Genomic DNA, 72,089 nt, shown 5'->3' with positions numbered 1-72,089 from the left:
TCGAGTGCTCGTAGATTGTAGCTCTACAAAAAATTTCATCTTGAGTAAGATTGCCAATTGACTTGAAATTAAAACCTAGGTGATCAAAGGATGGAGTATATACCTAATTGATGATCAAGAAAATATATTAAATGAAACTTATGAAGAAGAAACCTTAAGGTTGAATGATACTTATGCCTTAAGAGAAAAGTTTATATTAACAAAGCTTAGATATGATGTTATCCTTAAGATGCCATGGATAGAGGTGAAAAATAAATAAGTTGATTGGCTAACAAAGATGATTTCTTTCAAAGATGGTCGACATAAGATGACTCTTCATGCTTCTATATTGAGTGAAGTAACAAAACGATTTACGACTAAAAGCTTATTTAGAGAAATGATCTTAATTAAGAAATAAATATAGCATAAGCAATCAATATATGTGGTGGTTCCAAATCTTACTTCAATAGTAGGAAAAACAATCAAAAGAACTTAATAGATAAAACAACTCATATGTCAATATCAAAGTGTCTTTTCAACTAACTTACATAATGGCATGCTATTCAATTGAGGTACCTCCTTTCAAATAGAATTAATGCTTGAAGCTAAAGTAATAAGTGAGCCAATTTATTGCCTAGTACCAAATGAACTTGAAGAGCTGCAAAAGATATTAGAAGAACTCTCAGAGAAGGGCATTATTTGAAAAAGAACATCACAATAGGAATCACATATACTCTTTGTATTCAAAAAGAATGGTAGAATTTGGCTTTGCATCAATTATTAAAGCCTCAATGAATAGACTATCAAAAATGCATATCCACTTTCATATATAGATGATTTTCTTGACCAACTTCGAGGCGCACTCATCTTTGGCAAAGTAGACCTCCAGAGTAGGTATTGGCAAATACCTACTACAAAAGAAGATGTAGAAAAGATGGAATTTTGTATGTACTATGGATATTTTGAATGGCTTGTTTTACTTTTTGGCATCAACAATGCTTTAGCCTCCTTCATGGATTACATGAAAAGACTATTTTGGGACCTTTTGGAGAGATGTGTATTTGTCTTCATCAATGATATCTTAGTCTATAATAAAACCTCTAAAGCATATGAGTAACACCTATGAGAAGTGTTGCATTGATTACAAGATGGTCACTTCTATAGCAAGCAATCAAAGTATGAACTTTGAAAGTCAGAGGTCATTTTTTTGAGACATGTAGTATCTTTTGAAGGCATATGCATGGAGTAGGATAACGTGAAAGCAGTGGAAGATTGGCCAATTCCTAAAGATGCTTCTGAAATCTATTTATTTTTTAGTCTTACCAAATATTATTATTGTTTTGTTTGGTAATTTTTACACATTGTTGTCTCATTAACAAGCCTATTAGAAAAATGTGCTTCATTTGAATGGAAACTAGAACATCAAAGCGCCTTCAATAAGTTGATGAAAACACTCATTAGTGCTTCAATATTGCAATTGTATGATGTCAACTTTCCTTACACTTAACATTGATATTTTTGACTTTGCTATTGGAATAGTCCCTCAAAAAGACTTTGATAATAGCCTTCAACTTGTGGCATATGAATCACGTAAGCTTAGAAAGGCAGAGTATAATTACTTTGCATGTGATTGAAAGCAATTAGCAATTATATATATCACAATCGTATAGTAATACTAGTAGTTGAGAAAACCTATGATTGTTTAAACTGATCATTGGCCTTTGCTACATGTTTTTCATCTAAAAAATATGAAAATATGACATCATTCTTGAAAAGAATGATTACAAATTTTTAACATTTAGCTTGAATATAAGTAAGACCGATAACATACTATACCAAACAGCTTTTTGAAAAGACCATACTTAAAGATAAATCAAACGACAAAGCAAAAGTTATTACTATAAGTAGTATCATTTCAAATCTAATCAAAGAAACAGAATGGAAGGAAGCTATGCATTAGATGCTTATTTCAAGATGATTAGTAATTGATTGAAAGTGGGCAATATACAATATTAAGATTATAGTCTTAGTGATGGCTTACTCTATTTCAAAAAATAGATTTGTGTACATGATAGTACTATATTTTAGATGCACATATTTTAAGAAGGTTATGACATTCCAATATCTTGGAATCTAAGATGTGAACAGATTCTAGAATGGATCTCAAGGATATGATTTTGAGTAGATTTGAATTATGATGTTTGAGCTTTTGAACAGACTTACAAGTCATACTAATATAACAAAGCATAGAATGTGACATTTCTTAGGTTGTTGTAGCCAATTCTACTACCTACGACATATTGGATATAGGTGACTATGGACTTCATTACAAATATGCCGCAAATGCCTTATAATCATATCATAGTTTCTGTCTTTGTGGACTGACTCTTGAAGCAACTTTACTTCGTTGTAATACACTCTAATGTTGATGCCCTAGTACTTGCATGAATCTTCTTTGATATTATCTTTTGTCACCATAGATTACTTTGTATCATCATTTTAAATTGAGATCTATATTTTACAATGAATTTTTGATTGGCCTTGTTCAATCTATTGAGTACATGATTTGCCATGTCTATGGCCTTCCATCCTCAAATAGATGGACAAACAAAGCATATAAATCAAATCTTAGAGGATATGCTATAAGAATTTGTAGCAATTCATTATAATGATTAGGATGAATATTTGACATTCTTAGAGTTTACTTATAATGATAGTATTTAAGCAAGTACTAATTATTCACCATTCTTTCTTAATACCAAACAACATCTGATTATGCTACTAATTCTTTATTGTCCTAACAACACAAATAATTGGATAACAAAGGAGTTCATACAATAACTTATAATAGCCTTGCATGATGCATGACACTACTTCCCTACTACACAAAATTGACAAAAGTAATATACGGATAATCACTAGTAACATAAGACCTTTTGAGAGGGTGACCAGATATTACTCTCAAACATCAATTTTCTACTTGCTACATCAATCCAAGTTTGTAAGTTGATACCTTGATGGCTTAGATCTTTCCACATTTCTATAGTGTTTGTTTATATTATTTATTGCCTTAAGCTTTTGTTACATATTTTGATCCATTTGGTCTTCCATATTTTGTAGCTTAAGGAATTTCATATTAAACCAAGATACTTCTAGGACTGACATCAATCACTACCACCGCTGTCGAGTTGTGACACGAGTATACCGTGAAAATATAAAAAAAGGAGAATTTTATTAATGTTCAGTTATCTCGAATATTGGGAGCAATGACTGATTCCAGTGCCAATATTCAGGGGCCAGTTTCAGACACCCCATCACAATCGGTCAGGACATACTTACCAGTAATAAAATGCTCCGTTCGAGTCCAATAGTGGGAATCAACAGAATCGAAAGGACTAAATCGATGACTGACCGAGCCTGATGTGAAGGACCAATTTGACCCAATTATGGGAACATCCAGGTCTTACTACGGGCCTCTTAGCCAATATGAGACCTGATTTGGTCGAGCAACTCAATGTGGTCCCGATTATAGGGATTTTGATTCCGTTACAGGCTGTCCTGTTTTTTGTGCCGTTTCAAGGAATGTTGATTCCAAAAAAAGAACCTTTTAAAAGACAAAAAATAAAGGAGAAAGCTCTGACAGCAGAGCCAATACCAGATCTAAGACGGAAGATTGAAGAAATTCAGAGGCTAGGGTTTGAAAGAATATATAGGAGAGAAAACATTCGGAAATGCTTAGGGAGGAAGAGAGGATTCAGAGATTCGAAGATTAGAGAGGTTAAGAAAAAGGGAAGATACAAGGTTTTTGGGTAGGGTCAGAAAAGGGATTTCTGGCGATCAATACTGGAAAGTCGATGTTTTGTACTGGTGAATTGGGATTTTAATAAAGTGGGTGTGATTACTCTTAACTGTTTTGTGAAATCGAAGTTACATCTGTGATTGAAGAATTAAAAGAGTGTCTATAGGATTGAGTATGTAGAGTGAATGAAGATTTTTGGATTAATCTAACAAGACAGTCAGTGGATACAAGGTCGTGAGTATAAAGCGATATCAAAGATTATCAAATTAGGTTATTCAGGGTTCTCTATAACGTCTAGAGACCTACCGACTGGGGCAAAAACAGATTTTGACGAGCAATCGAAGGACATTTGTATAGATTTATGGTATATTCTTGTGATCGTTTACATTCCAATAGTCAAAACTCAATAGATTGCTTGAATATTAGCGAATTTCCATACTACTTCCTTCAGAGAGACGTCCGGTACATTCTTGAGCAGGAAAGCACGTAATATGACATGAGTGGTGAACCCGACGTGAAAGCTTGAGGTAGAAGATATTGGATTTTGTTTGATTTTATTTTTATTTTTATGGAGAACGAAAATAAAAAATTTGAAGGATCTTTCGGAGGAGTTTCTGGTAGGGGTTCTTCTAAAGGACAAGGTATGCACATGGATCCGTCTATTACTAGTATGTTTCAAGCCTTCTCATTATCAATGCAGCAACAGCAAAGCAATGATTGAAAATAAGCTTTGGCAACCAAAGCATTGCAAGCAGTGGTCAATAAAATTGATCAATTTGATGGGAGGAATATTTCAAGGTATTTAAGATGTTATGTTTGTGAAATGGAATTAAATCGGATTTCTGAGAAAAAAATGGTTGAATTGTTTGGACTTGCCACAATACCGGAAATAAGAGACCATATTATATTGATTACGGATTATTATGGGAATTCATGGGAGGTTTTTTCACATGCATTGAAATACGAATATTTCTTGGAGGATGCTGATCACGTTACTAAGAAGCTGTTTTTGGAATGGATTGAATGGCATAATAAGAATTTGCAAGCAATAGAGCTACTAAGGGAATTTGAGAGGCAGTACTTTCAATTATCGAAGGTAGAAAAATTGACATTGGAGCCGAACAATGTTGATCTATTTCTTCAAGCTGCTGATGGAAAATTGGAAGGAAAATTGGAACTCCTTCTTGAAGACAAAGAAGAAGATGAAGGATTGACAACAAAGTGGAAGAACGTTGAAGATGCGATGGGGTTGCTAGCAAAAAGAAAAAAGAGGAAGGATAGGAGTAATATTCCAAAAATAGTACAAGCATCCAAAGTTCAAATACATACAACACCACCAACAATACCTACAGTTCAACCTTTGACATCCTTATCAAAGAAAGCAGATATGGGAATGGAAGAAATTATACGAGGAATGCGAGATCTTCAACTCAAATTGATAAGACTTGAAGAGAATACTTCTACAAATAATTTGAAGAATGTTTTAAAACAAGGATATGTACAAAGATGCATTTGGTGTGATGACGCTTTACACATAAGGAAAGATTGCAATGAATTTAATAATAAGATACGGCAAAGAATTATTTACTAGGTAGATGGAAAGATAGCATTAAAAGACAGAGAGGATCTTCTTCAAACCAATTTTGGCAAGGGAGGAATGAGAGCATTGGTTCAAGATTACCTAAAAGAACATGAAACAGCAGCACGAGAAAGTGCAAGTTATGGTGCTAGAGTACATGATCACCTTGGTGAAAGTACGGAAACTAGTGAGTTTTGGGCTTCTGCCATTTCTACAATGCAAGAAGGAAAATTATCTCGAGAAGCGTTATTGAGGACTATAGCTACAATACGAGGTACAATAGGTTGGGAGGATCCTGTTGAGTCTCTTTCAGTTCATGCATATATTGCTAAGAGCCACCATGAAGCTTTAATGGAAGAAAAGATACGAAGAAATTTTGATGATACGAGAGAAAGAAGTTCTTCTAAGAAGCAAACTCGAAGAGACAAGGCTTGGGAGGCACCTTCACAAGAATTACCTTTGAAGAATACCTCAGTATCATTGGAAGAAAAAACAAGGGAGACGAAAGATAAGAGCAAATCAATTGCTTATAAACTACTTTCTGACATTGAAGTGGCAACAAATTTGAAAAGGGTGTTGGAAGAACATATATTAAATGCTAAGGTGGAATTCACATTGAAAGAAGTTTTGGAAATTGCAAAGAAGGAGTTTCATGATGTTATCATTGATAGCATTAGGCGAAAGAGGTAATTAATGGACAAAACTCGAATGAATCATGCTATTGATGCAAGAATATATAAAGATGAAGAAGAGGTTGATATTGGTTACAAGCAACCAACAAATGAAGAGAATGGGTATAATCAACGAGTACGTTTCAAAGATTATAGTGATAAAGAAATAGAAACTTTGAGCTATTATACTCGAAAGCATTGGGCGAGAGCAACTACCGAAGTATTAGTCAAAGTAAGAGATATTGAAGAACCGATTGTTGCTTTAGTTGAACATGGTTCTGAAATTAATCTCATGTCCAAGGATCTTTATAAGAAGCAAAAGTGGCCAATTGATATGGAACATGGATGGGTAATACGAGCAGCCAATAGCACACGGGACGAATTATATGGAGCTTGTCTAGATGTCAATATTCTGATTGGGGATGTTGCGATGGAGCAACATTTCTTTGTTCAAGATACAACGTCTTATCCGTTGATTTTAGGATAACCTTATATTATGGCAACACGGATGGAAATAAAAGTACTTGATGATGGTTTTGCTTATTCAAGGGCACGTAGCAAAGATGGGAGGAAAGGTGTACAATTTCTAACAGTACCTTCTAACCATGAACGGAATCGAGACAGGTTAAGGAAGAAACCATTGCCAAAGATTGTTGAAGGATTTAAGGATTTTGAGGAGGTACTACTATAAGGCGAGATTATGGAGGTATAAAAGCGGAGGTACTTTTTCGGGATGAAGGTGCCTTTGATGCGAGTTTTATTGGTATTTTGGAGAATGGAAATATTATGTATAAAAAATTTGATGATTTTAAAAGAAAAGAAAGAAAAAGATTATATAATATTGAAGGAGGATTACGCAAGTTAGGTACATTGCAAGATGATGAGAGGATTTTAGGTGTTTATGAAGAAAATGGAATGGAAGATTCATTGGAATTGATTACATCTATTGGGTTAGGAGATAATGATAAGATTGTTGAGATTCATTCAAGAGAGCTTTATACCATATTTGAATCTTTTCAAGTACCAGAAGTCATTGTAGAGACGAGATATAAAATGGTAGATAAGAAGATAAAGCTTGCTGCCGTGTCATTACTAGAAGATTCTAAGGAACAAATGGGAGAAGCATCAAAAGAAGCAAGTTTAAGAGATCCAATGAATATTGGACATCAGTTTACTAAAGAGACTTTTGAAGAATTGAAGATTGGTTATGATGGTTCTTTATTGCCGGAAGAAATTACTTGCTTCAAAAAGATGTTGGCTAAACAAGGTAGATCATTTGCCTTCGAATCTTATGAAATTGGGTGTGTGGATCCAAATATTGTAACACCTATGGTGATCTTCACTGTACTGCATGTACCTTGGAATCTAAGACCGATTCTAGTACCGAGGGCATATTTATCGAAATTGGTGGAACTATTAAAAGAAAAGATAAAGATGAAAATATTGGAACCTTCATTTGTGCCATATTCTCGTCGATAGTTTACGGTACCTAAGAAGAATGGGTCACTACGTTTTATTCAAGATATGCAACCGATGAATGCAGTAACTATCAAGAATGCAGGAATTGGACCTATTGTGGACAAATTTGCTGAGGTGTTTGCAAGAAGGGCGATCTATTCAATGGATGACTTGTATTGAGGTTATGATCAATTTCAACTTGCCGAAGGAAGAAAAGATATGAGAATAATGAGGACACCACTTGGATTGGTTAGAATGTGCACTCTTCCTCAAGGCGCAACCAACTCAGTTGTGCATATAATGAATGGGATGAATAAGGTATTGAGAGATTTTATTCTGGAGAAGACTATGACTTTTCTAGATGATGTTTGTATAAAAGGATGTAGAGAAGGAGACAAGGATGAAACTTTAGATAAGAGGGGGTGTCACAAATATGTTGTTGATCATATACAAGATTGTGAAAAGATTTTAACTCGGCTTGGAGAAGTCCATCTTACATTATCGGGTATGAAGTCCATATTTTGAGTACAAGAGGTTGTGATTATTGGACATTTATGTGGATCTTACGGAAGAAAACCAAATCCGACTACAATTGATGCAATTGAAAGGATGAAAGAGGATTGTGATTCTTTAACAGAGATTCGCAGATTTTTAGGTGCATGTGTATTTTATCGAATCTGGATCCCTCATTATGCTCACATAGCGGATCCATTATATGACTTATTACGCAAAGGCTACCGATTTAAATAGAAAAAAAGGCATATTCAGGCAATGCAAAGATTGAAGAAATTATTGATGTTACCTCCAATATTGAGGAAGGTTGATTATAAGTGTAATAGACCAGTGATTCTTACTGTGGACACTAGTTCAATTGCCATTGGATGGACTGTGGGTCAAGATGATTCAAGTCGGAATAGATTTGTAGTTCGATTTGGAGCTAAAGTTTTAAGTATTCGTGAGCGTGCATATTTGCAAGTCAAAAGAGAACTTTGGGGGGTTGTTTCGGCTATGAAAGCTGAAAGGGACTATTTGATTAGGACAGTAGTAGTAATTGAAACAGATTACTTGCCATTGCTTGGAATGAATACTAACTGTTCAACGCCAGATATTGCAATGTTGAGATGGATTTCTTGTATTAAGTCATTAAATCCAAAATTTAAACATGTCACCGGCAAGGACAATTTAGTAGTAGATATGCTATCTTGAGCAAGATACGAAAAGGAAGACAAAATGGTTGAAGACATTGATGACGTCGGATTGAAAATTTATTCGATATCAAATCTGAACAGGGAAGAAAAGCTATTTCTTGAAGAATCTTATGAAGGTGAACTATTGGATATTGGTCATTACTTGAGTACCTTGACTAAGCAAGAAAATTGGTCTACGGAGAAATTCAAACAAGTAAGAAAAAAAGCATATGGATTTTTGCTTCAAGAAGGATTCTTATAAAAAAGACCGAAGAAAGGAATTGGGTTGCCTCAACACATGATAGGCAAAAAGGAAGAAAAATTAAAATTATTAAAAGAGTTTCACGATAGATTATGGACAGGGCATAGAGGAATTTGGGCTACTTTTGCCAAACTCAAGGAACGGTATTGGTGGAAAAATATGTATTGAGATGTACTCTCATTTGTAGAGTCATGTGAAATCTGTCAATCATATTTTTATATCCGACATCAAGATGGTCTTCATCCTACGTATCCTCTGACAATTCATTTTAAATGGATTGTTGATTTGGTTATTATGCCAATCGGATTATGACAAATGAGATATTTGGTCTTAGCTCGTGAAGACTTATCAAATCAAGTGGAAGGAAGAGCATTGAGAACGAAATCTACAAAAGGAATTTGTAGGTTTTTGCTTGAAGATGTTATTTGTCGTTACAAATGTGTAGGAAAAATCACTGCAGATCGAGGAGAATTAAATGCACAAGAAGCATGTAAATTCTTTGACAGATGTGAAATTAGACTATCGTTGACTATTGCTTATAATTTGGAAAGAAATGTAAAAAGTGAACGTGGTCACCCACCGATTGTGAAAGCATTGGTTTAAGCTTGTAATGGGAAGATTAGAGAGTGGCCACGACTTTTGCCGTTTGCATTATGGGCTGATAAAACAACACACAGTTAGGTGACAGGATATATGCCAATGGAACTTATGTCAGGTCAAAAATCAATTATGCCGATTGAAGAAAAGGTACTTACCTAGGATATGCTACTATGGGAAGATGGATTGACAAGGGAAGAACTTCTGATTATTAGGATTCGACAATTATGTTAAAGATCAAAAGATGTGCAGACACCATTGGAAAGGCTAAAAAGAACAAGGTTACAAAACAAGGCACGATTTGATAAGCAACATCGATTGAGACCTAAAGCAATCGAGGAAGGTGACTAGATACTTGTTTATGACAATAGTTTGGATAATCAACATAGTACTTTGCAGAAATTTTTAAAACATTGGTTTGGACCATATGTAGTAACAACTATTCATGATAATGCGACTTACTCGTTACGGGAGTTAGATGGTACAAAATTAAAAATACCAATTGCAGGGAAGCGAGTAAAAATATTTAAACGAAGACACACGAAGATGAATATGGAAGACCTTAATGAAGGTATAGAGATTCCGCAGCAAGAAGATGACAATGATTTAGATAATGAAGGTGATGAAGTCGAACTGAACAAAGACATAGAGAATATATTATAAATCAAACAACAATTGGATAAATTGGTGCATACCGGAAGATGCACAGGTTCAGTGGGGGTGGATGTCGTGTTGTAAGATGAGTATACTATGACAATATAAAGAAAGGGGACTTTTATTAATGTTTAGTTACCTCGAATATTGAAAGCAACGACCGATTCCAGTGCCAATATTCAGGGGCCAGTTTCAAACACCCCGTCACAATCGGTCAGGACATACTTACCAGTAACAAAATGTTCCATTCGAGTCCAATAGTGAGAATCAACAGAATCAAAAGGACTAAATTGATGATTGACCGAGCCTGACGCGAAGGACCAATTTGATCCAATTACGGGAACATCCAGGTCTTATTACGGGCCTCTTAGCCAATATGAGACTTGATTTGGTTGGGCAACTCAATGTGGTCCCAATTACGGGGGTTTTGATTCCGTTTCAGGCTGTCCTATTTTTTGTGTCATTTCAAGGAACATTGTTTTCGAAAAGAGAACCTTTTAAAAGGCAAAAAATAGAAGAGAAAGCTTTGACAGCAGAGCCAATTGTAGATCCAAGATGGAAGATTGAAGAAATTCAAAGGCTAGAGTTTGAAAGAATATATAGGAGAGAAAACATTCGGAAATGCTTAGGGAGGAAGAGAGGATTCAGAGATTCGAAGATTAGAGAGGTTAAGAAAAAGAGAAGATACAAGGTTTTTGGATAGGGTCAGAACAGAGATTTCTGGCGATCAATGCTGGAAAGTCAATGTTTTGTACTAGTGAATCGGAGTTTTAATAAAGTAGGTGTGATTACTCTTAACTGTTTTGTGAAATCAAAGTTACGTCTGTGATTGAAGAATTAAAAGGGTGTCTATAGGATTGAGTATGTAGAGTGAATGAAGATTTTTGGGTTAATCTAACAAGACAGTCAGTGGATAAAAGGTCGTGAGTATAAAGCGGTATCGAAGATTATCAAATTAGGTTGTTCGGGGTTCTTTGTAACGTCTAGAGACCTACCGGCTGGGACATAAATGGATTTTGGCGAGCAGTCAAAGGACATCCATATAGATTTATGATATATTCTTGCGATCGTTTATATTCCAATAGTCAAAAATTGATAGATTGCTTGAATATTAGCGAATTTCTATACTACCTCCTACAGCCAGACGTTCGGTGCATTCTCGAGTAGAAAAGCACGTAATACGACACTGCTACTTGTGATTGATGACCAACAAGAGTATGAGGTAGATAGTATTTTGGAGTGTCACTACCTTTGTTGCGGTGATAGTTGTCTGCAACTTCAATATAAAGTCCTCTAGAAAGATTATTCTATCTACAATATAACATAGGAACCTATACAAAACCTCATTTATTATTAAAAAATAATCTAGAGTTACCATCATAAATGAAATGAGGACGTTCCACATTCGTTAAGGAGAATAAATTATAATTAGACATAGATAAGATAATTGTACATATCTATGTAGGATCTACTATAGAACATTCTAGAAGAATTTAGGGCAGTTATTTAGACAGGACCTACTACTAAAATCTTCTAAAAGGATAATTATCTTGATAGGATCTACCATTAAAGACATTTTATAAGATTCCAAGTTGGTTGGACAAAGTATAAAGAGGACTGATCAAGGCTACTTAGAGCATTTGATCAAGTATGGCTTTGGTTCCTTTCTCTTAGTAAAATTTGATTTGTATTTCTTGTTTAGTTCTATTCTATTCTTTTTTGCTCTCGTTCTTCTTTCATGTATTATTTTTTTTAATCGTATTCAATTTTATTTTGGTCCATTTTATCCTACTTTGTAATAGAAATTATGTTGTTATAGACTAAAAGAGTTTTAGATTTTAGAGAGAGTTCAATTTCATTTCAACATGTATTTATAAGTGATTTAAAGGTTAAAAACTTAGCCAATAAAATAGTCACATCTTACATTTTTTGGTAGCTTATGGTAGAAGTTATTGAAGAAAAGAAGTCTAAAAGCTACAAATACTTAGCATCAGTAAAGATTGTAGTCTAAGAGAAGTATAGAGAAAGATATCTCTTACTTCTAACACTCTTTATTTATAGGTGGAGTTTACATCTCAAGTACATAGATCTCATTCAGAGTAACGTTCATCCTTTCAATCTAGATCTACATTTAGATTCATCTTAATCTAGCCGCCACCTTATAATCCTAGTTGTCACCATAGTAACTTCTATTAATCCTTTGCTACCTTTTGACTATTAACAACTTACTATGCTTAATATTTATATGGTAGTAACTACATAAAAACTTGCTGATCTTCAATACTCCCACTTTGCTAATTTTCAAAAGGCTTTTAATCCTATTCTTTGAATCAAGTTATGATGTCTATCCTTTACTAATGCCTGTGTAAGCACATCAGCAAGCATGTCATTTGTAGCACAATATTTCATATCCATTACTCCATCTTCAATCTTCTCTCATATGAAATGATGTTAAATATCAATGATGTTAAAAAAGACGTATCTCCTTGTAGATCTTCTATCATTTGCATCTCCAGCCCAATCTGCATAACAATAACCTTGCAAATCAATGTTCTTACCACTAAAGCATAATTTAAAGTCTTTGATATCTTTTAAGTACTTCAATATCATCTTTACCGTTTTTCAATACATTAGTCTAGCTTTAGACATGTGTTGGCTTACAATACTTACCGCATATGCAAGATCCACTCTTATGGCCACCATTGCATACATGAGTGAGCCTATTAGTACCTTATATAGAACACTTTATATTTCACCTTTAATTTATGTAAACTCCTCATCCGTGAGCTTCATCAACTTCAAATTTACCTCCAAAGGTGTTCCAATGGGCTTGCACTTCATCATGTTGAATCGTTTCAACACTTCTTCAATGTACTTGGTTTGGCTCATTGTAATGGCCTTCTTACCACAATCTCTTACAAATTCTACTCCCAAGCAATAGTGCAACTCTCTCAAATCACTCATCTCATATTCTTTCTCTAATTTGACTTTCATCCAATCCATCTTTTCCATATTGTTAGCCAAGATGATCAAATCATCAACATAAAGGATTACAATCAGCAAGAACTCTCTATATTACATCACATACAATGAATGCTCAGCCTCACTCCTCACAAATCCTTCATTGATAAAGAAGGTGTCAATTCATTGGTACTATGCCCTTAGTGATTGTTTCAATCCCTACAAGGATTTCTTCAATTTGCACACAAGATGTTCTCTTTCTTTTTGTTCAAATCCTTGAAGTTGATCCATGTAGATGTCTTCTTACAATTCTCCATTGAAAAAGGCCGTCTTTACATCCATTTGGTGTATTTCCATATCCATTGCTACCCCAATTGCTACAATGGTCTTAATGGTGGTGAATTTGGTAATATATGCATAAGTCTCATTGAAATCAATTCTAACAACTTGTGAGTACTCTTTTGCAAATAATCTTGCCTTATGCCTCACCACCACATCCATTGCATCTCTTTTAGTCCTAAATACCTACTTACAATGAATATTAGATCAATTTGCTGGAAGAGATGCCAATTCCCATGTACCATTGTCCATAAGAGATTGGTACTCTTCTTCGATAGCCTTCTTCTACTTGATTGTATCTTCACACTTGATAGCATCACACAAAGATAATTGATCAACAAAAAAATCAACATTTGTATGTTCTTTACTTATTTGAGAGAAGAGGTAATCCTTCCACCATTCGCCACGTTGCCTTCTTTCTCTCAAAGGATATCTCCTTTCACTTGTAGAAGAACATTCACCTTGTTGCACTCCTTGTTCTTTTCCAACCTTCTTCTCTCTTAAACCTTGTCGTTTCTCATTCAATGCTTGGTACTCTTCATCATTGTCATCATCTCAATCTTCAATATCTTCATTGCTGGTCCTATCAACTGTAAGAGCCTTCATCTTTTCAACCTTCTTTGGCTTTTCATCTTCATCATCTTCATTGTCTTCATCTTTTTGTTTCTTTACTGAATTCAAAGATGTATCCACAAACACATCATTACTCCTACTTGTACACATCTCTAAGTACTCACAAGTACTCTTATGCTCTAAAAACTCAACATCATAATTTTTGATGATTTTCTTGGTTTTCAAATACATAAGCCTATATGCCTTAGTACCTTTACAATAACCAAGAAATATGCCTCTATACCTTTCGCATCAAATTTGGACCTCATACAATTTGATGTTTTTACATATGTAATGCAATCAAAGGTCTTCATATAGAAAATTTAAGGTTTTCTCCTACTCCAAGCTTCTTATAGTGTCATTAATATAAGAGCACTTGTTGGACACCTATTTCTTATATATACTACATTCACCACAGCTTCCGTCCAAAACTCATAGCCAAGGATTTGAGTATGAAGCATGTTCCTTGCCATCTCTATAATGGTTCGATTTGCCCTTTCAGCAACACTATTTTGTTTTGGAGTATGTGGGATTTTGGTTTGTCTAGTAATTCCTACATTCTTCAAATAAACATCAAATTTTGTAGACATGTACTCATCTCCATTGTCCGTACACAACATCTCAATCTTGCATTCACTTTATTTTTCAACAAGTGCTTTAAACTCCTTAAACCTCCAAAAGTATTCACTCTTGGCTTTAAGAATGGAGATCCAAATCTTTCTTGAATAATCATCAATGAAAATGAGAAAATACCTTGATCCTTTAATACTTATATTTTTCATAAGTCCACATACATACGAATAGATAATCTCCAGCAACTTGATAGCACGTTGTCCTGTTGTGATTTGGCTACTATATAAAAATAATGTAACTATATACTTAATATATAATTTACTAAGTAACATGGTGAGAGTCGTGTTAGTAGATTTTAGTTGGTTGTAGAATATAATTTGATTAATACCTTGAAAAGAGGTTGTTTAAAAAGATTACTATAGAATTTGTATAACTTTAATTTCTTTTTTGATAGTGGATTTTAATATTGGTTTTGGTTGATAGTAACTTCTAAATATTTAGAGTCATCTTTGTTAGACGTTGGTGACAATTGAAAACTTATTTTGGTTCTTTATTTGATATTTAGAGTATAAATTATGTAAATCTTATAAGAAAAAATATTGAAAAAGGGTTTTGGTAGTAAAGAGAGTAATTAGGGCACCAATATAGATGAATGGAAATGGATGATAAAAATCTCCATTCCTATTGGTCAAAAATCATGACCAATGGACTTTGAGGAGGCTGCCTGAGGCCATATTAGAGATTAGGATTAGTTTCATAGGGCCATTCAAGCTTTGAAGGCTAGGATCAGCAAGTTTAGGTTTTTGGCTATGGTTTTAGTATAGATCTTATATTATTTGGAGTTTATATGAAGGAGATATAGGTACTTAAAGTTAAGGTGTTGATTTGGAAGCTACTGTCACTTATTTTTTGACATAATACACACGTACGGAAGGCAACTGAAGATCGGCAATTACGATTGGAGAGAGTACTTTTGCGGCTATACTTTTTGTATACTGCTTACTGGATTTCAAATTGGGATGAAGGAATTATTAGATTTTGAACTCAGCACATGCAATCTAAGGGTAGTAAGTAACCTAACTTACTAGTGGTTGTGTCTTGAGCTATATCTTGAGTAATTTGACAAGATTTTGGTTCAAAATTTTAAAAATTGTGTAATTTCATGTTGGTAAACTTTATGCATAAGTTTGATGATATTTGAGTATTGGATTCTTAAGATATTAAAAAAATAGTGCTCAAGTGCTTGTAAGTTAGGATTTAGAGCATCTACTAGGGTTTCTTAGATGCCAAAAGATCGGGAATAAATTTATAGTTGATTTTTTTGTGATAAAAATTAAGGGTGAATTCTACCTATTCTATAAATTTGAGACAAACTGAATGGCTAGATCCAAAGTTATGAATTTCTAAAGTTTGAGGCAAGAAAATCCTTCACGGGAAAAATATGTTTTCAAGGGATTTTGTTATATTTTAAGTTTTATGCAAAATTAAAGAAGTTTTGGAAGCTAAGACGAGATTCATATAAAGGTTTAAGCTAAACTCTCTATAGATAGATACCTAGTATATTCCTAGATATCAAATCACACCATACAACAACGTGTTGTTACACTCCTTGGAAATGAGGTCCTTTGTTGTTTGTCTTGTATGCATCCTTTACATGCAAGTTGTTTTATATTTTGGCTTGTATTGCCAAGATTTAAGCCACTTACCATAGTCTTGAGCTCTTTCATACTCTTCACATTCAAATGGCCAAGGCGATGATGCCATATATTCAACTTCTCTTGGTTTGAAGTAAACTCAACAAATGCAGCTACTTCCACTCCATTCACCTTCTTACAAATGAGGTAGTACAAATTTCCCTCTTTTAAGCCTTTGAAGACCTTGTTTCCACTCAATGTTCTTACAAAACATCCATTCATATCAAATTGAACTTTAAAACCTTCCGTTACAAGTTTACTCACTGAAAGTAGATTTTGCTTCATTTTAGGCACATGAAGGATATTTTTGAGTCTCATCTTATTGGTTTGTCCATTTACAACCACCTCTACTATAGTAGAGCCAATTCCAATGGCTTCACATATACCACTATCTGCCAACACCATGTTTGATGCTGAAATAGCCTCACAAGTATCAAATGAATACTTATAAGGTATCATATGCTTGGAACAACATGAATCCAAAATCCATCTTGATATGGTAGCTATAGAGGTCCGATTTGTTGCCATGAATGCATAATCTTGTCTTCCAAACTCATCTTATACACTATTTGTATTCTCTTTCTCCATCTTTTTACCTTTGTAGTAATTTCGAGCAAAATGACTTACTTTGCCACAAATAAAGCAAGATTTGATATAACCTCGTTCATTTGAATAGTTGCCCTTGCCTTAACGTGAATAGAGTGTTGAATCTTCACTTAAGGGCTCATTTTCTTTCTTTTTGGTTACTTCATGGGCAGGTCTTGTTGTCACATAATCCATTGTAAGCTCTTTTAGCTTAATGGACTCCAATGCCACAATGAAGTAGTTGTAGGATTTGAGAAGGTTCATTAGTAAGATCATGACAATTTCACTTTCTTCTAAACGCTTGTCAACAATTGCTAGTTGATTTACAAGAGCCTTTACCTTATTGACATGAGCCATGAGGTCTTCACCTTCTTCCATCTTATAAGTAAAGAACTTCTTCCTTGTATAGATGATTTTGGATAAGTTTTTACTCTGATAGATGTTGCAAAGAGTCTTCCATGCTTCTGCTGGTTCTTTACAAGAGATAATGTGGAAGAAGTTGGCTTCATCCACATTGCTTGTAATCAATCCAAAAACCTTCTTTTTATAATGTTTGAACTCTTTTTTTTCTTTCATATCAATATCTTTTCTTGGAGCCTCTTCACTTTCATCTACAATATCCCAAAGATCCAAAGATGCCAACAAAAGCTCCAATTTACATTCCAATAGTAGAAATTCTCACCTCTAAACTTCTCAATAACTCTCAATCCTTCATCTTCACTTGAAGCCATGTCTAAGGAAGAGTTTTATCAAAAAAGATTGTAAGAAGAAGTCCTAATGCTCTCAAAATCAGTAAGAAGGTTTTGTTGCCTTAGAATCATAGAATCCTTCTTTGTAAAAAAATTAGTGTTTTAACTTTCAAAAATACTCTCAACTTCACTTTTAAGACTTCTCACAAGTCTAATGACCTATCCAAGTATCTAAAATCTAATTTTCCATTCTAATATCTCTTTTATGCTCACAAATCACCTCTATACACCATAAGAGGCCTATAAAGCACAATCAGCAACTTTAGGACATGAAATTATAAAGCTTTATCACTAAGGATCTCTCTCAACAATAGCACAATGCAAACTTTGCCCTTAGGTGGAAAAACAAAATACCAACACCAAAATGCTTTTAATCACAAGTAAGAGCAAACCAAGATCTAAATTTAGATCTAAATTCAGAGTCACGTTCATCCTTTCAATCTAGATCTACATCTAGATTCATCTTAAGCTAGCCACGACCTTAAAACCCTAGCCGCTACCATAGTAACTTCTATTAATCCTTTGCTGCCTTTTAACTATTAGCAACTTATTATGCTTAATCTTTATATGGTCGTAATTAAGTAAAAACTTGCTAATCTTCAACAGAAGTTAATAATATGGTGTACGTATAAGAAACTTACCTTACAAATTAAGACATGTGTCTTATAAATTAACCATATACTAGAGGTCCTATAGAATATTGTTATATAACTCTTAGATTAGTAGTTTATATAAAAGCAAGAGTGAAGCCTTCTTGACCTTTGTCAACTCTTTTATTGCTTTTAGTCTAATTTGAAGGTATTATAGTTTTCTTATCTTTTGGCAATAGCCATTCTAGTTTCTTTTTGAATATACGTACTTTCTTATTTCTAATTTCTTTCAATAAATCTTTCTTTCAAAAAAGTCTCACTTCTTTAATTGCTTTCATTGAATTCTTGTCCTTGACACTTATTTTTTCTTGTCAATGCCTTTTTTTTTTCTAAATCTTATTTCAAGAGACTTTAGTTTTCTTGTCTAGTTTTTTGACATTATTTTCAATACCTTTTGATACAATTTTTTAATATTTTTTTAAAAACTATCTTTCAAAATGGATATATTTATTTTTTTATATATATATTATAAAAATAATTTTTTATGCAATGTAAGAAAATCAATGCATTCCTTCTCATCTTATTCTTTAATAATAAAGACCTTCTAAGCTCCAATAATTATATATAATACACAAACTAATTGAAACCTATGTTATTGGCCATGAAAAAGATATAAAAGCTTAATTTACAATTGCTAAGTCAAAGATTGACCATTTCTAAAAATAAATATTTTAAAGAGGAATCAAGGTAGTCTATAAGAACTATTTTTCTTAGCACATCTAGTGCTCTACAAAAAGATTTTTAGGATGTGAGTTGGTGCTATACCAAACAAAACAAAATAAACAAATAAACAAATGAACAAAAAAAATACACACACACACACACACACACACACACATATATATATATATATATATATATATATAATATTTTATCCAATATGAATAAATGCACAATTGATTTTAAAAAATGATGCACATTTCTATATAGAGCCAACTTTAAAATTAACAATTCAAATCACACTTATTGATATATTATTTGTACAATAGAATATTTAATTTTAATTCCATTTTTTTTTAACTTTATAAAACATCTTAATTAGCAAGTATTTCAAACAACTCTATAATTTAATTATTTTTTTTTAATATTTTTATTCTAAATTCTTATAATAAAATATAAGTTTTAATATATGTATATGATACATTACATACTCAAGTTGTTGAAAATCAACAATTTATTTTCAATGACTTATATAATAATTTCATTGTTTTTTTCATACACGACTACACAATTTATTCTTATTTATGTATGTGGATGTTGGTATACATCTGTAAACAAGGAACACATGTGTAAAAGCAACTACAAAAAAAAAAAAAAAAACATATGAAAAATGAGAATATACTCAAGATTTGCTTTTCAATAAGAGTTCATAACTAAGATGCAGCAAAGTGTTCAAATGAAAATGAAAAAAGCTAACTTTTAATAATTCATGATTGAGTTACTCTTTAAAGGATTATTGAATTTATGAGACAAAATAAACGTGCAAAAATCACCAACAGTAAACCTCCGAAAATTTGACACGATTTATGAACCTCCTTCATATGGAACTCAACCAATTCATTTGAATCAGTGAGATTAAAAGACACTCGTTGTGTATGCTCCATATTTTGATAATCTACTATTCCAGTATGCTCTACACTTCAAAAACGTAGTGTGAAGTAATAATAATAATAATAATAATAACAATAATAAAAAACCAATCACTGTAAAACACACGATATGACAATCACATAGAACCATAATCCTATTTTTTAATGTATAACTATGTACAACACACACACTCACACACATATTTAGTCATTGTGCTTCACAAATATGTGAAGCACAATAAATAAAATTGATAGTTGCAGAAAATAATTTGACCCAAGCGAAATGGATTCTGCACTGGGATTTGATAATCATCGGCACACCAGTTCTTACATTGGAAAAATGGCCTAATAAGTATCTTCTATCAACAATATTCAAATTCTACAATGTCCAGGTTCTTTGCTACTCGGCAGAGGTCTCAGTTGCAATGGACCTTCAAGAGATTATATGAGGGTGAGGGGCACATCTGTATCGTGGCTTATCGAAACAAATATTAACGCAAATGTTTGCAGTTAATTGAAGGAAGTTAGAGAGTAGACAGAAGTCAGGGGTCTAACTTTCAGGTCTGAATCGAAGGTTCGGCCAAAATTCGCTGTGAAAAGAAGTTTCTCCAATCGTCCCACCCCATCTTTCATCACACATTGGATGAATGAATCACGTATTTGGCGCGTTTTGGAATATTTCTGGTTGCACCGTGGCCATGGTTGCGCCATGGTTGCGCCATGGTTGCACCGTCGCCATGGTTGCGCCATGGTTGCACCGTCGCCATCCATGGTTGCACCGTCGCCATCCATGGTTGCACCGTCGCCATGGTTGCACCGTCGCCATCCATGGTTGCACCGTCGCCATGGTTGCGCCATGGTTGCACCGTCGCCATCCATGGTTGCACCGTCGCCATGGTTGCGCCATGGCTGCACCGTCGCCATCCATGGTTGCACCGTCGCCATGGTTGCACCGTCGCCATCCATGGTTGCACCGTCGCCATGGTTGCGCCATGGTTGCACCGTCGCCATCCATGGTTGCACCGTCGCCATCCATGGTTGCGCCATGGCTGCACCGTCGCCATGGTTGCGCCATGGTTGCACCGTCGCCATCCATGGTTGCACCGTCGCCATCCATGGTTGCACCGTCGCCATGGTTGCGCCATGGTTGCACCGTCGCCATCCATGGTTGCACCGTCGCCATGGTTGCGCCATGGCTGCACCGTCGCCATGGTTGCGCCATGGTTGCACCGTCGCCATGGTTGCACCATGGTTGCATGCAACCATGTGGGTTACGGTGCTTTGGTGGAACATCAGAGATTCCCTCCCATGGGGTTACGGCTTCACGTGAGGACGATGCCCCCGGTCTGGACCCGGCTGCTCCTATGATGATGAGAGATCCCTCCCTCCCTCAAAATTTCATACGTGCCACCGAAAAAAATTTCATCCATCCAATGGAGAAGGAGGAATTCATCCAAATAAACCTCGAACATATATATATCTCCAGGTTCTCCCCGAGCTCGATAGAAATAGAAGACCGAAATCTGTCATCGCGGATTTAGTGTGTTTTGTGGGACGAGTATTTAGTTGATTTGACGAGCTTGATGTGAGGCGGTGAATTCAGTTCAGTGAGTGCGGTTTCGACTTGCACTGATTTGGCTTCAGAAGTTGCGTAGTCATTGTGAATTGCAGAGTGAATCCGTCACGATGGGCTCCAATCCGATTCCCCCAATTCTTCCTCTTGAATCCAGTCTGACCTTCCTGCCTGGCGAGATCGATTACCTCTTCTGTGGAGGTCCTCCGGTGGCCCGTCCACATGTGCCTCCAGTTGCTGTTGAAGTTGAGAACCACGAGGCCCGCGCTGCTGCTGGAGAGCCCGCCTTGATCGCACCATCCCAAGCTGCATAACGAAGATTGTCAACTTGGTTTGCCTGCTTGCTGCAGCGCATGAAGTCCCTGAGCTGTGTTCACAACTTCAGCAAAGGTTCATTTGCTAGAATGTGATGCGGGAGTAGTTTGTTGCTTGATGCGTTTAGCTTTCCACGCTGATACGTCTGTTGGCGGTCATGGAACTGTGATCGGGCTTGAAATTAATCCTATGGTCGCTTTGAATGCGGTCAGCATTCACAGCCTTACACTTACTCTGCAGCTCCTCCATTTGATGTTTTCATTGAACCAGAAACTAATATTTACTTCGAGTATCGGTCTCTACCAATCTCCTCTTTCTCCTGAATTTCATACCGTCTGCTGTCTGTTTTGCTTATACATGTTTCTATGTTTTCCCGTGTCGTCAACTGGTTTTAGCCGCTGAGGATTACGGTTTTGCTTTACGGTTGTGTGATCGGCGCCACTCTGGGTGGAGTTGATCTGTTGCGTTGATTTATAAGGATTGTGCACAACAATTGATGCAGCTGCTGCCGTGCACTTGGTGATGAAAGATGGGGTGGGACGATTGGAGAAACTTCTTTTCACAGCGAATTTTGGCCGAACCTTCGATTCAGACCTGAAAGTTAGACCCCTGACTTCTGTCTACTCTCTAACTTCCTTCAATTAACTGCAAACATTTGCGTTAATATTTGTTTCGATAAGCCACGATGAAGATGTTTTATAAAGATTAAAACAAAAAATTCAATGGAATCAAAATTAAATACTCTATTGTACAAATAATGCATTAACAGATGTGGTTTGAATTGCCAATCTTAAAGTTGGTTTTCTTTAGAGATGTGCCTCTTTTTTTAAAAAAAGTTGTGCATTTCTTCATATTGAATAAGACATCATATATACTTATACATGTACCTGTTTTTGTTTGTTTGTTTGTTTGTTTGTTTTGTTTGGTATAGCACTAAAGTAATTAAAAATGATCTCAAAAAAACTGAAACCAATTATTTTTATTTGGTATAATGGTTAGAATCAAGATATTTTTTGACATATTTAGACTTACAGTTTAAAAATAAAAATAAAAGCGGTTCATTTCATAACATAGTCTCCACTAACTTTGTAATATATTTAAGGCTTCTAAAGAAGATTTTGTTTTGTTTTCACTAAGTTGAGGACTTTTGAAAAACATTTATACCATGCCCTTTTAAATTATGATGCTAGATATAAAGACCCCTTATAACATTCAATCAATATATGAACTTTAAATTGTAATCTTTTTATAACACCTTGAATGATTTATTACATTCTATATAGATTTTGAGATAGGTTTTGAAATTTATATTATATAGTTATTTTGTTTTATTAAAGATCATTTTCGGAATTTTTACCACAAGTTGATTGGTTGGAATGATTGCTTATATACACAATCCTTCAAATTTTAATGTTTTATATCATATTCTATCTATATTTTTTTTTTTTTATTATGACATCGTTATATATGTTTCTATTTTTATCAATTACATAACAAAATGCTTATGTATGTTATTTCTTACATATCCATAGTTGTCTTTAAAATTAATTTTATGTTTTCATTGTAAAATTAATGTTATACAATCCTTTTTCAAGTTACCATCATTTTTTTTTGCACTTTATGTTGTGTCACCAATATTATGGATCTTGCTTGTACATACTTTATTTTTATATTTTTATATTTGGAATTGTATCTTCAAAACTCCTCTTTGTTTAATGGTTTGTGCCAAATTCAATGTGATTGGACAAAGATAGTTCAACTTTGAGTAAAAAACACAAGAAGACATCACAAAATTGGTATAATTTACGTATTGCAATAGTGAATTTTGCCCATGAAATTGAGATTGCATATTAGATCTCACGATGACAATTGGGTGTAGATTAATTGCTTTGCATACGTATTAATACGATATCACCTACAAAGTTCCTTTCATCCACACCCTAGAGTTACGAACAGGAGCACTAGCAGCTTCCTCTTTTGAAAAAACGTAGATACGTCCAGCAAGATATAATCATTTCCTAGATAAACAGGTCACGGTCTTTGCGGTACTACAGTAACCGGGATTCTTTGGATTTTTAGGGCTTTGGGACGCCCTAAGGTCCTCCCCGAAGTATCTGTGTTCCCCTTCAAGCTCCTACTATGGATCAGTTGAATTGTGGAAATTGCGAGAGATTTTTCAGCTCCATGATCAAACTGTAAAAGTTGCTTTGTCAGATTTGTCAATTATTGAGTTGTGTAAACGTCTTGTTTCGTTACCTAGTTGCTCAAGTTTGCTATATACACGCTGTTTATTCTGTAGCGAAGAAATTATGAAAAGCTGTTTTATATGTTGGAGAGTTAGGTTTGGATGGTAACTATGTTTTTTGGAAGTTGGGTTTTTGAGCTAGGATTTTTCAAGCTTTGAATTGATGTGTTTTTGTAACCTTGGAGTAATTGTGTTAGTTTGCATGAAAGTAGAAGAGTGTAGGATTGTGGTAGAGGTTCTTGTGTGAGGGGCTTGATTGTGAAAAGGAGTCTAATGGTGGAAAAAACGGAAGATGCTCCTGTTGGAGCGGTCCCCGAGGACGCGAATCAACGTAAGTTTGTTTCCTTGTGGAATCTTGTCTATGTGGTTTAGCTCTTGATGCGATTGTTGTTTGTGCATGGGCAAAAGTTTTGGTTGGAGGAATCTGTGTATTGAATCTGGAGGATGAATTGATGGCTTTCATAGAGAATCTGGATTGTGTAAGTTTTGTTGTTATGTGTCTCAATCTTGGTTGAGCAGCCGGCTACCATCAATTGGCTTAGTGGAAGGATTTTTAAATAGTTTTTGAGGGCCTCTTGTGTGATCGTGCTACAACTGCTTGTAATTGTTCCTAGGGGTCGATTCAGAGAGTTAGACGGGTTTGTCTTTTGTAGGAAAAGAGAAGAAAGCGGTATGTGGTTGATTGGACTTGCAAGAAAATTGAGTTTTTGTCCTGAAGAGGTGTCTTATTTGAGACTCGAGCCATCTTGAGTGATTAAGACTCTGTAAGTCTGAGCAACTGTGGTATCTTGGAGTTGTACCAACTGAGATTGATGTTTTCCAATTGCTTGTATGAAACAGATTGTCCTGGGACGATTGTCTTGGGATTGTCTTATACGAGGCCTCGCTACCTCTTTCTCTTCCTCCCCCATTTGTGCCACCAAAATTGTTTTGCGGGCTGTCCCTCCCTCTACCCCCAATTTGAAGGTAAGCTGTTTGCAATCCACGTTGGTAAACGTCTTATCTCATCTTGTACTTGCCATCCTTTTGTTTCGCATTCTATAAGCTTTCTTCTTATGCAGCGTTTCTACGAGTAGCTAGTTTCGTAGATTCGCTTGTGACACACAATTTCGATTACCGTGGACATGTGACTACCTTCTAGGTTTAGGATTCATAGGTTAGAGGAGTTAGTTTCGTTAATTGGATGTGTTGGTGACATTGTTACCTTTGTGTAGGCTTGCATCAAGTTGTGCCATTTTTCCTGTAACTTCAATGAGAGAATATTTCGACTTCTTTATATTTGCAGGCTTTGGAAGTGGAGTTTAACAACAGAGACAAATACATCTACTCTGCAGAATTTCTTTGTGTCAAAAGTTCTACAGTTGACAGTCAGCGTCATTCAGCGAGAGGAACAATTAGGATATTTCTTCATCTTTATATCTGGCGTTGCGGTCATTTTCATTAATAATACGAAAAAATATTTTAGGCTCCTAACCTTCTACTCGCAATTTTGAATTTGAACTCCAAGCCTTGCACTGCCAATGGATGTCGCCGCAATTTTTTCCTTTAAACCTCTGTCTGGATCTACATTGTGAGCAATGTTCCAACCAAGTGGAAATGACAATGTGCAGGCAGTTGTAAGAAGGAGACATGTCACCATCATATCAGTTGAACCCACTGGAAATTATGCAATCAGGTAAACTCTATTAAAATTACAATCTGAATGCCCAAGAGTACTGTGGAATTCACCCACTAAACTTCAGGTTTTTTCTTCTATGTTAATCAATGAATCTGTTCTTGCATCAAGTGGCAGGCTCAAGTTCTCCCAACTGAAACTCTAGAGACATCTTGTACATGTTATGGTGCACAGTTGTTCAGAAGTATTTGCACCATGCACATCCTATTTTGTTTCTCAACACTGTTTTTGAACACAGACCCCTCCTGTGATCAGAAGCATCTAAAACATATCATTGATGCCTTACCACAAAATATCGTTTGACGACTTGCATGACACTGGGATCTACACTTGGAGCTATCTTCATTCTCTAAGCAAAAATAAGTTCAAGTTGATGCGAGAGTATCTTAGGACCTTGAAAGAGCAATCAGCTGTGACTTTGTGACGAAAACGAAGAACAGAACGTGAATTTGGTTCCGAATCCTGAGGTGGGCTAAAATTACTCTGGTTGTCTGTAACACAGTGGTGTTGGCTTTCAAGGCAGTGAGGCCCCAACTGCTCAGCTTATCTTGACAGTAACCTCTGCAATCTTTTCTAGTGATGAGATTCCAAAATAATTAGTTCGTTGTGATCGCTCAAGCAAAGCTTTGAAGTTCAATGAGCACAAATTTTTGGATTCACGACAAATTTACATCACCTACTAAATAATTGAGCAATTGAGATTCACAAGTTGTATTTTTTGAGTCCATTTAGAAATTGAAGTTGTAGCTTGTTGTTCATATTTTATTGTCAAGTTGTATTTTTCAAATATTTTTTGAGTCCATTTAGAAATTGATGTTGTAGCTTGTTCGTATTTTATAGTGTGTTGATGAATGTGAAAATGGTATTAGATGCATTCCATATCAGAAATGAAAGAGAAATATTTCATGTCAATAATTACAAAAATTACAATAGAGACCATGAGGTTGGAATTATATGTAACATCTAACAAAGGTCTTATTCTCACCTATGATTTTTCACCTTGTTTTACAATAGAAGTGTGTTTAGAACCAAAAAATCAAAGTCTTAGCTTTATTGGATTTAGGAGTTTCAACTTGATTTTATAGATGAAGACTTTGTCAAAAAACAAGATATATCCTTAGTTAAGAAAATCAAACTTGTGCATATGAAAGTAATAGATGGATGTTCATTATCTTTTGGAAATGTTATATATGAAACTATTCCTACATAAGTAGTAATTAGTAGTTATAATAGTATAATAATATTTAATGTGATTAAGTCTCTTTCTAATCCAATTATTTTAGGATTATTGTAGTTTAAAAGATATAATCTTCAAATAGACTAGATTTCTTGTAATCTCGATTTTTTTGATAGTTTAGCTTAAGGTCTTGTTAGACAAGTAGAAATCCATAAGTCTAATATATCCAAACTTTTATTAATAAGTGCAAAAAATTTCATGCATGCCACAAATAAAGGACCATCTTTTGTTATATATGCAACATCCATTGTTGATGGTGAAAAGATATTAAGTAGTATTCTTAGTCAATATCAAGATTTTAAAGATGTTTTAGAAAAAAAAAATACAAATATTTTTCAAGAGCATTATTTTTATGATTGTACCATCAATCTTCAAGAAGGAACTCAACTATTATTTGGACCAATCTATAGCCTATGACAAAATGAATTGGTTGCACTCAAAGATTACATTGATGAAAACTTGATTAAAAACTTTATATGCGATTCTCCAGTCGAGGCTCCTAACGGGGCTTCTACCTTATTTTTGAAGAAAAAGAACGAATTTCTATAGATGTGTGAGGATTATTGAGGACTTAACAAGTTCACCATCAAGAATAAGAATCTTCTATATTTGATTTCAAGACTTCTTTATCAATTAAATGAAGCAAAGATCTATACAAAAATAGATCAATGAAGAGCATATAACCTAGTTCGCATCAAAGAAGGAGATAAATGGAAGATTGCTTTTCAAACTGGATATGGACATTTTAAATATAATATCATGCCTTTTGGACTCATGAATGGACCAAGTACTTTCTAACATCTAATAAATGATGTCTTTTGTGAGTTTTTTGATGATTGTGTGGTCTATTATTTAGACAATATTTTAATCTATTCTAAGAATATAGAAGAGTAGAAGTTCATGTTTATCATGTGTTACAAAAACTAAGAGATGCAAGATTATACACAAAGATGAAAAAGTGTGTATTCTACACTACTCAAGTTGATTTTTTGAGATACATCATTTCTAATGAAGGGCTTATGATGGATTCAAAGAAGGTCCACACTATAATAGATTAGGAGATCCTAAGAACAGTTAGAGATGTGCAATGCTTTTTGGACTTTGTTAATTATTACCAAATTTTTATCAAGTACTTTTCTCAAGTTGTAGTTCCACTTACATATTTGACTTGTAAAGACAAACTTAAGTAGAATAAAAAATCCAAAGCATCATTTGTTTCTTTGAAGAAGGAATTTATTTCTACACCAACTTTATATCGCATCAACTTTTTTAAGATATTTTTTATGGAAAAAAATGCATCAAACTTTGCTTTCAATGCAGTATTGTCACAAATAGAAATAAATGATAAATTCCATTTAATAGCTTTCCATTCCAAAAAAATTTCAATAGCCGAGATTAACTATGAGATCTACGATAAAGAACTTGTAATTATGGATTTATTTCAACAATGGCATCATTATCTAGAAGGTGCTTCAAGTCTAGTCATAATATATATATCAATCACAAGAACGTCAAATATTTCATATCAGTACGTGTTCTGAATGGTCGCCAAGTCCATTACAGCATATCATTATCAAGATTTGATTTCAAGATCACATATCAACCTGAAAAACAACAAGGTTTATCAAATGCTCTTTCTAGAGATCCTTATCTTGGACCAAAAGAAGGAGACGTATCTTTTAATCAACAAAAAATAATCCTCTTGAAGCTAGAGTATTTTTATCTTTGAGCAATGAAATCAACATTGACTATTGATTTCACCTTTGTCAAAAAAATTCAATCAAGTATGTCTTTTGATCTTCTTATTCATGATATCAAGAAACTTTCTTTTAAGTCTCAAAGTTTAAGTTTAAGAACAACCTTCTCTATTTTGAAGAATGCCTATATGTTCCAAAATGAGAAGCATATTTATGTGTTCTTTAAGTACGTCATGACTTTTTAGCAGTAGGACATTTTGAATACAATAAAATTTTAGAGCTTAAATCTAGAAATTTTTGGTGGCAAGACAAATGTGGAAGGTGGTAAAAGACTTTATCTAGTCATGTGACATTTATTCAAGATCAAAAACTCCTTATTATCAACTCTATGGACTTTTCCAACTATTGACTATATTCGAATAACCATGGTCTTTCATTTCTATGGATTTTATTATAGATCTTTTAAGTTCAAGTTTATATGATTCTATATTTGTAATCGTAGATTACTTCACCAAAATGGCACATTTTGTATCATATACAAAATCTATTTCAAATGAAGAAAGAATTAAGCTTTTTATTAATAATATCTATTGCTATCATGGATTGCCAAAGGATATTATATCGGATAGGAGGATTCAATTTGTATCAAGATTTTAAAAAAAATTATTTAAAATTCTAAAGGTAGATATAAAGCTCTCTTCGACTTTTCATCTTCAAACTGATGGGTAAACGAAATGAGTGAATTAAGTTTTAGAGTAGTATTTGAGGTGTACCATCAACTATCATCAAGATGATTAGACAATTCTTTTACTATTGGTAGAGTTTGCATACAATAATTTAGTAAATTTTTCTACTCAACAAACACCTTTTTTTACCACTTATGATTATTCTATGACTTGATATTTTTGACTGTGTAAAATTTAATAATCATACACCAAAAATTTAACAAATTATTTATCAAAGTTGTATGCAACAATGAAGACACAATTAAAGGAAGCTCAAGAACAACAAAATACCTACATAGATATCTTTTGCAAGTAGCAACTACAATTCAATGTAGGTGATAAGGTATGGTTACTTCATCACAATATCAAGACTACTTGTCATTGTAATAAATTAGACTATTGAAAACTTTGATCTTTTCCTATTAGTGAATAAGTCAATCTTATTGCTTATCGATTATATCTACCGGAGTCTATGAAGAACGACCTTGTATTTTATATGTCCTTTTTTGAGCCATATAAGATAATGAATATCTCGAAAAGAAGACAAATGCAACTTCTTCCTATAGAAGTGGAGAATAATCAAGAATTTGACATAGAAGAAGTCTTAGATTCAAGATGGCACCAAAATAGGTTAGAATATCTTATTCATTAGCGTAGATATTATATTAGTGAACGTACATGAGAGCTAACAAAGAAGTTTGTAAATGCAACAAAAAAGGTTGAGGCCTTTTATTGACAACATCTATCAAAAATTAGATGAAGAATTGTAAAGATCTATGAAAGATGATGATTGCTGCTCGTGAAACTCATCCCTAGAAGGTAGAGTAGTGTAATAGACATATACATTTACTCTAATAGTTATTTATATAATTAAATAGAAGTAAGTAAATATAGATTAATTTCATAAAATCTTGTAGAAAAGCTTCCTAAAAGCTTCTTAGAAGCTTGATGGATGCATTTTTGACTTTAGATGTGTTTTTAGGTTAGAAATTTGGCCAATAAATTAATCACATGTTGGTAGCTTGTAGAACAAGTTAACTCTGTGTAGTAGCCTGTGAAACAAGTTAATTATGTGGTACATATATAGATAACTTGCCTTACAAGTTAAGACATATAGCTAGCAAAGTCAACACATGTTAGAGGTCTTATAGAATATCACCATGTAGCTCCTAATTAGAAAGTATATATGGAAGAAAGAGTGAAGAGTGAAGCGTGTTTCACTCTTGTCAATGCCTTTATAATCTTTAGTCTTATTTTAAGACTTTTTAGTCTTCTTATTTTAAGTAATAGCCATTCTAGTCCAATATTATATCATCTTTGGATGTCTTTTTAGTTTCTTTCAATGATATAAGGATATATTGAGAATTTTCTTTCTTTGAGATTCATGTCTTTGATAGAAGTTTAATTGCATAAGGTCCAAGTTTTAAAGATTTATCAATCAAGTACAACTTGTGATTGAACTTTAATCTCTAAGCTATCCAATTTCAGAATCACAAGTTAGATTCATTAATACACTTCTTTAAGGTTCAATATTATTGTCGTTTTCATCTTTTCTTGAATAATAAGGTTCAATATTAGATAATTTGGAGGCTATTTTGGTGGAATTTTGAACCATGTATAGAAAACATGATGCAATTTGTGTTACGACCAATACGATCTATATTTTGCAATAAGAGAATCGATCTATAACATTATATGCTTTACAATTTTGACAACTTGTAACTGATAATAAGTGGAATGATGCTACACTTATTAGCCAATTTTTCTATGGATTACAATATGAGGTAAGAAAATTGATTTTTAACTTATCTGATCTTCAAACATTGAGTCAAATGATTGACTTTGCTATGTAGTATAACAATTGACTTTTTAAATTTTTGATCAAAGAGTCAGACAAGTAGGCTCTAACGTTACTATAATTCAATGGCAACACCAACACTTCCTGAATACATACATTCAAAAGTAGAAGATATGCAAATTGATGCGATACATTTCAAACTTCTTACTGAGCAAGATAAGATTCATCGCTGTCATGAAAGATTGTACTTATATTGTAGAGAATCTAAGTACACTGCTCAATATTGTCCAAAGAAAGAACACAATTATAAAATAAAGAGTACAAATATCAAAGAAGATAATAGAACAAAAAACAAGTTTGTCTAGCTATAATAAAGACCATTGTTGTATTTTATGGTTTTCTATTTGGGAATACATGGAATACCTAGCTGTAGAGAATTTAGTTTTAACTTCTTAGCAAAGCTCCAATAAGTTATTTAATCTTAAAAGTAGAAGACAAATAAATACTACAATATCAAAAAGATATTGTATTAATAAATATTTTTATATTTAAGAAGGTTTATACATAAGGCTTTCTAAAATATCTAGAAATTTTCTAACATTCTTGGCTATACCAATCATAGCTAACCATTTGCTCGTAGATTAGGTTTTCAATAACTTCAAAAGAAATCCAAAATCTCCTCTCAAAAGCTCATATTTATACAAAAATTCAAAAATAGCTCAACATATCCATCTTCAACATATATATAAAGTCTTGGCTTCCAAAATATTCCCTTATTTTGTGTAAAATGCTCAAGTTATAATAAAATTCCTTCAAAATAAAATATTCCTACAAAGGATTTTTTCTTCTTAAACTTTAGAAATTCATATATCTTGATCCAATAGTTCAAATTTTGTCAAATTTACATATATTATAAAATTCACTCTTAAGCTTTACTTTACAAAATTTAAATTTTAAATTCTCTACCAATCGTTTGGTATCTTAAAAACCCTAGCAAGTGCTTTAAAACCCTAATGCATAAGTACCTAAGTATTATTTTCTTCATATCTCACAAATCCAAAACTCAAATGTCACAAAACTTATGTATAAAGTTTAATAATATAAAATATATATTTTTAAAAATTCTTAGCCAAAATCTTATCAAAGTGCACAAGATATAGCACAAAATACAACTACTAGCAATTTGGGTCACTTATAACTCCTTAAATTCCAAATCCTGACTTTAACTTCCAATAAGTTTTTTATTCTAGCTTAGAATTTATCAAAAATTATATGTAAAATATAGTCAAGAAAGTGCTCTCTTTAATCCTAATTGTCAATCCTCTGTTACTTTCTGTACGCATGTGTTATATCCAAAAGTCTAACAATAGGTATAAAATCAACATCCTAACTTTGAACGCCCATATTTCTTTCATATAAACTCCAAATGAATCAAAATATGCTCCAAAATTGTAGCCAAAAATCTAAAATTGCTGATCCTAGTCTTTAAAGCAAAAATATTTTTGAAAAACTAACCCTAATCTCTAATATGGCCTCAAGCAACCTCCTCAAAATCCATTGGTCATGATTTTTGACCAATGGAAATGGAGATTTTCATCATCCATCTCCATTCATCTATATGGATGCTCTTAACTTTCTTTTTGCTACCAAAATCCCTCTTCAATTTTTTTTTTACAAGATTTACTTAATATATGCCTTAAACATCAAATTAAAGAACTAAAATAAGACTTCAAGAGTCACTAATGTCTAATAAAGGTGACTCTAAATATTTAAAGTTACCACCAACAAAATCAATCTCAAAAGCCATTATCAAAAGAAAATAAAGTTATATAAATTTTAATAGTAATCCTTTTAAACAACCTCCTTTTAAAGTAGTAATCTAATCACAATCTATAACCAATTAAAATCTAATAACATGGCTCTCATCATGTTGCTAAGTAAATTATATATTAAATACATAATCACATTATTTTCACATAGTAGCCAAACCACAACCTTTAAGATAACAAAATTGAGATAAAAATCCTCAAAAATAACATGTCTTTTTTCAAATAGCTGGCAATATATAACATGTTTGGTATCATGACCTTAGAAGAGACTCCTAATGTTTGGTAATTTTATTAGAGATAAGAATAGTTTTTGATGGTATTCTAAATATTTTATTATAAAGAAGTTATGAAGGCCTCAATAATGATCAAATAATACAGTGAGATTCATATCCTTGACAATCTCTCTATCTAATATAATATCTTTAGGCAGTCCATGATATCAATAGATATTGTTAAGGAAAAGCTTGGTTGTTTCTTTATTTAAGATAGATTTTATATATAACACAAAATATGCCATCTTTGTAAAATAATCTATTATCACAAATATAAAATCATACAAACCTGAGACTAAAAGATCCATGATAAAATCCATAGAAACAAAAAACCATGGTTATTTTGAAATAGGTAATGGCTGAAGAAGTCTATAAGATCGATGACAAGGAATTTTTGATCTTGAGCAAATATCACATGATTGAATAAAATCTTTGATTGCCTTCTACATTTGCAGCCACCAAAAATCTCTAGAAATCAATTCTAAAGTCTTATTGTATCCAAGATATCCAACTGCTAAAAAATTGTGGCATGCTTGAAGAATACATTATCAAGGAAGAAAGAATTTGCCTTAAGAAAGTATTGGGCTCTTGATTGTCACTAATTGCTCAATCAAGCTTCAAAATAAGGGAAGCCCTAAGTTTATATATAAAATTTTTCTTTATGGAGAAATTACACCAAATATATAAGCCTCATGTAACCAACAACATCCAAAATATGATAAAATCCTCTAAAACCTTGTATATCCTTATGCGGAATTTTTTTTGAACTTCAATATCTCATATCTCCTGATCCGACTGTCTAAACTTATTCAAATTTTACATAAAGTACTAATATACTTCTAACAACTCCAACAACAAATTTCAATTGTAAATTCATCGCGGATCTTAAGATATCACCAAAACCCTAACAATAGCTTCAAATCCTAGTTTTTATATACCTGCATGCAATTTCTTCATATGTCACAAAATAAACATCCAAATACCACAAAATTTATATGTATAGTTTTTTAATACAATTATCTATCTTTTTTAAAAAAAATTAACTAAAAATTTGTCCAAAAACTCAAAATATGGCTCCAACCATTACTATGAACAAAATCACTTATTTATTGCCTTTAATTTGGATGCTCTAACTTTAACACTCTATAACTTCTTCATTCAAACTCTAAATTCATCAAATAATATATAAAAAGTGTAGTAAAAAAGTGTTCTCTTCAATCCTTATCACCGATCCTTTATTGCTTTTTGTAAACGTATGTTATATTCGAAAGAGTCATAGTAGGTATGAAATTGATACCTTAACTTTGAGTGCCAATAACTCTTTTATAAAGACTCCACATCACACAAAATTTGCATCCAATCTGTATCCAAAAACCTAAACTTAATTATTCTAGCCTCCAAAGCTCAAATGAATTCAATAAAAAATCCTAATTCCTAATAAGGCCTAGGGCAGCCTCTTTGAAGTCCATTGGACATGGTATTTAACCAACAAGAATGAAGATCTCCATTCTTTGCCTTCATCCAACCATGTCTTACTTTCATCCCTTCCAATAAGCCTCCTACTAGTTAAGATTTTCATCTTTAGGTTCTAATCTCCTCTTAAGGCTTCATACTAAACATTTAGGTCCTATGTATTTTTTTTAATGCTAAAATCAAAATAGATAAAATTCAAAATAAAGTTTCTTATATCCACTCTCTTTAAATTAATCTATTAATTATTCTAATATATACTAAGAATTATGAATATATTATATGTTTTAACTAATTTTTACATATTATAAGCTTTTATAATATGACAACATAAATATGCCTCTCTTTTTGGAACATATAGGTATCTTTTAAAATAGACTAGGTTGTTTTTAAATTTAAATTTGGAAGTATTTTGAAACTTAAAAGAAAGATTTTTGATATCATGAATAAGAAGATTAAAAAACATACTTGATTGAATTTGTTTAATAAAGTTTGAATCAATAATCAATGTTGATTTCATTATTCGAAGATAAAAATACAAAGACTTTAAAAAAATCATTCTTTATTGATCAAAAGATACATCTCTTTCTTTTGATATAAGATAAGGATGTCTAAAAAAGGAATCTAATAAACCTTTTTGTTTTTCAAGTCAATATGTGATTTTGAAATTGAATCTTAATAAAGACATACTTAAAAATTTGGCGATGATTCAAAATACATGTTCACATGTAATATTCAAGATTCTTATGATCTGTATACATGGCGATTAGATTAGAAGTGCCTTCTAGATAATGATGCCATTCTTGGAAAGAATTTATAATTGAAAGGAGTTCTTTATTGTGGATTTCATAGTTAATCTCAGATGTTAAAAATTTATTGGAATGAAAAGCTATTAGATGAAGTTTATTAGTTGATTCCATTTTTGATAATACAACATTCAAAGCAAAGTCTAATGTATCTATTTCCATAAAAAAATACCTTAAAAAAGCCAACAAGATATAAAATTGATGCAAAAACAAAAGTTGTCTTTAAAGCTTCAAATGTTGTCTTTGCTTCTTAAATCCATTGAAGTTTGTCTTTACAAGTCAAACAAGTAAGTAGAGCTAAAATTTAAGAGAAGTCCTTTATAAAGATCCTATAGTAATTAATAAATCTCAAAAAATATTGGATATCTCAAACCATTTTTGAGATTTTTCAATCTATAATAGTTTGAACTTTCTTAGGATCTATTATAAGTCCATCATTTGAAATAATATAACCTAAAAAGTCAACTTGAGTTGTATCAAAATCAATCATAAGAAGCAAACTTCACATTCACACACACCATTAGAAGCACCATCTCCCAGCAAACGCACCAAAATGTGAGTGTAAATTTCATCCCTCTATCCAAATTATAAGATGGCCTCAATTAAAAGTTTCTTGTAATGGGCAATGTGAAGTGGAAGATGAAATGAACAAGAACAAAAGAAGAAACAATACAAACAAGTGAAAGAAATGTATACAAGCAAATACACACTCCAAAATTCGGTCATAGTCTGTTCACGGAGTTTTCACCTAATAAAAAGTAAAAAGTAAAATTTAAAAAGTACATTTTTATAAATTTAATTTTTTAAGCTTTCTAATGATATAAAAAACATATAAATCCGAATTACTATGAATAATTTATGGAGGTTTAAAAATAATAAGTAAATAAATAAAAATCAAGTGAAAATATTTTACCTCAAGGGTAACTTGCTTATAGGTCAAGGGTTCAAGCCTCACCAAGGTTCACATGTAGTATATATTGGGTGTCTAAGAGAGGCCACGAGGCCTTAGTCTTATCCTCCTAATTACCTTCAAGGTGCTACAACCCATATGGGACTTATGAACCTCCCTTCCTACAAGAACTACATTAGCTATTGGTCCTTCTATTTTCTACTAGAAGGACCATCATTTTTACAATTTTGACCACACCATGGTGTTTAAAAATACCCAATTAGCCTCGGAACCTTGCATGGCCTTCAAATCTTACTCCATTTCTTCATAATAGCTTCCCCAGTGGTAAAAGTCATTTTTACCAAGGTCTTAAAAATTACTCTAAAAATTCCTAAAAAATTCTAAATAAATTCTAAATAAATTATAATAAATTTTATAATATTTCTATAATTATAATATCCATTTAAGGCTACAATTTCATATCTTGATGATTTTTTATAATAAAAAAATCAATTTAAATCCACTATAAATCCTACTTTTGTATTAATAATTAAAAGGACATGATGTTTTTTCTCATGCTTTTTTTTTCTAACTACTAACTAAAATTTATATTTTATATAAGTAATACATATAGATGTAAGATCAATATATATATTGATCTTAGTAACTAATCCTTATTATTTAATAATAAATAAAAATACTAAACCAACTAAAATAATTACCTATAAGACTTACTAAGATTCCATTTTTTTTCCACTAATACTATTCTTCTTCCTTTAACCTCTTCTAAGAAAATCTTCACCTAAAAATTGTAATTTTTGCACTCTAAATGCATTCTTTTGACCTAAAATAACTAGTGAGTCAATTTTATGACTCACAACTATTAGAAATGGGTGTGGCATAAATGACACAAGGTGATCCTGCTTTTGCAGCATGCAAGAAAGCTCTTGCACTTATAAACATAGGTTTAATTATATTAGACTTGTAATTTTTTACTTGATTAACTACACTCTTAGTTATACTTTTAGAAAAGTCAAGAGTATGAGAAATCCAATCTATTCAAAGGTTGTATTTTTTTAACCATGATAAATATAAAATGATTGGATTAGAGGGAGATCTAATGATATTAAATCCCACAAAGCTATTATGACCATTAGTTATTACTTCTATAGGAAGAATTTTGTTAGTAACATCTCCAGAAAGCAACATGCGACCATCTATGACTTCTACGTGAATAGGTTTAGTTTTCCTTTTTAAAGATATGTTAAGTCTTTTAAAAAATTCTTCATCTAAGAAAGACACTGAGGCTCTTGAATCTAACAAGGCAAAGGCTTTGTAATATTTAGGTCCTAAGATAATATTTAATATAAAACAAAGAGAAGATTTTGGAGAAAAAATAGGACCTTCATTAGGTATTGTATAAGATTCAAGCCACATGATCCCTATTATAGTTGAACAAACTTATTTTCTGATATATTGTCTTCTTAGACATTCATAATCCTTACTTTATAATTATATTTTTTCTTTGGACAATATTGAGTAATGTGCTTATGTTCTCCATAATATAAGCACAATCCTTCCTAATGACAACGAGTTTTTTCTTGCTCAGTAAGAAGTTTGAAATGTACCACATCAATTTGTATATCCTCTAATTCCAAATGTATGTATTGAGGAGGTGTTGTCATATTACATATTTTCTTGTTAGAAAATGCATCGGCCATCTAGCTGTGGGAGGTGAAGTTATGTTTCACAAGTATCAAAAAAATTCTAATAGGTTTCACCCATATGAAAAGAATATAATAAAAATTTCAATTTAAAAGTATTAAAAATAATATTCTTAGTAGCCTCAATCATACATAAATCCCAATTACCTTGTTACATTCATATTTAAGTAATTTAGATTTTTCTTGCAAGTCTTAACTCTAATTAGTGAGCTTTGACAAGCTATAACTTCTAATTAGACTATCCACTTGATGTAAAATTTTGTATGCAATTGGCAATATAAGTCTTTTATACGCTCAAGAAATTTCAGCCCAATCCAACTTATAGATTGTAAAAAAAACCTCCAAAAATTGCACTGATGTCAGTTGGCTGCCAACTTAAAAGGTAATATAGAAGCTTCAGCAGTGATGTCTTCTTCTCTAACCATTAACTTCAATCCAAAATTGGTGGATAGCTTGATCTTTAAGTCTTCCAATATCATGCAAAATTTCACCTTGATCCAACTAATAGATCTTTAGATATTATAGAAACCCTATCTAATTCCAAACTACCAACTTCCAATATGTTCTTGTAGCAAAACCTAGATATTTTTCAATTGCACCATTGAATTATCACAAAATTTTATATACACTTAGAAAACCTAATTAATCAAGTACCATTGAAATTTGAATTATAGATGTGATACCAATTTTACGAACTAATTGAAAGTGCTAGCCCTAATTTCATTACTTAAATCTCAACTTGCCAATACAAACCTTGACTTTCAATAAAAATTGCTAAGTCTTTATAAATCCTTTCAAAACCAATCTTATGTCTTTGGAATAAGCTCCAACTTAGGTCTCAAATCCTAATCTCCAATCTTTGAATGAATCCCTATTTTTTCCTAAGCGGTCATTTTAGTAGCTAAAGAACTGATTTTGACCTTGGTTCATAAATGATCGACCCCTGGATATCAATCTAACCTATCCTAAGGATTTTTTAGCCCAATCCTATCTTCAACTTAACCTTAGTATCAATCATACTAATTATTTATCTCTGTCAACTTGATTTTATCAATTTATGGTCTTTCTAAGGTAGTATAAGAGTCTTTCTAGCCTAAAAAGTAAAAGTACTAACCAACCTTCAACATACTAACTATTAAAATAAGAAAATAACCTAAGAGGCTTTTATAAAAGCCATGTTTAGATATCTTGAATTATTATTGAACTAAAATAATTAGATATTAATTAGAAATTTAATTTTGATTGTAGTTTTACTATGTACTCATATAATATCATGACAGCATTGGTGTTGCCATTGAATTATAATAACTTTGAAGCCCACTTGTCCGACTCTCAAATCAAAATTTGAAAAGTCAATTATCATACTTCTTAGCAAAGTCAATTGTTTGACTCAATGTTTGAGGATCAGATAAGTTGAGCATTAATTTCTTTACTTCATATTGTAATCCATAGAAAAATTGGTTAATAAGTGTAGCATCATTTCACTTAATATTAATTACAAGTTATCAAAATTGTGAAGCATATAATGATATGGATCGATTATCTTCTCATAAAATATAGATCTTGTAGATTGCAATACGAATTGCATCATGTTTTTTATACATGGATCAAAACTCTATTAAAAATGCCTCCAAATTATCTAATATTAGATCTCATCATTCAAAAAAAGATGAAAACCACAATAATACTGAACCTGAAAGAAATATACCTATGAATCTAACTTGTGATCCTAGAATTGGATAGCTTTAGAGTTGAAGTTCATTCACAAATTGTATTTAATTGATAAATCTTTGAAACTCGAACCTTGTGCCATCAAACTTCTTAAGTAAGGCAACTTTTAGTTTTCTAGTATCAAAAGGATGTTCCATCATAAGACAAAGGATATGATTTGGTACAGATATTGAAGTAGTTTCAATCATATTTATATCTTTTCTTCATATCATTTTTATTATTCCTTGTGGTAGTAAATTGAGTTGATGCATCACAAGTATTAATTTTCTCAATTTCTCTTGCATTTGTGCCATTTCATTCTTCATTTCAATAAGCTCTTCCATAATAATACTTAGAAAAAATATCTAATTTTACTTAAGTCATATAAAAAAAAAGGAGTAGATATTAAAGAAGAATAATATTAATTTAAAAGAGGGTAATCTGTAAGTTCTAATATGCTTGTCTTATCAAGAAAAAGAAGTAATTTATTCTTAGTCGAGAAAAGATAAGGCTCTATTATTATAAATATACTCTTATTAATTTTTCAAGAACAAAAATTTTATGAAAGTAAATAAATAAGTATAATAAAATAAAAATAAAGAAGTATGTATATTAAAAAGAAATTAAAATGGCTATTGCCAAAAGACAAAGAAATTAGAGACTCTTAAATCTAAATTAGAAGCAAGAAAGGAGTTGACAAGAGTAAAGAAGGCTTTATTTTTACCTCTATATATACTATCAAATTAAGAGTTATGTGGCAATGTTCTATAAGACCTCTAATATATGTTGACTTTGTAAGATACATGCTTTAATTTATAAAGCAAGTTTTTTATATATGTATCACATAGTTAGCTTGGTCTTCAAGCTACCAACATATGTGGCACATAGCTAACTTATTAAGCCCATTTCTAATCTAAAAAGTCAATTATAGATATCTATAAAGTCAAAATACTATCTATGAAGCTTTTATAGAAGATATTATGGAATTAATCTACTTTCATCTACTTTTATCTAATCATATAGGTAATTATTGATTTACATGTATATGTCTATGATAGCTAAATGGCTAAAATGTTGAGCTTATTTATCATCAACAAGTACAAAGAGGTGGAGATGTTCACAACATCTTCAAAAAAGACCTATTTGTATTCTCTTATATTTTTTCCATCTCTACTTTTTTTCCCTCTATAAAGTTATATTTTTCTATCAAGGCCATAATTAAGAACTTAGGAGAAATATAACATAATCATTATAAAATCATATTGGTTTTTCCATCTTTTTATAATTTATCAAAAATTAATAGAATTTTTTTAGCAAAGGTAATATATATATATATATATATATATATATATATATATATATTATTGGTAAAAAAATACCCCCTATTGTTAACATGACACCTTCTTATATTTTCATGATTAATTCAATAAATTCCAAAGAGCTTTTTTTTTGAGCAATCTACTTATTTTTCTTTTATATAGTGAATAAAACCTTAGTCTTGTAGAATAAAAAATATCACCAATAAATCTAAAAGATAAAAAAAATATCTTTCATGGTATTTTTTTATTTTTGAATTTTAGAATTATATCTAATCATAAATTTGACTACACCATCCACAATCATAATCCTAAAAACTATATTTTGCACTAATAGTTCCTTCAAGTAAATAAGAATAAAATCTCTTACATCAACAATATGAAGTAATATAATAAAGAGATTCTAATATGAGAATGTAACCACCATCTATTCTACCTAATATTAATAAAATTCTAAGAAATTTTATAGATTTCCTTAGTAATTTACTAAATCTAAGTTAAAATATATATTTTTTAAATTAATAGCTATAAAAAAAATTAAATTGACTAATAACATTTTTTTATAGTATCTAAAGTTTTTTTTATTAATTTCTAACCATTATTTAAACTTTAATATTGCCTAAATATTAAAGAGTTAAAACAATTCTACACTCTATGAAAATACTTTGCCTCAAGTGAGTGTCTTGTTTTTGAAGGCATATCTTAAAAGAATACATAAATATCTAAACATATATTTATTGTGTATTGGCCATGGCCAATATCATTTACAAGAATAAAAGTCTTTCACTAACCTCAACAATCTTTGTAAATTCTATTCATGATCAAAATCTAATGCTCTTATATTTGACTCACAACCACATAAAAATTAACAATGCTTAAAGTATTTTGCTCATTAGAAACCTTGTAAGTTGATATGAAGATTGAAAGAAGCAAGTTAGTAAAATTGCAATAGCTTCAAAATTCAAGCCAAGGACAATCAAGTTTGGATGGACTTGCCATTAACGTTAAATAACTTTCCAGTTCCATTTGAGGAAAAAATAAATAATGTGGAAACGAATTTGTAGGATACACCATCTAACTAAATTATCTATCCATGCTCAAGTCTAGATCTAGTGACATTACACTTGCACTAGGTATTGACACATGCCAAAACTTCTTCAAAAGTTCCGATTATTTCAATGTTAATATGAACCTGGTTATCAGCTACTCACAGTTGACTGACTTCGCATCAAGTAAAGAGAAAACAACCATTTGAGAGTTTGGTTTCGTCCGAAGGCAAAGATAGTTTTGCTTCCACACTCCAATTGAAGAAGAAATTAGTTGAATGACGTTAAAAGCTTTCCGGCTGCCAAGTATTGTTCTTAAAAAGACATTTCTGACATCGTTGATGGTAATTTCAGTCAACTATCTCAAGACCTGATAGATCATGAAAATGTTACAAGACTCAACCAACTAAATTTTGTCATGCTTGAATCAGGAACATGAATTGGAAGTTCTATTAGTATGGTGCCATATCTGGAGTCTAAGGAGGTGCTCTGTTATGGCCACCAGTTCCATGGAGCTTGAAGATAACCCTGGTGGACGAATTGCTTAAATGACCAAAGGTTATGCTGGTTCTCATATGTCCAATAAGCCCAACCAAAGGTCGCTTGGCCAAACACCTGCAGTTGAGCTGCCCAAACTTCTGATAATCATTTTAGGATGCAGCTTGAACCTCCCATTCATTTGCTCACTCTCTTGTGGTCAACCATAAAGAAATAAATAGTCAAATTAAGGAGGGCAATGGGATGCATCAAAAGCAGGGCAGCTGTCATTTCAGTAAGAAGAATGCTCTTTGTTATGTAACTTCTCGCATGAATTTGAAGAGTTCTCAAATCATGAATTATCTGAGTTAACTCAGTGGGAATCAAATGACAAGATATAATTGGATACATGAGAACTCACCAACAAAGATGAGAGCATTCCCAGCCATGTTGAGTTTTTGTAGAAGACTGAGCTGGTCGTTATATACGAAATCAATATTCCATTGGGCGGTGGTCATACCAAAGAGGTCTAGATTGAAAAGGTTGTATAAATGAACATTAAGGACAACGTTATCTGCTGGCAACACGTTTACAAACTCCGTCCAATCACCTCTAATGCATTGGCACATGATCATATACGCGGAAGCTGTATGGTTTCGTATTACGCTGTAACTCCATTTGTAGTAATACTCCAACACATCGAAGGGGACCATTTCTGCACTCGGCTCGTTCAGAAGCTCAATTCCCAATAACGATTGGTTGTTTGTATATCTTCGTATAAAAAATTGGTATCGAATGTTAGTAGCCACATACACAATGTCACCAAACTTTTTGCCACCCTTTCGCCACTTAACAAGAGGAGTGAGAACGTCTGAGCCGACACCATTGCAATCAAAGTTGGATAATTTAGAACACTAACTCAATAAGACATGTTCTGGACTGAGGTTTAGAGAATAACCTGCTAGCCAGAAACTCTGTAGCCATGATCGACTCGTACAAATAATCTGTTCCTCCTTGCTTAGCCCATTCAGAAATACCATTGCATGAGGAACTGTGCTCCTGTCCATTTTGAGAGCCGGAGGCAGCATGAAGGTCTATGATAACTTTGATCCCGTGAGCACTGCCAGTCCAAGAAGCACGTAGATAAGTCATCGAAAAGACACACACCTTTTGCGATTAAGTTGATTTATAATCACTGATTATTTTGGTATATTTCAACGTAGCTGCACGTAGACGAGGTTTTTCCATGTTATTTCCATCTACAAGGCGGAAGACAAGTAAAGATCTCAAAATAAGTGACAAGGGAAGAGTAAAGCATCTGTTCTCATGCTTGACCCAATGAAATGCATTATCCAGAGCTTCAAAGGAACTAGAAACGTATGGTGCAGGAGGGTACGGATCTACTGCTATCCAATAGCCGACTAGAATACACACAACATTGATGCCGTTATTGGCAAGAAACCAAAAGTCTCCTTTTATGATAAATGAGTCTCTGTGTTTCTACATGGATATGGACACTACCTCAGTCCCACATGGCCAAAGATGGACAAATTGACTACATGATCATTTTTCCTTAGAAATCAAAGGCTGACCCCAAGCTGACAAATGAACGGATTGCAGCTTAAAACTATTAAAAAATGCTGACATGAACACATCTCTAACACAATTTTATTAATATCATAATTAAACAACTATTACATTAATTTGCCTCACCTTAAAAACAGCAGGGGCAGACGCTCCCCAGCCGTTAGCAAGCTGGTACCCAATGTGGTTCTGACCATCATAATAAATGTGGCATCATTGTTATCCCATCTCGGTTCCCCTTCAAAGTCTGCTGTCAACTGGTTTGTATCCTTTGCCTGCACAACAACATTGCGATTGTCAAGAACAATTACTTTGCTTACGAACTACATCATTCTGCTACAGTTTCTATAAAATCAACGACCAAACCTTGTATTAATTTAGTTGTTTATAAATTGAGATATAAAAGAAAATTTTCATAGAAATCTGGAACTTATATTCATCCACATGTTGAAGAGGAATCAAGCGCTTCACAAATATAACCCAAAAATTCCTACAAAAAGAACAAGATGCAACAGACTGCTTTCAATATCTCAGAGGACAAGCGTACCTAGAGATACATGTCGTTATTAGCTTGGATATGAACCAAAGAAGGATTTGCTTGGTTGCGGATGATGAAAGTTTTCCAGTCATATGGACTTGCTGCAGCTGCTAGCACAATCCCTCCTCTTCCACTAATTGCTGACACAAACATGTTATTGCACTCGCAATTGGTAGACTCCAGCGGATACTCGCCAAATCTATTCAACAAGTTAATCCACCTCACAAGTTGAATTTGTGCAGCTCAGAAGAGACCACACATGGAAGACTTAAGGCTACGCTCAATGCTTCCCTTAGTCCTCTACAATTGCAAGTTGGACATGATTTAGTTAGTATGTTTTGAAGCTGTGCACTATTGAGTCGAAGTTTATGCCCTCAGCCATGTAAGATCGACAACTTAAGTCTGACATACTCATGGCCTGGTGTAACATCCTATCATTCTTCAGAAAAGAAACTACAGTTTTGAAAAGATTGACCTCAATTAACACTATCTGCATGAGATGCAGAAGGAACTGGAAAGGGGAAGTTTTGCTGTGACGATGAACGTATTAGGTGCAGGGATTAGGAGCCCACGTCGAATGTCTCCCAACCAGAAATAGCTGCTTCATTCGGAACAACCTGTTTTCCTCTACCTGCTCCAAATGACACAATAGTTCCTTTCGATGTAGATTGCAATGAAATTTTTATTCCATCCTGGTTTCATTGTCATATTTCATTCAAAACTTATTGCACGCCCAGTTATGCTTAATATTCAAATTAATGTAGATCAAAGCCATAACTTGGTCGAGATTTTCGAGCTACCCATCACTCCCAAATCACAGCTGGCCATGAGGCTGATTGCGCTTGTAAATGGAGTCGTACAAGGTACAGACCATCCAGCCTCTCTATATTATACTCTCATTCCAACAGACCTTGCAAAAAGACAACGTCAACCGTCGAGCTCAACAACGGTCTGGATGAAAGGGACACACTGGAAAAGATATTTCCTTTATCGAATTGGGAATGAAAAAGGCGTTTGTATTAGAAAAATAAGTGAGGGCCACCTACAAGAAGATCGCCGTCAGGTATGCCATCAAACAACTTTGGCTTAATCCACTTTTCTACAACGAGCCAACCTCCATGGTTCACGACATGTAATTTGGGGTTGTCGAGAAGAGTCCTCTGTGGCTGAGTGGCTACGACTTTGCCAGGAATATATGTGGTTTGCCCTCTATCCTCAGCAGGGATTTCGTCCAGCTAATGGACCTGTTTTCAACAGAATATAACAAGGTTACGATTTTAATCGCACTTGACTAATCTATTCACAACAACTACACGAAAATTGCAAAAAGTCCACTAGAAACTAACAGACATGATAGACTAGAGCTCTCAACTTTGAAGCTAATAACAAAACATTTGTTGCTTTGGGAAAAGGATTGCTGGAGCATTGTCTTTAAATTCTAAAATCTGAAGAGAAGCCACTGCTCAGATGTACTGAACATTATTAGCCAGTTACAAAGAAAAAAAATATTTCCATATATATATATATATATATATACACTAGAATTTTGAAACTGCTCCATCATTTGGTTGCCAATATCTATCTGCTGTAGTTAGTTGTGATAAACAGCATACTCTTGGGATTTAGTTTCATTGAACTCGAGAATAATATTTAGTTGAATGTCATACAGATAATAGAGACGTTCAGAAGGCCCTTCGTGTGACATTCGTCAGCGAAAATCGACAATGGCGGCTTTAAGAAAGCTCCAGTCAATCACGTATGCGAACAAACTAGACAAATGAAGTAGGGCCAGTAATGGCGGGTTGAATACAGATTCTACAAAGCAGGAATGCTTATTCTACTGAAGTACGGATTCATGGTAGAAGCACCCAAGTCAGAATGTGTGGATTCGTCAAATATACACCTAGTCTTAGAATGCATTCATAGAATGCCATCAAAACATACCCAACACCCCAAAATCCTCAAAGCCGAACACATATTCCTTTACATAAACTCGACTCAAGAAGACGCAAAATCCTCAAGAAATCAAAGGCTCAAGCTCATCTGGACTTACAATGAGCCACTACCAACCCTAGCGCCACGTAACAACGTACTAGCTGCTTCACCTCCGCCATCTCTGCTACCACCTATCAACCTTCCACCGAGCTCCTCCACGAACTTCACAATACCACCTTTTGTGCTCTCACAAGAGACACCAAGATCACAGAAACTTGCGGAACGGTAGCCGCTATCATGGGAGCGTTGGCTGAAATGCAGAAGAAGAAGAAGAAGAAGAAGAAGAAGAGGAGCAGAAATACTGATCACACGTAGTAGCAGAGTGACAACGATGAGAAATTGTACTCAGTCTGGGCACTGATAGAGATCTGCATGCAGTAGAGAGCAGCTGATCATCATCAAAATATGCTATCATAATAGAAGGAGGACTTGGGTGGAGAAGGACGAAACACAGGAAGAAGAGGGAGAAGACGAAGAAGCAGATGAAGAAGATGAAGAAGAGGCATAATCACCCAATAGTGAGATAAGGCAGTGCTGCGACGTTTAAATAACTTACAAGGTGGTTGCATGCGAGGTCGCTGGGGTTTGAAACCATGGCCCGCTTATCATTGGATTCTCTCGAGGCTACCAAAGGCTGCTCTTTTTGCAGCCCCTTCTCCATTGATTGTGCGCATAATACCTTCACATACTGGCTCTATAATTCCAACCCATCTCCAGAAGATGTATTAACATCCAACACATGTTTGTGCAGGGCAGGTACAAATCTGGGAGCTGCCCAGGATTCTTGAATCTTTATGCAAACCTGCTATATATACTAGAATTTTGCAAACTTCTCCATTGTCGCACTTTTCTGTAGGAAAGAATTGTTTGTTGAATGTTTCTCAAGGTGTAAAATAGCTGCAGTTGTGTTGGCTAGGGGGAGACTTTTCTACAGAGAATTTGTGGGAGTTAGTGTCAAGCTTTTCACAAGAGTCCAAGTATTTGCAGAATATGCTGTTTCAAGTCATTTTACTACTAATGGAGGCAGGGCTGTGAGTAAATGTTGTCGTGGTGTGCTGAGCCTTTAGTCCAAAAACCTTGACCTGAGATCTTCAATGTTGATTTTTGGTGTTAAAGTTTTGGTGGCTGTGAAGATTTTACTGCGGATAGTCACCACGTGATTAAATTTATTGTTTTTACGTTATGACTTAATGGAGGAATTGTCTCTATTTGAATTTTTATTTTTATTTCTGTTTTTGATATTTTGCTACCAATGAAATATCTTGGTTGTGGTCAAACTTCATTTACAACAATAAGAATGGAACTTGAGTATTGAAGTGGTATTTTGATGACGTGTTCAGTGTGATTGCAAAAAAATAAAATGAAATAATTAACAATGATCATTATCTTTTTGAAATGTGCAACTTGGAATCTGTGAAGGTTGACAATATAGGTTTTCTTGTTTACAGAGAAAATTAATTCTAGAGTGCTAATTAGTAAAGTATTTATTAAAAATACATTTTGAATTATTATCCATTTGGCATTTTAGTTGATTGTCATCTAAATGGTAACTTTGTAATTAAAAATAAATTTAAACATTTTTACAATTTTTTGAATACATATCATAATAATTTATTTGAAAATTTTAATTTTTGGGTAAAACAACTTTTAATTAATTTTTTCGTATAATTTATTATGACAGGGACTTTATATCTAGAAATCAATTTGAAAGGCTATGGTTCTAATGGCTTGTTCAGTCCCCCTACTTGATGAAGAAAAGTCTTCTTTTAAAATACTTTTTTGTTTAATATAGTACAAAGTGAAGAAGAGGCCATGAAATAAACCAAATTATTATTTTATTACAAGTCCAATATGCTAGCTTAATAAAATGACAAAGAACTTATTGAATTTTTTTTAATGTGATATTGTTTTAAAGTCTTTAAGTTTGTTTTTCAAATATTTTTATTAATGTAAATAAAGATAACAAAAATAAAGTTGTTAATGATGAATTATATATATATATATATATATATGAATTAATCCATCTTTACTCTTACCATAGGTATCATATCATATATTCATCATCCATCTAAAGATGAACACTTTTTTACATTTATCCCTCACTTTTGTATCTTTGGAGTTTTTTTTCCTAATTTACAATTATATTGTGGATATCTAATGTGTGCACGATGAATGGCTAAACCAATTAAGTTTTTCTACATTAATTATGGCTTGATTGAGAATAATAGAAAAAATGGATAAGGTGATCAAGACATAGTATATGACAATAAGAGCAAAGATGGATTGATTGAAGATGAGGAAGTAATTCAATCAAAAGGATCATAAGACAAAAATTTAATTTACTAAGATACAATAAACATAATATAAGAATCTAGTAGTGGTCATATAAATATAAAAAAAATATAGGATAAGATCTATTTTTCTTTGAAAAAAGTGGATCTAAGATCAAGTATTTGTGAATCTAGATAATAACATAAGTAGGAGGATGATGGAATAGGGACAAATATTCCAACACCCTCCTTCACTACAAAATCATTCATGATGGAGGATATCAAAAAGATAGTTTTATAGCTAAGACTCTAAAATCTAAAATAGAATAGACATCTAAAAAAATAGAAACCATGAAGTTGGTGTTTTTATTTTTATTGATGGTGATGATGAATATTTTCTTATAGATAGCAAAATATATTATTTATGACGTCTTTTGTTAGTTGATGGTGGTTATTTTTACATATCCTTAAACATGTACACAATAAGTAGAAATGAGAACAAACCTTTATTAGGTGTTAAAGGTGGATTTGAAGGATCTTCATGTGACATTCCTTTTAATTGTGCTTTTGATAATTTACTTGTTTTGTTTGAAGTTTTAGGGCTTCTTAAGTAGAGATAATATTTTCTTTAAAGGAGTTGCATGTTGTATACTTCTAGATTATTTAGGACTAGAGAAGATGTAATTTATAAGTTTATAATTCTTTACTTTGATATTGATAAGAGCTAAAGTTTAACAACATTTTTTTTTTTTTTTTTTAATATTTTTTTAAGCTTGTTTATGTATTAAATATTAGTGAAGAGAACCTCAATTAGGAAATCAGGTAGTTTTAAATTTCCATGAGAGTATACTCTTCTTTGATATATTAAGTCTCTCATAGAAAGTTCTTCAAATAACTGGTTAAGAAGAGAGGATTCTTTACATGAGTCATTTGTGGGCAATCATCCAAAAGAGGAGGTATTTTTTATCATTTTTGAGATATTTCTTTTTCAAGAATCTCATGATTTGAAGGATAACTTGAAGTTAGTTCATTTCTAAGTAGGTCTCATTGTGAGTCTTTGTAATGTAGATGTGATGCACATGGGATTTTGACTAAAGAGGTAGATATTCTCAATTTAGAAATAGTGAGAGAATTCAAAAAAGAAGTAAGAATTTTTGTAACAAGGGAGGATTTTCTATAAGAGAGTTTGAAGTAGGTTAAGAATATGACAAAGAATATGATTGGATTATATTCAAAGATCAAGTAGAGAGTAATATTGCCACAATTACTTCAGCAATCAAAGGCCATTGACAATATATTTTGATTATTGCAAGTAATAAGAAGAGTGATTGGAAAATAGAGGTATTGAAAAATTAAAGCTGAACAAAGTAGACCTAATTTACAAAACATAGAAGAATCAGATAGCGAGGTCTTTTTTTTTGTAACTCCTATTTCAGTCAAATTTCTCCACAATTTATTTCCTCTTGAATGAAGTGATAGTATCTAGAGATATATTTTTTTCAAAGATTAATAACAAGATTAGTGGCTATCTTGATGCTTCTTTTATTATCATAGTATGTAATAATAAGTTTAAATATGATGAAATCAAAATCTTGTATTAACTTGTCTAACCACATAAATTCACAAGATACTATTGAGAAGTCCATCTATTCTGTTTTGGACGAGAAAATGGCTACAATGGCCTACTTCTTAGACATCTAGGTAATAGGACTTCTTTCCAATTTAAATATAAAGCTTATTGTTGTAGGCCATAGAATGATTTATATAATCTATATACTAAGTGTTTTTTTCTTATAATGATAAAGCCTTGAGATTAACTAATGTACTGTCAAAAATATGAACTGAAAGAAGATGCATAAACTTAGAAAATCTATATCAAAAGAAAAGTAGCAAAATAAAAATATAATAATATGTATATTAAAAGGAAACTGGAATGGCTATTGCCACAAAGACAAAGAAACTAGAGACACTTAAATCTAGACTAGAAACAAGAAAAGAATTGACAAGACTGAAGAGGGCTTCATTCTTGCCTCTATATATACTATCTAACTAGGAGCTATGTGGCAATATTCTATAGGACCTTTAATATGTATTGACTTTACAAGACACATGTCTTAACTTACAAGACAAGTTTTCTACATGTGGGCCACATAGTTAGCTTGTTCTTCAAGCTACCAACATGTGTAGCACATGGCTAACTTATTGACTACGTTTTTAACCTAAAAAATCAATTAAAGATACCTATAAAGTCAAAACAACATCTATATAGCTTCTAAGAAGCTTCTATAGAAGATAATATGGAATTAACCTATTTTTATTAATTATTATTTAAATCATATAATTGATTATTAGTTTATATGTGTATATTTGTAACATTATCTCTCCTTCTAAGGATGAGTTCCATGAGGAGCAGTCTTCATATGTTGAAGAAATCTAAGTTGAGGTAAATTATATTTGTCACATATTTCGATCTTTATTCTCTTCAAAGATAATTGATAGGCCCTCTCAGCCATCGATAGTATGTCATATTAGGACAGAAAGACCACCCTATTATTTGGTCGTAGTTGAGGCCTTGGTAACTTCCTTCAAATAAAACATTTCAAACACCATCAGCAGTAGTTCTTACCTCTAATAAAATCACTAAACATCAGAAGTCTCTTCTAAGGTTGTGATACCAAATATGTTATATCTCGCCATCTATTCAAAGAAAGACATGTCGTTCTTGATGAACTTCATCTCAATTTCATCGTCTTGAAGGTTGTGACAATCACAATGTCTCAATTGGTAAGTTTGGAAATAAAAGCTCTTGAGTTGAATCTACTGGTTATTGGTTCTCTATCTCCTCAACGTTATAAATACACAAAAGCTACTAAATAAAGATAGAAGGTAGAATATAATTTTTCTTAGATCTTATTTCTTTTATAACAAAGACTTACAATTCTTCATCTTGATTTAGATGGATGTTGTCGATGAAAAGTCTCTACCACCTTTATTACATTTAAAAGATTCTTTATTGGCTCCTATGTATATTTACTAATATCATATCGATGCTAATAGACAAGATATTTCAATTTATTTTAGCGCCACCTTGAGTCTAGAACTTCTTTTATTTCAAACTCTTCATTATTGTCCTTTTCTATAGGAGGAGGTAGAGCTTGTTTTCTTCTTGCTATGTTCATAGTTTTATATGATTTAAGAAGAGGCATGTGAGAGACAAGATAGATCTTCATTGTTTCTAGTAGATGTAATCAATAAGCAACTAGTTTGATTTTTTCACAAATAAAAAAAGGTTCAAGCTTATAGTAGTCCAATTTATCACAAGGACAAATAATCTTGATATTATGATGAAGCAACCATACCTTGTCACCTACATTGAATTGTGGTTGTTGCTTTTGATAGGCATCTACGCTAATCTTTTGTTGTTATTGACCTTCTTTTAATTGCATCTTCATTGTTGTATGTAGCTCTGACAAATAATTTGTCAAACCTTGTGCCGCAAGATTATTAACTTTTGAAAAGTCAAAAATATCAAGTCGTGGATAGTAACCATAATTGGTAAAGAAAGGTATTTTTTGCATAGAAGAATGCATCATATTATTATAAGTAAACTTTGCCAACGACAAGAGGATTCTTTAATTATCTTATTGATAATTGATGGTACATCTTAAGTATTACTCTAAAACTTGATTTACGTGCTCTATCTCTCCATCAGTTTGAGGATGAAAGGCTAAAGAAACCTTTATATCTATCTTTAAAATCTTAAAAAGAGTTCTCCAAAATCTTGATACAAATTGAGTCCTCCTATCATATATAATATCTTTTGGTAATCCATGATATCAATAGATATTGTCAAAGAAAAGCTTTGTAATTTCTTCACCTATGATAGATTTTATATACAGTACAAAATGTGCCATTTTGATAAAATAATATATTATCATAAATATAGAATCACACAATCTTGAGATTGAAAGATCCATAATAAAATCTATAGAAATAAAAGACTATGGTTGTTCTGGAATAGGTAATAGTTGAAGAAGTCTATAAGGTTGATGTCGAGGAATTTTTGACCTTGAACAAATGTCACACGATTGAATAAAGTCTTTTATAATCTTCCACATTTGCAGCCACCAAAAATTTCTAGATATTAGCTCCAGAGTCTTATTGTATCCAAAATATCCTACTGCTAGAAAGTTGTGATGTACTTGAAGAACACGTAAACGTGCTTCTCTTTCTAGCACATATAACCATTCTTCAAAATAAAGTAGGTTGTTCTTGAACTCAAACTTAGAAGTATCATGAAACTTAAAAGAAGTATTCTTAATATCATAAACAAGAGAATCAAAGGATATACTTGATTGAAATTGTTTAAAAAAATTTGAATCAATAGTCAATGTTGATTTCATTGCTTGAAGATGAAATTATTCTAGCTTCAATAAAATTATCTTTTATTGATCAAAAGCTGCATCTTCTTCTGTAGATACAAGATAAAAATGTCTAGAAAGGATATTGGATAAACCTTGTTATTTTTCTAGCCAATAAGTGATATTGAATTCAAAGCTTCACAAAGACATGCTCCAACAAGTCTGACGGCAATTCAAAATACGAGGTGACATAAAATACTCAAGGTTCTTGTCATCCATATATACAATGATTGGACTAAAATTACCTTCTAGATAATGATGCCATTCTTGGAAAGAATCCACAATTACAAAAAGCTCTTTGTCATAGATCTCATAATTAATCTTGACTATTAAAATTTTCTTGGAATAAAAAGCTACTACGAGAAGTTTATCATTTATTCTCATTTAAAATAATACGTCACTTAAAGCAAAGTCTAATGTGTCTGTTCCATAAAAAATGCCTTACAAAAGTTATTGCAACATAAGATTCGTGCAGAAACAAAAGTTATCTTTAAAGCTTCAAATGCTATTTCCACTTCTTGATTCCATTGAAATTTGTCTTTATAAATCAAACATATAAGTAGAGCTGCAATTTGAGAGAAGTCTTTGATGAAGATCTGATAGTAATTGGCAAATTCTAAAAAACATCTGACATCTTGGACCGTTTTTAAGATCTTCCAATTTATAATTGTTTGAACTTTCTTATGATCTATTATAAGTCTATCGTTTGAAATGATGTAACCTGAGAAGTTAAATTAAATAATGAAGAATATTTTATTTTTCTATCTTAGTATACAGTCCCGCATCTCTTAATTATTCTAATACGTGACAAACATGAAGTTTATATTCTTCTGTGTTATTAAAATAAATCAAGCTGTCATTTAGATAACAGATAACAAAATTGTCCAAAAACTCTCAAAGAATATCATTCATTAGATGTTGAAAATTTGTTGGTGTATTTACAAGTTGAAAATGCATGACATTATATTCAAAATGTTTGTACGTGGTTCAAAATGCAGTCTTCTATTCATCTCTTTTTTCATGCGTATTAGATTGTATACTCCTTATAGATCTATTTTTGTATAGATCTTAGCTTAATTCAACTGATGAAGAAGTCAAAATATTAAAAGTAGTAGATACCTATTTTTGATGGTGATCTTATTGAATCTTTGATAATCAACACACATCTGCAATGATTCATCTTTTTTCTTCACAAATAGAATTGAGGTTCCTACTAGAGATTTGGAATGGCATATGAAGTTTTTGGTTAGATTCTCTTCAATATATTCATCATGCATAGTACCATTATTAGGCCTTATAAGAATTGTATTGCTAATTTGAAGTGCAGTCCTTATTACTTAAATCTATAAGAATTTAGGAATTCTTCTTTGAATCAGCAATACTCTAACTTTGTTGAAGATTGTGTGATTCTTTTTTTTAACACTCTATTTTGTTATGGTATTCTTGTAATATTAAATTGCCTCAAGATGCGATTATCTTTTAGATATTGATTGAATTTATGAAAGATGAATTCACTTCTTCTATTGAATTAAAAATATAGGATTTTATGTGGTATTTGTTTTTCAATCATAACATGAATTTGTCAAAAGATTCATCTTTGGTTGCTATGGATTAGATCCATGATTGATGACTAAAAAAATATGTGAATAGAATGTAATAATAGGAATGTCTTAGAAATCTGATTAGTAGAGGATCACACACATCTATGTGTACTAGAATTAGAAGAATTATAGTATGACTTTGGAATTTTTAAAAAATTCTACTACAAGTTTGTTTTCCCTTATAACAAGTTGAGTATGTAATATTTTTAACTATAAATTTGAACAGCCCAATGACTAATCTCTAAGAGTTCATAATAGCTAAGGTTTTTATATTTATATTTTCTAACCATTTATGCCAAAGGGTAGAGAGTTGGTTTGAAGAAGATTCTACATTGTCAAACTCAAGAATGTATTCTACTGTCAAATTTGCTAAATTTTCATTCTTACCTATTTGAAAATTTGGTTGTAAGTAATCTAATTTGTACAATCTATCATTTGGATCTTATATTCTTTTTGCAGCTATCATGTATGGTTTCTAAATTAATATTATACTACAATGTGTTGGATTGAAGATGCATATGTTTCCCATATTAGTGATTTGGCCAATAGACATAATATTACAATAGAAACCAAGAACATAGTAAACATCTCTTAAGGTTTTAATTTCTCTATTTGGGAAGGACAAGTCAATTGTACCTTAACTAGCAATTATATGACTTTTTCCACCTATTGATATTATTGATGTGCTCTGTGATCTGTTTACATTCTTTAAAAATTGAGTAATTTTCTAAAAAGCGTTTAGATTCACCAAAATCTATTATCCATTCTTTTCCTTTAACTTCTGTAACTACTAGCAATTCTACCGTCTCTAATATGGTTTTATTACTAGGTAGATCTATGGAGTCTTCTAATAAGTAGTCCTCATCAATGTGTTCTTTCATCAAGTTTATTAAAAATTTGGTTAATATTACAGAGCTTCTATGGTTGTTTCATAAATAATAAGTGGCTCCTAGTAGATTTGGTTGATATGGCAAAGGCTCTAGTGTTCTGAAAAAACATAATGTATGGTCAAGTTTGCCACAACTTTTCTATGTGAGTGGTATATGAGATAACCTTAATGAGCCTTTTCTATATGAAATGAAGTCTAGTGGATGTTTTGTGATTCCAGTGCATTCTCGATGAAGTATGTCATTGTTCATGATGTCTATAGTGACATTAGTTGTATAAGTTTCTTATCTTCATAATAAGAGCTATATCTTAGATTTCTTTTGTTCGTTGTAATACAACATTGGATTTTGTCATGTACATACAATTCCAAACATCTTGCAAAGGTGGCAAAGTCTTTTCACAGAGTATCTGTGATACTAGTTTTCAAATTGGCAAGAGAAATGGTTGAGCATGTGATATACTATTACCTCTTTTGATGGTTCTTATTTTATTGATTTTAGGTCTTAGAGAATGTTCTTCATATGTAGTATGAATATTGATACAACTTGTTATTATGTCATTTGCAGATGCTTCCACTAGTTTAACACCATCATAGTATTTGAAATCATATTGGTTTAGAATATAATATTCAAGTTTGTTGTTGTTGAGTTTCTTGAAGATATGGATTCTATTAGATTCTATAAATCTTCTTCTTTGAAGATACTTTGTATTGTAATTGTCCAATACTTGTAGTTATTAGGTCTACTTAGCATTATTTTTTTTACAACAAATAAACTCAAGTGAACTCATTGTACTTCATCAATCTGTAAGAACAATGTATCAAGTGGTTAGTTTCTAAAATAAGTTTAATAGTATATAGTAAGAAGGAAAAAAAAAAAAAAAAAATGATCTACTAAGTAAGTAACTTAAATAAATAACAAAACTATAATTTATTGAGATACAAAAAACTTAATATAAGCATCTAAGAGTACTCATATAAGTACAGAGAAAACATAAGATGAGATCTACTTCTTTCCAAGATAAGTAGATCTGAGATCAGGTATTCATAGATTTAGATAATATCGTAAGTAGGAAGATGATAGAGCAAGGATGAATGTCCCAACAAAAGATTCACTTGAGTTGACCTAATATTCCTATATGAGTGGGTATATATATATATATATATATATATACAAACATTTTAAGACCAACTCTATAAAACAACAAAAATTTGATGCATAATTGAAATTTTACATAGATTTCTAAAGTCTTGTATGAACCTTTTCCAACTGAAGTTTTAACACCTCCTCACTTACACTATTTACAACTAAAATCCTAAAACTTAAAATCCTAAATCCTAAATCTCTAAAACTCCACCAACAACCCTTCACACATAAAACCCTAAAATTCCAAATCCTAAATCCCTCGAACTTCACCAATACCACATACCACCATAGGAAGGCACCCACAACGCCACATCCACACACCATGAGAAACAACACCCACCGCTGCTTATACTGAAGAATAATGCCCAAGGAATCCAGCACATGCAATTTGCGGTTGATTTGAGCTACTAGATCGAAGCAACGATGAATCCAAGTGTAACGTACACTTAGCTTTAGCTGAAAATAATGTACGCTGCTTCAGCATCACTGATTTGCGTATGTCTAGGCGAGAGACGCATTGTTGCTACCATTGTGTGGAGATCCGCACCATGAAGAGGCCTGCAGTGTTGGGAATCATGTAAAAAAGGTGGCTGTTTTGGAGAGTTGGGCACAATCGCCGAACTGGTGATGAGCGAGGGTTGAAAATCTGAAGGAGTGTGCAGCTCAACTGTAACTCCTCAATTTAGTTTGAGTTGTTTGTGTGTGTGAGTAGCATGATAAGTCATGCAAGCAACTTGGGCAGCGTCACATAGTCGTCGAACTTTTCCCAGCGCTGTCTCGGTGTAATACACGGATCGTGTGAGGGAGGCGCCATCGGATCTTTGCGAAACATTTTTCCAGTGACCAGAAAGTTGAATATGTAGTGCAACATTTTCAAACCTCATGTGTCGAGTTTCTTCGAGGTTGGAGGAAGATGGTGTTGCCAGGATAGAATTATCGGGTCGTCACCCCGGAAATGTGATGAAATTCTCGCCCTCAGATGAGAAAATTCGCTCGGTTGGGTCCCATGCAGTGAGTGCGCATGCCATGGAGTCCCAAGTGGCCCACATCAAAGAGCTTATCACACAGAAATACTCTACCATTGAAGACGTATGCGATGTGCGCAGACTTCGAAGACGATCGCACCGTATTCAAAGAAAAGGAGAAGTCTCGACCTAGTTGTACAAGGAGAAGACTGAACGATGGACATCGGAAGACGTGCACGCTGTTGACGTTGGTCACTATCTGCACGAGGTCCAGAATCGAGACAATTACATCATTGAAACAGAGTTCATTCAACAACAATCCTTCGAATCAACGCTGCTATTGGTGGCCACCAGATCTGCCCTACGAATCGCCGAGACATGGGCTGTCGGTTTTCCAAGCTGGCGCATCTAAATTTATGCGCATGTTGGCATGGAATTCCGGAACGAGCGTCGAGATGAAGCTTGAAGAGTCCGCATGAGGATTCTTCTACACTTTAAATCCAGTTTGTAAGATCCAGATGAGCGTCTTCAAACGGCGAATCCTTCGCATTATTAATCGCTCGTGAGCTATCGAGTGCACACATTTTGTGAAATTTTGCAACACTCTATCAAACATTTCTTCATTAGAACAGATTAAGGTAGTGGGTACAGTTTAGCTGAAGAAAAGTGAAGTTTCATTGTGAAGCGTGTTTTGAAGTGTGTTAACTTGAGCTCCATGGATCGTTGTAGTGTCAAGACGTTTGGGAGATACAGTATTGAACACTGATAGGTAATAAGAATAGTGACCCATTGTTTCAAGGTTTAATACAGAGATTGTTTTTGGATTGACGTGTGACAACTTCTGAAGGAGAGTGTGAGCATTTGCCTTCCGAAATTGCCACTTCTCAATCCCTAAACGGATACAAATGCGAAGGATACGAAAGCACAGTGGTAGTACAATTTACCCTCCAAATGATGATAGGGAAAGTGAGTTGCCGAGATATATCGGTTTCTTTGCTGAGTACACACACTTAATTGCCAACAAACCATTAGTGCCACTTAGTCATAAAGCGCTACATTGGCTTTACCCACCACTTCATTTCGAAGCCTGTGACGCTCAGCATTGTCCCATTTTTTATTCTCTTTCACAAAACTTTGCACACCCACTAAGGTAATTTCTCTAAAAAATTATCACATTGAGGACGTAAGATCACCAAACAACCAGAAATAGACCACCGAAAGTATACTCATCTCTCATTTTACCACCTAAACTCCCTGAAATATTGTTATGTTTCAAACGAAGTTGAGTTTCCGTTGCAAACAACTATCAAACTCAATAAAATTCCATCCTGTGCGATGCATTCACTCTTCGTTTCTATGCAGAAGTCAGATTTCACACTCTCTATTTCTTCTCAAAAAATCCTTTCGAACATGAAAGATTGAAAGCAAAATCCAGTGACCTAAAAGCAGCGCAAGTCTGCAAGCTCGTAAGCACACGCTCGCCCCTGCGGTGCCCCACACAGCCTGAAAGCAAAATGGCAACACACACCGCTTGCGATTATCATATCATTATTCATAATAATTATAACAATAATATTAACGTGTTCACTGTTTGTCTGGATTCAGGGTAGCAATTTCGATTCCGCACATATTCCCGCTGTCGCATTCCTCACGCGCATCTGCACCCGACGACAGGCTTCAGCATCGCTTGCTGCAGTCCCGCCCACGTCCTTCTCGTGCCTGACTGCAAAGCTGCAGGTGAGAAACTCGTTTCATTATCCGCTGCTCGCCGCAGTTATCGCACTGATCGGTGGGCTTGATCGAACAGCGCCGTTACCCAACTGGTGTAGTGACCGTGCGCATCGTCGCTGATCGTTCCTGTGATGGGTGATCGGAGCCTCGATTGAGATCTGGTGTTACGATAGATACATTCTAACACTAGCTAACACTGTACCTTAGTGTCGTTGCAGTAAATTCCAGGAAATGGGGTCGAAGCGTGGCCGTTTCGCGGGAGAATTGCACTGTGTCATTGCGGAGGGTGATGCTGAAGACTCAAATCCTTCAGGAAAAGAGTGAGGAGATGGACGAGGAAATATGTCATCCCCAGGATATTGTCTCTTGGCCAAGCGTGTTGGTCACCACACGAAAAGCTTCTCCTCAAATAGTCCAAATTTAGCACTATTCTGCGAAAATAACTGTGGACAATCATTTTGTTTCGTCACACTTCTTCGGAATGAAAATCCTCGTGGCCTCTTCAGCTGATTTGTAAACTAACTGGACACACTTTTGATAACATTCCATCGCTTTTTGTGGTAGTTTTCTTATCCCACGTTCTGCATCAACATGCTCTTTCATCCACACAGCATCACCGAATGAGACCAGATGATAGACATCGCAGTTCACCCCCGCCCTCTCAATTAACCTGCAGTTCGCAACATTTCTAATGTTTAGGTCGACTTGCGGAGAAATTGAATAATCACAGCTTCGCAGGCCCTGCGATGTCGCCAGATTTTTTCCTACGAAGAAGCTGCTTCCATTCGTAGGTGAGTGCAGGGACAGTTGTGCTCGGCCACAAAATACCACCAGGCGTCCACCCCATCGTATTTATTCCGGGTCAAATACAAGGAGAATCGGGCAAGATGCCCTGTTTTTTCTGAAAGGGAATCAATGGAGCACACTATCCGATGTCACTTCGAAGAGGAAACCTGAATCCGGCGTGTGGACTTTGCACGGCTAAACTGTAGAGAAAGAGTTTGGTCGCCATTGTGACCTGTACGTAAGTCAATGGATCGTGGGCAGCGTCGTCGAGCTTCGAGTGCAAGTTTCCAAATGGAGACCGTATTAGTAGGTGTTGAATGACGAGCTTGACATTGTTGGGTCGAAGGAGGTGAAGGGTGTGTGAGCCCCGGCTCTTCGGTGCTAGTTGAATCTGCGAACCCAGCCCGACGATGATGAATTGGGTCTGGAAAGAGGCTGCGTTGTTTCCTGCTGCTGGTCTCTGGTCGTTTTAGTCGATGTCCATTCTCAGCTTTCATGGAGGGTTGAAGAAGGAGATAGCCCAGTGTGGTTGTGATTGGACACCAAACTTCTTTGTTTTTTGTGCTTGGGTGAGGAGATTAATCAATTTGATGTTGAGTTCTCTGGTGTACGCAGCTGCTATTGTGGATTGTGGAGCGAATTGAGCCTTAGAATCGAGCAGGATGGGTCGAAGAATACAAGGTAGCGCAATTGGCACTCTGACGCGTCAGAGTAGGTAGGATAGTAGCATGGTAAGTGCTAAGCTGTTCGAATACACAGCATACGAATCTGCAACAGTAGCGCGTTAGTCGAAATTCTGGACGAGCTACTCCACGAGAATTGAGCCTGATCGCGGTTCGAAGCTTGTGATTGCAATCATACCCACCTTTACCCAACGCGATGGTCGACGAACGATACGCTTTGTTCAAGGATTTACTTGGAAGATATAGATCTTATCGCGTAGAAATTCTCAGAAACGAAATACGTCTTCTCTCGTCATGAACCTGGAAGTTCCCTGGCTGTAATTCTGCTTCATCACATTCTTATTTGGAGTAGACTTGGCCGACAGGGAGGGACGAACATGGGCGACGCTCAGGTTCCGCTGCTTGCCGGCCATTACAACAACGGAGAGCAGGAAAGTCTGAAAGCTGAGTCTGCAGGGATAAACGCACGCAGTAAGGATCAAGCGAGCGTCCAAAGGAGAGATTGCATCAATGACGAGGTGTGCGTGACAATCCCAATTTCAGATGAGTTGGAGGAAAACTTGAGTCGAAAAGAGAAAGATGCTGATTCTTTCGAAGAGAATGCGGATGGGGATCTCGAGCGAATGCAGAAGGCGCTGGAACTCTTCTCAGATGTGCCATCGTTCGGTAAACTGCCTACCATAGATCCCTTCCTCAACAAGACGCCTGCCGTGAGGGGAATGTACGAGAACCTGAAGACAGTGCTGCTGCTGCCTCTGATGGTAGTGCGGTTGCTGGTCATTTTGATGATTCTTGTGGTGGGATTCATTGCCACCAAGATAGCGCTGGCAGGGTGGGAGAACGGGCAATCGGTTCTTCCGAGATGGCGTCGCAAGCTCATGTCTGTAACACGACTTTGTGGTCGTGGAATTCTGTTCTGCTATGGGTGGGTCAGCGACCCTAAACCATTCTACTTTCCCCACAACCTAAGTGAAGACCGTTATGCAATGGCGAGTGATCTTTGTAACGGGAATGATGTGACGGGACAATGAAAAGTTGAATTACAAGAATTCTCAGAGATTTTTTTTGCCTAACCTGCGTGGAGATGTAGAACACGTCAGATTAGGTCAGTAGTTCTCAATGGTGGGAATCGTAAGCACGTAGCGAAGGTGATGCTGCTGAAAGGGGAGTCGCTATGAAGTCTTCGTAACATTGAATGTGGGCAGTTGGTTTCGATCATCGTCTTGAAGAAAGCAAATTTTGAGAGTGAGCTTGCTTTTCAGCTCAATTTTCTCTTCCTCGATTCGCACTTGTGTCAGGTTTCAATGGATTCGGCGTATCGGGCGGCCTGCGCCCAAGGAGGTTGCTCCAATCGTGGTTTCCAACCATGTGTCGTTCATCGATCCCATATTTTACTTTTATGAGCTTTTTCCTAGTATCGTGAGCTCCAAGTCGCACGACAGTCTGTTTATGGCGGGGACCATCATCCGTTCAATGCAGGTAGTAAGGCCGTCTCTCTGCCTTCCCGTGTTGATCAGCAATTTCTCCTGTTGCTTTCTTTGTTCCAAAGTCTACTTCTCTAATCATCGTCATTAGCTGCATCACTACGGTTGTGTGTGCATTGTAGGTTATTGCTGTCGACAGAACGTCTGCTGAATCGAGAAAGTCTGCAACAGCTGAAATCAAAGTATTGTTTTACGACCTTAAGCCCTAAACCCTATCCCATTTCTGTCGTTCAAGGTCAATTTTGTTAATTGCTCTCTAGTAAGAATACTTCATTTTAGAAGCGCATGAAACCGATTACTTGCGGATTGATGCGTATTGCAATCCATGGCTATCCTGAGTGTAGAGCAGGTTGCCTCGCTCTCAAGAAAGTGATGCTTTTACTTCTGCTGACAGAATTTTGTGGCAGAGGAGAGCGGCTAGCATGGAGTTTCCGTCTGTATTGTTGTTTCCCGAGGGCACAACAACGAATGGGAGGTCACTGATTTCATTTAAGCCGGGCGCATTTGTTCCTGGATTTCCAATTCAACCAGTAGTTATTCGCTACCCCTTTGTTCACTTCGATATTTCCTGGTATGGCCATCTCTCTTCGTGAAGTCGAGTTCATTGCATTCGGTTGTGCTGCATGAGTTCATTTTTATGCGTGTACTCATTGTCCTAAGGCACTCCTGGTATGTATTTGCAGGGGTGACATTTCATTGACCAATTTAGTGTTTCGGATGTTCACGCAGTTCAACAACTTCATGGAGGTGAACTGGAATCTTGGACCGTTACCTTTGGAATGTTCATACTTTTCAGGTTTCCAAGTCTTCGTTCTCATTGTGAGATTGCTGAATCTGGAATGATACAATTTTTGGGCAGGTTCAGTATTTACCAGTTATTTATCCATCTGCGTGGGAGGTCGAAAACCCGTCGGAGTTTGCCGACCGGGTGCATTTCTGTCCTTTTTCTTTCATATTACATTATGCATTTTGCATTTGAAGCTGTAGGACACAATAGTTGTCCTGACTGGTTTTGGTTGAAATTATAACGTTTTGATCCAAACTGAAGGTGAGGGTGCAATGGTTCTAAATGTGCAGGTTAGGTATGAAATGGCACGGGCTCTGTGCGTGCCAGTGACGGAGCATACGCATGGTGATCTGATGTTGTCTGTGAACGCCCAACGGCTTTTCTTGGTAAATGGCCATACTGTGCTCTACCCTGAGCATAATGCTGCCTCAGGCTTGTGGTTCTTTTCTTTTCCCTTTTCTCCTTATCATTTCGAACTGCTACCATGACGAATACATATATGTAGATTCACAAATGAACACTACAACCGTGGATGTGCACAGCGTTTCCCAGCGAATTACATGGTGGAAATGGGGAAAGTGGAGAAGGTAAATCTTTTGGATTCCGGTTATTTCCTTTTCATTGAATTGGCTATATTTGCTGAGATATATCTATTTCAAGCAGCGACAAGTTAGTTAAATGGTATGTGATGTTGATGGCGTTTCAAAGGCAATGTAGCAACGAGTTATTGCTTGTGGTTGGCAGGCACTTGGGTTGAGGACAGGAGATGTGAAGAAATTTCTGGAGAAGTTTGCCGCAATGGGCCCATCTTGTTGGTAAATAAGCTTTTCATTTTCATTTTTATTTTTATTTTTTGGTGTAGATTATATATATGGTACTGATGATGCATTCAAAGAGTCAGTTAGTGATAATTCTTGTGCCCGTAAGGTTCCCCAGAATTCTAATCTTTCATCGTTTTGATAACAGTGGCACCGTCAGCGTGAACCAGTTTCTCGAATGGCATCATTTGCCGAAATGTTGGATTTCGAGGAAGGTAATCTCAGATTTGGTGTGAGGATGGGCAATCCATATTCTAAAAAAACTTTGGCTTTCTTTTAATCCTCAATATTAGTTTGTTGCGCATCTCTATTGGCCTTGGGCTTCTGCAGTGTTACTACTTGGAACAATTTTAATTACTGCATCAAATGACACCAGCATATGGGTTCACCTGCATACCCAACTGTCAACTGTTAACGTGATAATTGTTTGAGCAGATATTTGATCTTTTTGATAAATCGAGACAAGGCTTTATCACCTTCAGAGAGGTTCTCTCTCTCTCCCTGTCTCTCTTTTTTTAACACACGCATAGACTGAGCAGACACACATACTCGGTCTCTCTTGGACGCTTTTTATTTCAACTGTCTTAGTAATAAGATTCTGTGTATTTTTCTTTTAGTCCTGTTGCTGTGAAGGAATATCCGCATCTCTTAATGAGACCATCCTTGTCATTAATGGGACACTGTTGTTTGTCAACCTGTTCAGTTTGTGGTTGCATCAGGGTCATTTCTTAAAACCCAGGAGTTAAGAAGTCATATGCGAGCAGCTTACAGTGCATGCAACCTTCAAGGCGATGGTCGTATCTCACCTATTGAGGTACTTCTGTCCCGATATTTCCTCGACTTTTAAGTATTTTCTTTTGATCGAAGTACATGGTCAAAGTAGACATTAGACAGTATTGGAAAGCTGATTTGTGATGAAAGGCAACCCCAGATTGATACATTATTAACCATCATTGGGAGGCTATCTTTAAATAGTAACTCTTTGGTTTGAACAATTGTCCCTTGCATCTGGAGAGGCTAACCACATCAGCCAGGTTTATGAGAAGGAATCGTGATGTTTGAGATTTATGGAGGATCTATTTGAAATTGAATCTTTTTTGAGGTCTTCTTCCTTGAATCCACACATTTTCTAATGCTGTCATATTCTGGTATGATATATTTTGCAGTTGGAGAACTGCTTAAAGTTGAGTATGCCGTCAATCAACAATGCCAAGGTAATTCAGAAGCTTATGGATTGTCATCGTCAGACTTTATGGATGAAATGTTCCCATCTCAAAGCCATAGAATGTTTACTTTGTAGGCAACGCCATGGTCTCCGCTAAATCTTTGTTCCTGCTTACAAGTTGTGAAAAGATTAATGTTTTACAGAAAGCTTATATCCTTGAGCAACGCAGGTGAAGATGTGGTTTAAGCGGCTTGACCTAGACAATGACGGAGTTATAAGCTGGGAGGAGTTTGAAACCTTCATAGAGACGAACCTTGAGTTATTACCAATATTCATGATGTGCACCTGAGCATATTGAGTCCACCTAACTTCGATCAAGCAATTGTATACTGTTATTCCATTTTGAGTAGATCCAGAGCAACACCAAAGCTTTCAAACAGACGGATTGCACGTCAATATATACCAGACTGTTAAGATGGTCCTGGTTGCTAGAGAACCTTTTTACTTGGTTCTATCTCTATCTGTGATGCTGAGACCAAATCCATGCCCAATCTAACTTGAAAAGTGCATCACAAGAGGGGCTTGGAACTATAGCGACACTGTTTTTGGGGTTGCCGTAATGATGAGTTGAATTGTAGCAAGTGTTCAATCCAGTGGTACTCATCGATGTATACTGGTATTATGGAGAATACTTTTGGGGGAGAATGCTTGCGTAAATATTTATTGTGTTTAGAGAGTGCGTAAAGTGACAAATGAATTAGATGTGCAGAGACAGACCGTAGTGCCTGATGTTGTGGATAATCGGTGGTGATAGTTGTTTGGTACAAAAGCAGTGTTTCACACAACAAGCTATTAGTGTAGGAATGTTTTTATATTGAACACATAATGGGCTTGCCGAAAATAGCGACTTGTTTGTCGAACTCAGTGTCTTACGACTTTGTAACGTACAGCGATTCTCTACACTATCCTGTGTCCTGGAGAATGTATGATAATATTCGTGACTTTTTTTATAGTTGATTCGTACCATTTCTGCACTCCTGTATGCGTGAACAGATGTCTTGTAGAAATTTGTTTATATCGGCGTGTACTATTCTTCTCGCTTCCCCAGATGTCTGATAAAAAACGATTTAATATAATTGTAAGAGTATTTGTGCCAATCGCTTAATTGGAAACCTCGAGTGATCTCTACTGTTGGATTATTTTAACTGTCTTGATCCAAGTCGTAGTTTACGCACGTTTGATTGGCGACTAATCGGGACATCCCTGACTTCCAGCTGGATGAAGGTTGATAAAAGTCTATGAAGCAATACTTGGGGTCTGTGAGCTGCTTCCATCGAGACCCAGGTCCGAGCGAAGGGGGTGTCCTCCATGACCGTCAATGGGTACCATGTTCTCTACTAGTGTTGAAAAACGTGACTTGGGAGAGTTCTCCTCGCTTACTCTTCAGTTTTGAAACGACGTCCTCATCCTTCTCATCAAAAAGGGTTTATGTCCAAAATTAACAATGCGATTAGCCTTGAAGCAGTCAAGGTTTGACAGGAACTTAATCATCAATAAAGGCAATTCTGTATAACTAATGCTGCTGTTCAAAGAGACAAGACAACGACAGCAAGACTTCTTTTGATGACATTGAAGTTGTGACACCAACAACACCCTACTTTCCGTCATTGAGAATCCACAATCAATATATCGACATACTCACAAAGCACGCCAACTTCTCATGAGAACAATTCTCACTTTACAGCAACTTCGTCGTAAATGAAAACTTTATTATACCCGAGTACGACTTCAAAAGAAGTACACAATCCTCCAAAGCCATGCCATTGGTGATACGCAACAGACATGCTTCGCACAACAGATACAACCATACTTAGCCCTCCTGCAGGACAAGCCTCACTCAGGCTTATGTAAAATATACGACAGCTAAGTCTTCCACCAATCAGTACGAACCTTCCACAGCCGAAACTGAAATTTATTCCGATTCCCGTTCAAGGAAATCACCTCAGCAAGAACTCCAGAAAATTGACTCCAAGCATCCTCTGCAGCAAGCTCATCAAACAAGAGTTGATAGCCTGGGATAGAAAGGAAAAGTTTTGCTGGAGTTCACAGCAGCAACGAGGGGCGGGGCGTATTGCACATTCTTTGTGGCCAAATTGAACACCGTAACGTTGATCTCACGCGTTGCTCCGGAGATAATGTAAAGTAAATCCCCCTGTGCACAGCAAGAAAAGCTTCCTCGGCAATTGTCGTTCTGCACTGCCATTTCATCTGGAAGTTCAAGGGTGGTCATCCAATCTTTAAGGGCATGGTCGAACTGCCAAATATGGATCACAGCCGCTGCGTTCGTGGATGCCTCACCTTTCATTCTCGTGATGAGCATGAGTCGCTTGCCGCATGAGACGAGCTGACACCGAGCATAGGAAGGCAGGAAGGGAAGTCTCACTCGTGACCATCTTCTCTCCGCCATGTCGAACGCCCAGATTCCAAATTGTGGTGTTCGGTAGCCCACTGTGCAATAGACAATGCCATTACAGACGTCGATTGTAGCGCTACCGGGGAAAATTCCAATGGGAAGCTGTGAGGACAAGACCCCCCAGCCGTTGCTTGATGAGGTATATCGGTGCAGCAACCATCGCTCGCGTTCTTCCTCCGAGTCCGGATCCTCACATATAGCGAAGATTTGGTAGTTATCTCCACTAGGATCGACAAGCATTTGCGCCGCAGAGGGATGACCGATCGGCGGCAACCGCTTCTCAAATCCTGTGTAAGGGTTGAAGACTACAATCCTCACGGGGCGGCAAGCTCCCTTGGCGAGGGGGGAGAGTAGCACAAGCCCGCTCATGGAGGCCATCACGTTAGAGAACCATGGGTCCGGTATGAAGTACGGCGAGAGTTCGAACCAATTGTTGGCGGCCGGATTGTACGCATTAGAGGCAGCAGCATAGGTGTGCACCAGCCATGGCTGTGGGAACGACACAGGGCTCAAGCTCACCGGGTACGACTTCAAGAAGCTTCGCGATGCGGAAAGAGAGTAGAAGCGTCTGCAAACACACCTGAATCGACTAAGCACTGGTAGCGGCAACTGGACCAGGACGTGGTCGAGGACATGATCCGGTAGGTTCCCCCATAACGCTGGGTCCATAACAAAAGTCGAACTCAACTCTTGATAGATCGAATAAGTCCACCTTCACCTTCAAAACCTCCTCCAACCTTCGTCAACTGTTCCTTCTCCTTACTCTTCTACCTACACAACCACTCTCCCTTATCCGTCGTCCATCCTCCTCACCGCCCCGAACTTCTCCTTCCTTCCCATCCCGGCCTTCCAATCAACCGTCATCGTTAACACGCTCAATTCTCAAAGCTCATTCTACTCTCCTCCAACAACTTACCCTAACTAATCACCCTTCACACAACAACACCCTAACTCTCTCTCTCTCTCTCTCTCTCTCTCTCTCTCTCGCTCGCTCGCTCGCTCTCCCTCTCTTCTTCCTCGTCCTTAACCACTCCCTCGTCAAATGACACCTACAACAACTCCAATTTCAACCAAGCTAACACTCCCACCGAGCCTCCAAACCCGTCGAAGCCCTGCCCTCAGTTTTATGGCTGGAGGCAAGCAAGGGAGGAATGAGCAAGAGAACTGCTTTTTCCAATGAAGTGCGCATGAGGTGTGGCAAGAGGAGACGTGAGCGAAAGCAGGTACAGAGGAGACACAAATGCAGCAGCACAGCATTTCCCGTCATCGTCTATGGCCCGCAACCCCGCAAACCCTCTCCATCGCTTCCGTCATCATCCGAGCGATGAGTCTCGTTCTTCGCCAAGCCCTTCAATCCCAAGCAAACCTCACGACGCCTCCCTCCCCTCCCTTGGCCTCGTCGCCTCCTCGGCTTTGTCAGCTTCGGGCAGTACGGATCGGACCCAGTCCTGCCCAGCCAGGAGGACGATAAATGTCGATGAGATTTATGCATCCATTCTATGGATGAATGCGGTGGGGCACGAGCATCGTCAACCTCCGACGAATGATTCTTCATCATTCCCCAAAAAGTTTGAAAAAAAAAAAAAAAAAAAAAGCTATCCGAGTCACGTCATAATGCGACTATCGTTAACTGGCGTAGGATAATTAAACAGGAATATGACTTGAGCTTTGAAAGAGCATTTTCAAGTAAATTCAGTCCTTCAACACGATGTGCATTCATCTACGTGGGAATTATCATTCGTTTATATTTTAAATGGGATTCATTCATCTCGTTAGGTTTCATTCATTCATTTATTCATTCATTAATTAGTCCGTCCGTCCCCGAACCACTCTCACACAATTCATGAGCCTCGAAAGCCATGAGGCGGGGTGCGTCACTGACAAGCTCGTCGGTTCTTTTCAGGTACCCGCCCTATGATACCCGCCTACCTGGTACCCTAATTGACACCTTGTTTATGGCTTCGGCCTTGAGGCTCCGTCGCAAAACCTTAGTCCTTCAATCGGCGCTTTCTGGTTTTGGTTTCTCACTGTGTCCAATTTCACCTCGCGTTGTTGTCATGTCAGGGTAACGCATGCGTTGATGGCGTTAAGCTGCCGTAAGATCTCAGCCTTTCGCGTCTGACTGACTGCAGTGGAGGGTTGTGTTTTTTATTCTCCTCTTTGCACCGCTTGATTGTGGATTTTGCAGTTTCTCTTAGGGTCCTGCGCTTCGTAGCGGCCATTAAAGTCTGACTTGCTATGATGGTCCCATTAATGATAGCAATATGTTAGCATACCATTCCGATCCAGGTCTGACGGTGATGAGGAAAATTGAACGATTGCGCTGCAAGTCAGATGGATGGATTGTGAGTTACTGATCGAAGCGTTATGGAAATCGTAGCGAACGAGACGTATCGTCTTTTAGACCGCAGTGGACTGTCGATCTGACGGAACAGCGCGCAACAACGGAGCCTGCTTTTGGGAGGAACCTCAGAAGGAAAGTTCCGGTTCCTGATCTGTATGTCTTTTGTGTAGTGGCGCATCAGTTTCTCTCATACAAAAGTGCTGGAAAAGGATATGGGGATTTTATTTTTATTTTTTTTGTCACTTAAACAGGTGAATGAGGGCAGAGCTACTCACTCATGGCATCTGCACGTAATCTTCCGGGGGGAAAAAAAGGGAAGGCTTGCGTGAAAACTAAAAAAATATCGTTAATATCCTGGAAACTTTCGTCCAACGCAGCTTTTTAATAATGGGAAAGTGAGTCAGCTGCGAAATGGGTTCCGCTTAGCTCTTCAAGGTGGGGACGCTTCTGGGCCTTGCTTGAATCCTAACAATCGTTTCTTCTCATGCTTCTTTAATTTTTTTCTTTTAACAGATTCGAGAGAATCAATGACTGAAAGAGTGAAGTATCTTCTTCGTCTTTTTTCCTTTTTTATGCTAAGTGCATCAACTCCCATGTAGTATGTTCTGTCGTCCAATTGGAAGAGACAAGTGATTTTCAAAGCCGATACCTAGGTCTTCACCTTGTCAGCCTCTGAGTTATCAGAATTCGGCAATTGTACATAAGAAAAAGCATATCTTAAGCGCATCAATGCCACTAACTAACAATATATGCTTATATATATTTATATATATATATATATATATATATTTGTGCGTGTGTGTGGTATTTTCTTGACCAAAAGCTGACTTGGATTCCTCCAAGCAGCTTGGATGGTAGAGTTCTGCTGCACAGTCCCCAACACGATTACCACTACTTAGTTGTCACAGAGGATCTCATGAGATTAAACCATTTAAACTGACAGCACAAATAGTTGTTTACAAATACACACATGGTCCAATACATTTCATGAGGATATTTAAACCCACTTGGATCACTTTGCATCCAAAATTATAACATTAGTAACCCACCACTCCTACAACTACAACGAATAATATCAGCATAATTGTAACTGAAAGGACAAGCTTCAAAATCCATTAATCATCTTGTTTGTGATCTTTTGAAGGGATGCAAAAACTCCCAAAAATCACCGCAATTGCACCATGTAAGCCAGTTTCCTTTGCAATCCTTACATGAACCCACCTTACATGTCCATACCAAGTTTTGTTCTCTCAACTAAAACCTTGGCTTTTTGATGAAGATTTCTCCTATCCACCTTGCCATTTTGCTTGCTCCACACTATAGCAAATCTTATAGTGCTCACTATGTCCCTTTCATTAAAGTAAGTAAATAAAAGTGAAAGTAAAATAAGTTACTTTGTAGAAGATATTATCTTAGATAAGTTATTAATGGTCAAAAGATTGATTTTTGGTGGTTAAAAAGAGTATCCTACGGATATAGGATGAGATTAAGGACCAAGAATCAAAGTCAAGAGGATAAAGTATGAACTAGGGAATATCCAAAGATTAGATAAAAGTAAGTAGTATTTGGCATAGGATATCTTCGTGGTTAATAAGATGCCAAAGGAGCCTAGAACCATGTGTATAAAAGTCAAAGAGTGGAAGCTATCTTTTAGGGGAGCAACCACCAC

General features: G+C 34.8%; 4 protein-coding genes and 1 long non-coding RNA gene across 15 annotated transcripts; 3 read left to right on the top strand and 2 right to left on the bottom strand.

The window, feature by feature from the left end:
* Window positions 1-21,164: 21,164 nt before the first annotated feature.
* On the top strand, window positions 21,165-24,133 carry LOC141045956 (uncharacterized). Of its 4 annotated transcripts, none has more exons than XR_012218583.2 (3): window positions 21,165-21,424; window positions 21,610-22,033; window positions 22,329-24,133. XR_012218583.2 is itself a non-coding variant. In XM_073537377.2 (2 exons), exons 1-2 carry the CDS (start codon window positions 21,195-21,197, stop codon window positions 21,823-21,825), a joined length of 462 nt encoding a protein of 153 aa, XP_073393478.1. In that variant the 5' UTR covers window positions 21,165-21,194; the 3' UTR covers window positions 21,826-22,132. The 4 variants fall into 4 exon arrangements, 1 of the variants encoding a protein (XP_073393478.1); XR_012218582.2 differs by having other exon boundaries at window positions 21,594-21,901; XR_012218581.2 differs by having other exon boundaries at window positions 21,594-22,033.
* Window positions 23,942-26,460, top strand: LOC112289033 (uncharacterized). Of its 2 annotated transcripts, none has more exons than XR_016505432.1 (4): window positions 23,942-24,402; window positions 24,912-25,037; window positions 25,682-25,746; window positions 25,985-26,460. It is a non-coding gene; the product is annotated as an uncharacterized LOC112289033 (long non-coding RNA). The 2 variants fall into 2 exon arrangements; XR_016505431.1 differs by having other exon boundaries at window positions 25,864-26,460.
* A 15,372-nt stretch (window positions 26,461-41,832) lies between these two features.
* On the bottom strand, window positions 41,833-47,915 carry LOC112288322 (putative glucan 1,3-beta-glucosidase A). 3 transcript variants are annotated; one of them, XM_024532423.3, is made up of 7 exons: window positions 47,416-47,732; window positions 46,918-47,227; window positions 44,874-46,108; window positions 44,456-44,601; window positions 43,701-43,862; window positions 43,164-43,513; window positions 41,833-42,955 (listed from the first exon to the last, which is right to left on the bottom strand). In XM_024532423.3, exons 4-7 carry the CDS (start codon window positions 44,524-44,526, stop codon window positions 42,837-42,839), a joined length of 702 nt encoding a protein of 233 aa, XP_024388191.1. In that variant the 5' UTR covers window positions 44,527-44,601; window positions 44,874-46,108; window positions 46,918-47,227; window positions 47,416-47,732; the 3' UTR covers window positions 41,833-42,836. The 3 variants fall into 3 exon arrangements, with proteins under 3 accessions (XP_024388191.1, XP_024388192.1, XP_024388190.1); XM_024532424.3 differs by lacking the exon at window positions 46,918-47,227 and having other exon boundaries at window positions 47,416-47,915; XM_024532422.3 differs by lacking the exon at window positions 47,416-47,732 and having other exon boundaries at window positions 46,918-47,409.
* A 12,648-nt stretch (window positions 47,916-60,563) lies between these two features.
* On the top strand, window positions 60,564-66,618 carry LOC112288894 (lysophospholipid acyltransferase LPEAT2). 5 transcript variants are annotated; one of them, XM_024533608.3, is made up of 16 exons: window positions 60,699-61,122; window positions 61,282-61,347; window positions 61,715-62,274; window positions 62,648-62,828; window positions 62,956-63,015; window positions 63,241-63,404; window positions 63,517-63,580; window positions 63,693-63,761; window positions 63,911-64,006; window positions 64,163-64,207; window positions 64,365-64,435; window positions 64,587-64,653; window positions 64,874-64,924; window positions 65,142-65,252; window positions 65,605-65,652; window positions 65,833-66,618. In XM_024533608.3, exons 3-16 carry the CDS (start codon window positions 61,727-61,729, stop codon window positions 65,950-65,952), a joined length of 1,695 nt encoding a protein of 564 aa, XP_024389376.1. In that variant the 5' UTR covers window positions 60,699-61,122; window positions 61,282-61,347; window positions 61,715-61,726; the 3' UTR covers window positions 65,953-66,618. The 5 variants fall into 5 exon arrangements, 4 of the variants coding, with proteins under 4 accessions (XP_024389376.1, XP_024389382.1, XP_024389381.1 ...); XM_024533614.3 differs by having other exon boundaries at window positions 60,761-60,900; XM_024533613.3 differs by having other exon boundaries at window positions 60,833-60,972.
* Window positions 66,619-67,351: 733 nt separating this feature from the next.
* Window positions 67,352-69,446, bottom strand: LOC112288895 (protein UNUSUAL FLORAL ORGANS). The gene has a single exon (XM_024533615.3). The coding sequence runs from the start codon at window positions 68,743-68,745 to the stop codon at window positions 67,657-67,659; it is 1,089 nt and encodes a 362-aa protein (XP_024389383.1). The 5' UTR covers window positions 68,746-69,446; the 3' UTR covers window positions 67,352-67,656.
* Window positions 69,447-72,089: the final 2,643 nt, after the last annotated feature.

This window comes from Physcomitrium patens, chromosome 11, assembly GCF_059467195.1.
Source record: "Physcomitrium patens ecotype Gransden chromosome 11, ASM5946719v1, whole genome shotgun sequence".
Classification (NCBI taxonomy): Eukaryota; Viridiplantae; Streptophyta; class Bryopsida; order Funariales; family Funariaceae; genus Physcomitrium; species Physcomitrium patens.
Note: the sequence above shows the minus strand (reverse complement) of the source record. Positions and strands in the feature narration are given on the sequence as shown.

Coding starts and splice junctions, on each gene's coding strand:
- LOC141045956 (XM_073537377.2), top strand. CDS start 21,195: ATGCAACCATGTGGGTTACGGTGCTTTGGTGGAACATCAGAGATTCCC. Junction 21,425..21,593: donor GAACATATATATATCTCCAG/GTTCTCCCCGAG, acceptor GAAGTTGCGTAG/TCATTGTGAATTGCAGAGTG.
- LOC112288322 (XM_024532424.3), bottom strand. CDS start 44,526: ATGATGGTCAGAACCACATTGGGTACCAGCTTGCTAACGGCTGGGGAG. Junction 43,863..44,455: donor CTGCCCCTGCTGTTTTTAAG/GTGAGGCAAATT, acceptor TTGGACTGGCAG/TGCTCACGGGATCAAAGTTA. Junction 43,514..43,700: donor ACAGAGTTTCTGGCTAGCAG/GTTATTCTCTAA, acceptor TTTTATACGAAG/ATATACAAACAACCAATCGT.
- LOC112288894 (XM_024533608.3), top strand. CDS start 61,727: ATGGGCGACGCTCAGGTTCCGCTGCTTGCCGGCCATTACAACAACGGA. Junction 64,436..64,586: donor GCAATGGGCCCATCTTGTTG/GTAAATAAGCTT, acceptor TTTTGATAACAG/TGGCACCGTCAGCGTGAACC. Junction 65,653..65,832: donor CGTCAATCAACAATGCCAAG/GTAATTCAGAAG, acceptor TGAGCAACGCAG/GTGAAGATGTGGTTTAAGCG.
- LOC112288895 (XM_024533615.3), bottom strand. CDS start 68,745: ATGGACCCAGCGTTATGGGGGAACCTACCGGATCATGTCCTCGACCAC.